Genomic DNA, 72,089 nt, shown 5'->3' with positions numbered 1-72,089 from the left:
AATCTGCGTCTCCATAGTTTATGCCCACTAGACTCCACCTCAACCCTGTCTAACTGCCTTCAATATTTGAAGAGTTCTCAAGAAAATGCTCTATCCTTTCTGTTTGTGCCCTTCGCCTGGGTCAGCTGCTAGGAGAGGGGCCGCAGATGGGAGGATGTGGGTCCTTTCTCAGTGGTGATGGCAGCCCGTGTGTTCATCTCAAGTTTGGCTCTGCTCCCGTGTCCTCACCTCTCCTTGTCCCATGTCCCCCTGTGTCACAGAACTTGGAGACAGCTCCAGAATTCACATCGCCACAGAGGTCTGACTCCAAATGCTTCCTGCTCTGCTCAGACACCTTCGCCCCTTGTCTTGTGGATCTCCGGTTCCTCCCTGGCACTCGCTCTCTCTTCCCCTCTCTCCTTCTTTTCCACCCCTGGGCCTATGCCTTTCCTGAGCTCCTCTGCTGAAAGTTCCAAGTAAATCTGAAACTCAGAATATGTGAAACCTATGGTTACCTTGTGGATGAAGCCGCCTGTGCCTCTCTCTCTTCATGCTGCAGAAAAGGGAATGGCTCAATTGGAATGTTCTAGAAAGGAGACCCCTGGACACTAAGGAGCTGGAATAGTTTATAAGTGGGAGGGCATCACTGAACATTACCGATTTGCCTCTGTTTCTGATTCCAAAGAAAACTTCCTTTGATTTCATTTTTTGAATTTAAAAACTAATTAGGGGCACCTGGGTGGCTCACTCAGTTAAGCACTGGACTTCAACTCAGGTTATGATCTCACAGTTTGTGAGTTTGAGCCCTGTGTCAGGCTCTGTGCTGACAGCTCAGAGCGTGGAGCCTGCTTGGATTTTGTGTTTCCCTCTCTCTCTACCCCTAGCCCATTCACACCCTGTCTCTCTCTCTCTCTCTCTCAAAAGTAAATAAACATTAAAAATTAAAAAAATATATTTAAAGTAGTTCTCACACGCAACATGGGGCTCAAACACAGAACACCAAAATCAAGAGTAGCCTGCTCTAGTGACTGATTTGTAACCCCCAGCTCAGGGACCTTGGAAGTCTGGCTGGGAATGTCAAGAAAAATCCCCTTCCAAAGGACCTCATTCTTGGGGTCCTATGGTCATGTTCTGTGAAGCAACTAATACTCCAAATAAAAGACCCTCGTTCTGTAAGGGGTGCTGCTTATCAGCTATGCCTTCCCTCCCCCACCCTGCCTTGGGACCCTAACGCAGCTGAAGCTCCGCTGATCCTACTAGCTGCGTGACCCAGACTGAGAATCTGAATGTGGGAGACCACCACAGGTGCTCCTGACTGAGTGGGTCCAGGCCAAGTGTGCAGCAATTCGATTTAAATTTATGACTTGTCAGTGGAGGCTCAGAACATCCACCAAGTGCCCCAGCAAGACTTACTCCCACCTACTGTGCGGTGGGCTGTGGACTGGAAACTGGAATACAGTGATGAAGGAAGGAAAAAGGTGAGCTCTCAGCTTGTAGTGAAGCCCTGTCAGCAGGAGCCCCCTCTACGCCCCGCCACTGGAAGGATGGGACTGGGTGGCTCTGTGGGCTGCCAGTGCCCTCTAGTGGTCACCTGTGGGAACCACAGGTACATCCCTTTGGGACCCCTGATTCTTGGTCCATTCATTAGTGGCCACTAGCGCCACTTGCAACTGGTAGGAAATAGATTTTGATCAGGGGCACCTCTTCATGCAGTTATCCGGGTGATGTGGAAAGCCCAGGAACCCCGGAGTCTAAAAGACCTGGGTTCAAATTTTCTTCCATCATGGTCTGTCCCTGTACATTTAAGTTTGCTGAGTTCCATTTTTCAGAGCTACAAAATGGGGGTAAGAGAAGGTGAATCTCCCACTCCTGGGAGATCTCAAACTCATTCTGAACTCTCCCTCCTTGATCCTGTGTTTTTGGCTCCCGCCCCCTCCACCACCTTCTAGGATTCATCTTTGTCTTCGGAGACAATGGTCCTCCCCAGATGCGGCTGAGAAGGCTGAGTGTCCTCCATGATGGCAAAGACCAGTGTCCCCTCAAACAGAGGATGGCCTCTGTGCGGCCCTAAGCTGGCCTACAGGAGGCCCCCTGACCTTGTCCTGGTGCTGGAGGGGGTGCTCCAGCCCCTACAGCTTACCCCCCGACTTGCCATCCTTACGCTCCCCCTCCTTCTTCCCAGCCTGTGCAGGGTCTTCTGCAGAGTGGGGAGCTGGGAAATTGTATTTCCAATGTGAATCACCATAATTGTTCTGCTTTGTACCGATCATGGGCTTTTGAACTTGAAAGACATAGATGCAGCGTGAGGGGCCCCTGGGTGGCTCAGTCAGTTAAGCATCTGACTTCGGCTCAGGTCATGATCTCACAGTCTGTGAGTTCGAGCCCCTCATCAGGCTTTGTGCTGTCAGCTCAGAGCCCGGAGCCTGCTTTGGATTCTGTGTCTCCCTTTTCCTCTGCCCCTCCCCTACTCACATTCTGTCTCTCTCTGTCTCTCAAAAATAAATAACATTAAACAATTTTTTCAACAAGACAGAAATGTGGGGTTTGGGGTTCTGACCCCACAGTGACCATCTGCACCCAAGGCCATGGGTGCACCAGGTGGAGATGGCGGGTGAGTGGAAAGCCCAGCCCTCTAGGTGGGAGGGAAACCTCACAGGGGTGCAGAATTAAGAGAACCGCCATCAGCTGCTAAGTGCAAGCTTTCCTTGCGGAGCACACGAAGGACCAGTGAGCCTTCACAAGGAGGATGGGTGCTCTCGTCCCTCTTCCTTAAAAATAGTTCGTTGGACACACACTTTGTTTTTTACTTCAGGTGGAAGTTTCTTTTGTTGTTTTCTCTTCCAAAAACATGCAGAGAAACATGGTGGACCATGGAGGCCATTAGCAAACTGTCTTTTTTGCCTGTGGAACTGCTGTCCTGGGCCAGGCACCTTCTAGGGGTAGAGGATACTGTGGGACTATGTGGCCCTGCACCAGGGAGCCACAAACACACCCACAAGTAAAGGTGTAAACCCATTCAAAGAGGCTGACGGGACAGCCTGAGCCCCGTGGGCACCCAGGCAGGAGTGGTGTAGCTCAGCTCTGTGCCCCTGTGTCCTCGTCAGCCTCGAACCCAACAGTTGAGCATGGCCACAAGAGACTGGGTGGTTGCCACATTCATTTAGGGTCTGGTCAGCCTCCACCACCTGGCAAGATGCTGGTTATGGGTAAGGTGTTCTGCAAAGTCTGAGCACAAGAAGATCCCAGCAGGGGTGCTGGCTTCCTGCCACTCTGGTCCTCTTGTCTGTGGAAGAGGTCAAGAGCACTGGAAATGCACGAGGAGCCAGAGTAGAGTTCCTAGAGCCAGTGCCAGTCTGCCCAGTGCAGGGCAGGGAGTTGTGGTGGGCTGCCTGGTGGGGGGTCACAGCGGAGCAGACTGAGCACCCCCGGGCTCCGTCTACCACGGGACCTTGGCACTTGCCACTCCTCTGCCTGAAATTCCCTGTCCTGAGTTTTCTGTGGCTGGCTCCTTTGCACCCTGCGGATCTTAGCCCAACTGTCACTTCCCCGGAGACAATCTGATCACGGCCAATCCTGCTGTCCCCTGCACGCCATTACCTATTTGTATCTCCTTACAGCTGATAGCTCTATTTGAAGGCTGTGTGTCTGTTTCTCTCCCTCGGCGCTTGGAACTGGTCCTTCGACACAGTGCTTGTCTGACTTGGTTTCCTGTGTCCTCAGCCCGTAGGACCACTTCTGACAGATGCAAGCCCACGGTACAAACGTGCTGAACAAATGAATATCTTCACCCTTAAAATCTCAGGTTACCTCTGATTTCTCTTCCTTCTATAGTCTCCTTCTCTTTGGGTTCCTTAAAAAAATAAAATAGAGCTGTTTACAGCAAAAAAGAAGAGTCTGAAGAAATAATAGTCTCACTGTAAACATTCTCCGTGGGTTATTCACCTCCTTGTCCAGCCTCTGGAATGGTAAATGCTATTATTTTTCAAATGCCTTCTTTTTGTTTTCCTAACTACAAAACCTAAGTATGTCCTCACATAAAAATCATGCAAAATGCCTGATAGAACAAAGAGGGAAAGAGAAATTACCTTCAATCCCAAAGACAAAGAGAAAAAAAGCCCCACTTACGCTTTGTATCCAATGTGTATGTGTGTTTTTAAAAATACATCCCCAATTACATATTGCATATACAGTTGTGTTTTCTGACTTTTTTACTTAACAATTACATCAATGAATATTTCCCCTGTCATTACAAAGTTGTTTTAGGAAATGTTTCTCACTGCTGTTCACTATTCCATCCTATCACTTTAGGGTTTTACTCTTACATCAGATGTTTCCCCTTTTGTTCTCTCCTCGAAAGATAACACTTTGAGGAGCATCCTGTGTGTCTGAGATTTTGTCCCTGCCTGAGATTATTTCCGTTATGGACTGAGTGTCTGTGTCTCCCTCAACATTCCCATGTTGGAATCTGGCATGAGGGGAAGGATCTTTGGGAAGCGATCGCCATTAACTGAGGTCATGAGGGTGGGGTCCTCCTGAATGGGACGAGTGTCCCTATGAAAGTCACAAAAGGGCCTGATTCTTCTCTCGTTTTCCACTGTATGAAGATACAACAAAAAGACAGTGAACTAAGAAGATCCTCGTCTGACCCAGATCTGCTGGCACCTCGGTCTTCGACTTCCCAGCCTCCAGAGATGTGAGAAGGAAATGTTTGTTGCATAAGCCCCCACGTCTATTGTAATTTGTTCTAGCAGCCGAAACAGACTAACACATTCCCCTGGGCTATCCTTATAGAAGTCAGTACTGTTGTAAAGGATAAAAGCATTGTTCTCTAGATCCATATTGGTCTCCAGAAAAGTTGTGCCAAATTAAATGTCCGCCTACAGCATCTGTGTTCTAGCCAATTAGTTATTTGTATGCAAACTTTTTGAGGGTCTCTATGTCGGTTTCAGGAAGTTCACACACCTCGTATAAAACAGCTTCATATGTAAACAGCAAGAATGGGTAAGCTTAAAATAAAACCAAATAACACAGCTGGTTCAAATATAAGAAAAACATCTCCACGGACCAGATTTGGAAGAGAAACTCCTGGTGAATTTATAGGCCATGTATAAAAAGGAATGACTAAGACCAGGTTCTAGAAGATGAAGGGACTGAAGTGGTCCCATAAGGCAGGTGCAAGGTCAGGTTCATTGTTTGAGACCAGAGGTCTGGAGACAAGCCGGAGCCCTTGAAAAGGGGCTGGGGTACTCCAGGGCCCTGTGTGCCATACTGTGCTCTCAACCTGGGATTCACGTCTCCTTGACGGTCCTTTTCACCTCCTTCTGGTGCACCTTCTGTTACTCTAATCTCCAATTAGAATCAGTGCTTCTAAATAATGAACATCCCCTTTCAAATTCCCGTGTGTTTTCTCTCTCCAGCCTGGACCCTGACTAATTCACAAGGCTTTGACTTGGCCAGGAGAAAGATAGAAATATGAATTCACTGTTGATATTGTTAGAAAAACAAGTTAATTGTGTAATTGAAAACGTGAGAGTAACTGCTAAAGGAATGGAAACACAACGTATAGCCTCTCAATTAGCAGAAGGGAAAAAAAGAATATAGAAACCTTTATTGAGAAAACAGGAGGTACAAAAATATTAATGTAGTCATAACTGAAAAAGTTGTTAAGAAATTGGAGAATCACGCTTCTTGAATGTATTTTATTGTATAATTTCAAACATGCAAAACAATATTATATGCTGTTTATTGATGCCCAAATTAGTAAATGCATAAATTCTCAGCAGTGACTGACTCTGGAGAGGGGATAAAATGCACAGGATCGGACTGTGGTCCACTGGGGTCATACTCCAATCTATGCTTTACTTGTTAAAAAAAAACTGAAGCAAACACAACATAATGTTATGATCTAATAACGTTGGGTAATGGACATGAACTATTCTGCATTGTTGCTATGTATGAAATACCACACAATTAAGACAAATAATACAACACCTTTATGGGTTAAAGGCACTTGTAAGTCAAGGAGGAAGGCTATTCAAGGCACAAATGGAAAACTTGATTGATATTTCTTGATTTGAATTGGAGCGACCTTGCAACTTAAAAATGCTGAAGCTTGCATCCTCCTTTGATGGGAAAATAATTCCCATTAGAGTTTTCTTTGGAGTTTTTGGGGGTGGTTAAGGATGGAAAGGAGAGAACTCAGTATTTCCCACCTCCTGGTTTCTAGGACAGCCTCCTTTGTATGGATTTTGGATGCTTTTGCCTGTTTCTAATCTACTCAATCTTAACTCCTGCCATTCGTCCCTACGCTGTGCTTACTCTGCAGCAATGACAAGCGTTTTCTTGGTTCTGAAATGCCAGATGGTTTCATGCCTCTGGGCATTTGCACATGCTGTCCTGTCCACTTGTAATGCCATTTCCCTTTCCCTTCCTGGCAGGCTTACCTGAGAGATGAAGCATCCTCCTCTCTGAATCCTTCCCCAGTCTCCCGAGTGGAGTTAGTTACCTCTCACTCTATATCCTCATAAGACTTTGCCAAGCCCCTATGCCCCCACCCATAAGACACATGTGCATACAATGCGTATTTGAGGTCCCTACTACACCTGCGCTCTTCGAAGGCAGAAGCCATGTTGCAATGACCAGTTATGCATTATCCTTATTGCTCATTAAGCACCAGGCACAGATTTACGTGTAACCATGTGAGCAATCACCTTCTGCCCCGTAAGTGAAGGAGTCCAGACTCTGGCAGTGTTAGCAACTTGCTCAGGTCACGCAGATGGAAAATGGTAGAGCCAGGATGAAAGCTCTGTATTTGATTGATTCCAATCTCATACTGTTCTGTGCTACCTCTGGGGTTTACTCATCTCTGGGTCTCCAGAGTCTGGGACACGGCCAAGTGCATAGTAGGCCCTAATAAATATTTGATGAATGAATGAAAGAATAAGTGAATGCATGAGTGAGTGAGCAAGCCCAGAAGCTCAGAAATGGTTGGAGGGAGAAGGTATTTTATGTGGACAGCGTACCAGGAAGAACACGTTTATAACTTGTGTGTGGAGAGCAGATAATATCAATTTGCAGATTATTCCTACTCTTCATTTTAATAAGTTTACCGAAAAGGGCATCTGGGCTAGAAAACAGTGCATTTCCTTACTGATGAAAATGATTTAAAATCCATTATGAATAACTTCAAATAAGCAAACCGAGCAAGTGCAAGAAACTGCAGAAGAGGAAACGTAGAAACGGAGGTTAAGACAAATAGGATCTGAAATATTTGGGTCTTATAAATGAGAAACTGAAGAACAAAGGCGGCTCGCGTTAGCTTCGCTTGGCAGGCAAACTAGAAAGGCAAAGAACAGAGCCATGATGCTTGGATTCTTAACAAAATATACGTGGTGTTCCAAGAGGTTCTTCCATCTGGAGACCTCAAAGCATTTAGCAAATTCTTTTACCTCTTGCTGAGAAAGAAAAGAGTTCCAGAGAGCCCTGAGGAGCCACGTGGAGCGGCTGAGGCTGACGCTTAGATGGGCAGGATGGTGCGTGCAGTCTGTAAAGTGATGCAGGAGCCCCTGTGGTAAGGAGCTCATTTATTCCACGTCCTAGGGTGCAAAGGACCCGCCCTGACCTTAGGGGTTGGGACGCCACCTGACAGAGCCACCCATACTGACTCTGGCATTTTCTACTTGACCAACTCCAGACATGACAGTGGCTTCCCTGCTTTGAGTCATTTCCTCATCTAGATGCCCATTTCATCTGATGTTATTAGTCCTCCTTTTATGGATGAGCAAAACAAGTCTCTGAGAGGCTTAGGGTCCTGCCCAAGGTCACAGAGGTTAAGAAGTAATGGTGCCAGAAGCCAAACTCTGGCTTTTCTGACTCAGTCCCATATGGTTCCCCCAACCCTCCATCCCGTGTCCCTGCCTCCTTCCTCTATATCCTCATAACCCAGCACAAAGACGGCACAGAGGGGACGCTATGCAGTGTTGTAGAGATGGAAGGAGATGGCCATGTCGGGGTCCCTCATGGTCACGCTTTGCAGCTTACTAGCCTGGCGAGGAAAATAAAGCCAAACTATTTTCATAGATAATTTTTTTTAATGCTGAACATGCCCATTTAATCAACGATTTGGGCTCTACAGTGATACACTCAGCATTTACACTTAGAATTACCACTTGGTACTAATAGACACTCTGTACATAAGTCCTTAAGAATCGACACCCAAATTATTGTCCAACATTGGTCATTGGTAACTTACAAGATGATCAATTTTTAAACGCTGCTGGTTTTTCTAAAGCAACACATTTACATTTTAATAAGCACCACCTAGGAAGATGTGATAACTGTAAGGATTAAGAACCTTGGGTGTAAACTAGTAAACTAGGGAGATTTGAGCTGCAGGAGAGGCTCTTTCAAAGCAGGGAGGCTGCTCCTGTTCTGTGGTTAACATCTCTTCCCATGCAGAATACAATGCTGACCACTAGGTGGCGTGGTTGTAAAGCCAAAGACCAAGGAAGACGGACTCCAGAGCCAGAATCTCCAGTCAAAGAGATCACACCAAAACTTTCTTTCTGACAACTTTGAAGTTTGGAGCAAAGGAAACTTCTTTCCTTTCTAAATTAATTCTTCTTTTGCAACCAAGAGCTCAGTGTTCAATACAAATCTGCAGTTTCCTTTCCTTGAGTAAATTTCTTTTTGTCTCCATCTATTTATCCACTAATTTATCCACTACCCAACCCTTCATCCATCCATCCATCCACACACCCATCCACCCAACCACCCATCCATCCATCCATCCACCCAACCACCCACTCATCCATCCTACCCACCCATCCATATATCCTTCCATATACTCACTAAATATGTATGAACACCTTGTGCTTACCAGATACTGTGCTCAGCCCTGGGGATAAAGCAGTGGATAGACAAACTCACATTTCACTCTCAATGCGTTTCTATTCAAATGGGGAGAGAGAATCAGTAAACCAATAATCAGACAAATGAATAGACAATCGTAACCTGGGTATGGTTATGAGGCAAAGCCTCACATCACAGCAGGGGCCTGACTCCTATTGGATGCATTAACTATGTCAAGTGGGATGTGGAGGGAAAGGCTTCTAGGTAGAAGCAGAGAGAGTACACACAGATCCTGAAGAGGAAAGGAGTATGGTGAGGTCAAAGCAGCCCTGCAGCTGGGAGAGCGCAGGCGGGGAGGATAGAGACCTAGGCAGGGGCCGAGTCATGGAGAGGACTGTTATTATCATTAGGGTTTCCTTTGTGTGCAGTGGGAAATCTTGGGGCGATGTCCATCCCCTGAACCTGTCCCGCTGCCTTGCCTCCTGCGTGAACCTCACACTGTAGCCACCAGGTGTTTCCGCAACAGGGCCTTCGTGCATGCTGTTTTCCTCCCTTGGATCTCTTTCCTTCTTGTCCCGGGGGCATGCATTTGAACTCACCTTCCCACTCATCACTCAGATTCTGTTCTATGCACTCCTCAGCCTGGCGGTGGGAGGAAGGTCAGGCTCGCAAAAGCCCCACCCTGGCAGTGGGCTGAGGCTCCAGTAAGGAGACCCCCAAGAGAAAGCAAGAAATTGGGAGGGACTGGGGCAGGCAGGGACAGAGTTGGGTGTGAAGGACAAAGTCTGAGTCGGGCAGAGGAAGCGGGGTCAGGAAAGGGGTCTCTGAGCACTGTCTGGAATGGGCCCTGGCAACTCTCGTTTTTTCTGTACCAGCAAGACAGCGGCTGCTTATCTGATGAATAAGCTGAAGAAAAATACACAAACGAGACTGAATGTAACACAGGAAATTAAAAACATCAAATAAGACTCCTCAAACATGGATCGTATTCTCTTGATCACTTCAAGGGGCTTTGCTGAGGTGTCTTTTTTTAAGACCTGTGCCTTTGCACAGACAGTGGAGTGTAGGTTTTCTCTGGTTTCTTAGCCAGGTTCTGTCACGGAGGTACCTCTGACGCCCTGGGGGCACCCACAGGCGGTCCCTCCATTTTCCCCAGCTTTGCTTTTCTTGCTCAGAGGCTGAGGACAAGGTTAAGCTGCATGACAGCCAACAGTAGAGGCTGCTGTGGGGCCGAAATGGGTTTGGGGATGTGAGAGGTTTCTAGGAATCATTTCCCAAGTTCAAACATCAAAACTACACTTTTTCAAAATAATCCCAGTGTGTTCTGCCCTCCTTATTTTTTTGCTTTATACTCTAGTGACTCAGAGAGTTTAGATTTAAACTGAGTGAGGTTAGGGCGATGGTTAGGTTAGCGAACATACCGGTTTGATTGGGAAGTTGAAGCCTGTAGAACTGAGGTGGATGGAGGGACAGAGGGCTGGGAAGAAAACTGAGTACATGTATTGATCCTCTGCCTTCTTCCAGAAAGTTCTAGGCAGCTAGGCAGAAGGGATTATCAAGGGAGCCATAGAAGTAGGAAAGGCTATATGGTGCTCCCTGAGCTCTGTGATACTCTGTGGTGCTCCCCTGTCATCAGAGAGAAGGGACAAGCCTGAATGGGGCCAAGGCACAGTGGTGAGATCAGGCCTTACCCTGAAGCAGATTCAGGCTTAGTCTTCAGAGTTGTCACTACCTAGCCTTGGGATCTTCGGCAAGAAAATTTCGTCTCTGTAGAACTCCACATGTGATGACACCTGCCTTGCAGGGTCAGGTACAGACTGCATGAAGTCACTTCTGCACAGGGTGTCACACGGTGGGTGTTATGATGATGTCCACAGAACCCATCCTGGGCCTGGGCATCCGTCTTGTCCAGCCCAGAGCATGACCACACCTGGCATGTCTAATGAATCGTAAGGAGATTTGAGCCTTTGACTGAACGAGTGACCTGCACTCTTGTGTCTCCAAGGGGCCCCAGCCCTGAAGTCTCTCCCATCGGGAGCATCACCGAGGCCTTTCTACCTGCCATGCTGTCCCCTGAGTCCTTTTTACCTTCACTTCCTTCCTTGTAGTACAGAGCAGGCAAGTCTAGAGTTAGCGAGGCTCTCTGTCCCTGCCACGTGCCAGGTCTTTACCAGGATCAAAGGACTAGTGTCCTCATTTGTAAGATGGGGGCCATCAGGTTGACCTCCAAGGCATGTTGTGAGGCTGGTTCCATAAGACGGTGATGAAGAAAGCCTCGAGTCCAGTCTCTGGGGGAATGTGTGTGTTCCACAAATCATAGGTGCATGGCCAGAAAGAGGCTGCAGTCAAACCAAGCCCCATGCTCTTTAAGAGTTTCTAGACTCCTTTGGGTGAGGCTTGTCCTCGTCTCTGAGGCAGAGCGTCCCAGAGCCTTTCAAAATGCAGCACATAAAACAAATGGCTGTATTAGTTCCGAATGAGTTAATTAGAACAGACTTCTCACGAGTGACCGGAGGACGTGGAGAAATGGGGTCCTCCAACTGCTCCCGCCTCATCCGCTGCACCAGAGGTGGGGGTCAATATTGTGGCAAGTGTGGAACCTGCTCAGACTCTGTGGCATGCGAGTTGGAGAGCTCTGCAAACCCACTGCGTGTGAGAATCACCTGGGGAGCTTTGCAAAGACCCTGGGGCCCGAGGTGTCCAGAGCAGAGACATCAGCATCTCTGTGGGGCAAAAGTCAGGCATCCATGCCTTTTAAAGTTCCCCATGGGCTCCCAATGTAGAAGCCAGTGGGACAAACTGTGATCCAAGGAGCCCAAGTCTTTAAAAACCTTCTCTGATCTCCCCCAAAGTTGAGTGGGACAGCTCTCCAAACGTTGAGGTCATCAGTTACATGTAGTAGCTGATTCACAAGGTTGGGGCTCCTTGGAGTCATTTGGAAGTAGCAGGTAAAACCCCAGCCCCAAGCACTAACTTCTGCCTTCAAGGAATGGAAGGTGAGGAGAGGCTCACCACAAGCTTATTAAAGAAGAGGCTCAATCGTTATTTCCCTCTGACACTGGCCGAACCCCTCTCTCCAAGGATGATATGCACAACCACTTTCTGCAATTCAGTCATGGTTTTTGAGTACCTGCCATCACGTATCCAAGGCTATGCTCGATGTCAGTGATGCAAAGTTGAATAAATCACGGTTAAGAAACTGAGGTGTGTATGGGGGGAGTAGAGAAATGTCAGTGTGTGTGAATTAGGGATTGGAATCAAGGCTATGAGAAGCCAAGGAAATGTTGCCTCGCTTAGTCTAAAGGGAATGGTTCTCTGAGATAGTGATATTTCAACTGGGTTTTGAGGGATGTCTAGGAGTCATTTGGTTGATGCCATGCTTGGGAAAGAGTCAAGATCTGGGGAATGGAGAGAGAAACAAGCTGAATCTTGAGGGGTCTAGAATGCCAGGCTTACACTGGACTTTATAGTGTAGGGGTGAGGAGCCCTTCAAAGAGGAGATGTATGATCAGTCTTCTCTTCCGGAGGTTGATACCGTTCTGCCATGAATCAAAAGTAATCTAAGCATCAAAAGTAATGGATGACTGTGAAACACTTAAAGGATTTAACCAGAGTTACATAAAACATACAAAGCAAATAGCATGATGAAACACATAGCCCCATACCACTTATCTGAAGTTTAAACACACACACACACACACACACCCAAATACAGTGTGTTCCTTCAAGCTACAGTCTATGTACAGTTAAAAGTCCAGCCTCATGCCCGGAAACTATCAGCAACAATTTCTGGATGGTGGATCTCTCTGGGGAAGGAGGGAAGACTTGAAATTGGGGAGAGACAGATAAGACATTTCAGTTCTATCCATACACTTTTCTTCCTTGAACAGTAAAAAGATCTGAGCCCTATGACAAAATGTTAAGATGTGTTAAAAACAGGTGGTTAAAGCCAGGGTGTGCATTATATTGTTTCTCCTAACTTTCTCTCCGTCAAAAATATTCATAGAAAAAAGTTTGAAAACAGAGTCAGCAGTTCAGTATTGTTCCCTCTGAAACCACCCCCCTGCCCCCCCCCCCACTGAGTGTGCACTTTTTAGTGCCCATATGCTTCCCAGCACAGGCATCTTGTGGATCCCGTATCCAAAAATGCTCTCCACGAAGAACCTTGGAACAATTAATTTCATGGGTCTTAGAACAAGTTTAAAGACACTCAGGGTAATAAAGGTTTCTCCTAAGCTTTGAAATTTGCTCCCCACTTCTTCCTTTTGTTAGAAGTACTGCCATGGTAACCGGCATTGTCTTCAAAGCTCAGAGCCACACTCTGTGGTTTGAATGGGGGACTGAAACTACCTTCTGCCAAAAACTGGATGGAGGATAAGGAAGATTTCACAGAAATAAAAGCCTTGATGCATGTCATTAAAATAACTATAGTCACTGCAACTTCTATTTACCATGTGTCCACTGCATTTTGGGACATCTAGTAGCTCATTAAGTCTCCCCCAGTCACGTGCTATGCCCACGTTACAAGTGAGGAATGGAGGCTCATAGAAGCTAGGGGGGCTGACTGATGTCACATTGGAAATACGTGGTAGAGGCCAGACTTGAGCTCTGCTCCAATCTGCCCCAAAGTAGTGACATCCTCACCAGCATCGCGGCTTGTAAGACTTTGGTCATTTGGTTAGAGTGATGTCCCCTGAGCGACACGATGTTTTCCTACAACTAAGAAATACCCAATCCCTGACACAGTGCCACACAGGCCGAGAGTCAAAACAGATCAAGCCTGGTAACTTTGCTTAGAGAATGTTTTGGATGGATAGGTCCCAGGGGCTGAGACAGGGAGGGCACATGGCCTGGGTTCTGAGTTTTCCAGAGAAGTCATAAATTCATATTGCTTGGGAGAACCCCAAATAGTTAACATTTGGCAGCAAATTCAAATTGTTTTCAATGCACACTGCAACGCCAAATAAAACATATCTGGAGGCCATGCAGGTGCCCATTTGCAAACTCAGATTTGGGGGATAGGTGACCCCAGATGATTTTTAAGCTGGGAAATATGAGATCTGTCTACTGTCAACTTCCCCCAAAACACCAGGAAAAACCTGTTGAGAAAGCAAAGCTAAGTTTACCAGGCCCTACCGCAGAAGGGAAATAACAGTGTGACAGAATTTTAGGGGTGTTTCAACATGGGGGAAAGAGGGAGCCTGTGTATAGTTTTAGGGTCCAGCCTGGGTGGCTCTTGTAAAGCAGGAAGCTGGATGGGGCTGGGTGGAATTCACAACCCAGTAGGTTTGGGTTGGAGGAGGGCACAATAGAAATCCCAAAGGGAACCTCAATGACCAAACTATTAGTCCTGATAAGTGGTTACTTATTACTTCTTAGACTTCTCTTCTAGAAGCAGGTATCTCTTCCGTTGTGGTGTGTTTTACCATTTTACATTTACCATTTTAACCATTATTAGGTGTGGAGTCCAGCGACATTAAGTATACTCATACTGTTGTACAACAGCTGCCCCCCGTCTGTCTCCAGAACTTTTCCATCTCCCCAAATCGAAACTATACTCATTAAACGCCAACTCCCCATTCTCCACCCCTCCAGCCCCTGGTAACCAGTATTTTACTTCCTGTCTCTGAATCGGACAATTCCGAGTATCGTGTACAAGTGAATTATACAATAGTTGTCCTCTGACGACTGGCTTATCTCACTTAGCATCATCTCCTCCAGGTTCATGCAACTTACAGCATGTGTCAGAATGCCCTTCCTCTTCAAGGGTGGGCAATATTCCATTGTATGAAGACGCCGCGTTTTCATTCACCCATTCATCCATCAGGGAATGCTTGAGTAGTGTGTACCTCTCAGCTATCATGAGTGATGCTGCCATGCAGATGGGTGTAAAAATACCTGTCTGCATCTTGGAGCAGGTGTTTCCTAAAGCAGGGAGCTAAGTTCTTTTTTTTGTGCTCAGTATCCTCGTTCAGCATGGTATCAAGAGAATGTGTGCAGTCCCAGAATTCTTTACCAGAGGAACAGGGAATTGCGTTGTTCCATTTCTCAAATCAGACTGTGCTGGGAGAGGGACAAAACAGAAGAGACTCTTAAATATGGAGAACAAACAGAGGGTTTCTGGAGGGCTTGTGGGAGGGGGGAGGGGCTACATGTACATGGATAAGGGGCATTAAGGAATCTACTCCTGAAATCACTGTTGCAGTCTATGCACAGTCTCCCACTACAAACTTTTTTTTTGCACCCATGTTTTGCAAACCATTTTTAAAATGGAGGGCTGACCCAGTGTTTTACCTCCCTCCACCATTCAACAAAAACCGTACAATCTCAAATTACCTAAAGGCCACCACAAGGCAACAGAGGGAGCCTGAGGAAGGTTCACTTTGCTAGGAGCCCAGAGAGAGGTGCTAAGTCATTGGGACTCCCCGAAGCATGCCTCTCGTTGTCTCTCCCAGGCTCTGGCAAAGACGGACAGCCCCAAATGGGTGGGCAACAGTAGCCAAAGCTGCCAAATGGAGGCTCTTTTAGATTTCTGCTGGAAACTCACATTTCCTGGGCCCATAGCCCTTTCTGATCATTTACTGTAATTCTGAATTTTCTGGAACACATCTGAGGCCTAAAGGCAGAATGCTTTGGGCTAAGAAGTATCTCTGGATTTGAATTTCCAATTGAACTCATGTTGAGGGTGCCCAGGTGGCTCAGTTGGTTAAGCGTCCTACTTAGGCTCAGGCCATGATCTTGTGGTTCAGGAGTTCGAGCCCTACATCAGGCTCTGTGCTGACAGCCCAGAGCCTGGAGCCTGTTTCTGATTCTGTGTCTTCCTCTCTCTCTCTGCCCTCCCCTGCTCATACTCTGTCTCTCTCTTCCTCTCAAAATTAAATAAAACATTTAAAATAAAAAAATACATGATCTCATGTCTAAAATGAATGGGGTTAACGTTATCCTTTTCAAAGACCCATACTTGAGTCAGTAGGCCAATATTCTACTGTGTCTGGAAGCAACTACTAAAGTTCTGTTCTAGCAAATACTTCTCTAGCTCTTACTGTCTGCAAATCAGCAGTGCTCGCGGAGATGCAAAAGTGAGTCTGCCACCAGGTAGCCTGCAGTGTAGCTGGGGAGACAAGACAGGCACCCCGGGAATAAAAAGTAGGCTACAATATGGAGTCTTACAACAAAGGATCATCTGGCCCAAAATGTCAATGATACCAGGGTGGAGGGGCACCTGGGTGGCTCAGTTGGTTGAGCATCCGACTTCAGCTCAGGTCATGATCTCCCAGTTCGTGGTTCCAGCCCTGCATTGGGCTCTGTGCTGACAGCTCAGAGCCTCGAACCTGCTTTGGATTCTGTGTCTCCCTCTCTCTCTCTGTCTCTGCTCCTCCCCTGCTCATGCTCTGTCTCTCTCTTTCTCCCTCTCTCTCAAATATAAATAAACATTTAAAAAAAGATAGTGCTGAGGTGGAGAAATCCCACTCTGGCCCTTTTCCTAGGCCTTTGTATCCAGATGGAATGAAAATTGCTGACATCTTAGAGCTGTCTATATTCTAGGCTCTAGAATCACATTTTGTCCTAACCATAGTCCTCTAGGCTTGCTATCCGTCATTGACCTTAATTTACAGGTGAGGAAAATGAAACTCTAGACCCATGGCCCCAGTTCCCACAGCTAGAAAGCAGTATAGCTGAGGTTTGAACAGAGAATCCAAGACAATCTGCATCGTTCTGGCTCAGTCATAGGAAAAATACACTTTGGGCCATCTATGTCAGCCTGATGGTTGATAGTTTTAAGAAACTTTTGCCTGGGAAAGATGAGATTGGAAACTTACCAATAACTGCGTTATTTGCCTCCAGAGGTTTCTGCAGATCAAGTTCAGAAAGATAGCCCTGAATTGCTCCCAGCCCGCAGTCTACCAGGGGAGCCTCATGTCACTGCTCCCACCTTATTTTGTCCACAAAACCTAAGCTACGGTAGCATCAAGTTTGTCCAATTCGGGGCAGCCCTGTCTTTGAAAAGTGCCTTAGATCGTTTGAGCCTAGGCTCTGATGGAGTCTTACAATTATTGTATGGCTGCTTTCCCTTTGAGGTAAGACTAAGACTCTGACAGTGAATCCTCATAAATTTAGCTTTGCCTTATTAACAAGTTGTTCAGCGATATTTTGGGGAGCTTAGCAGCATCCAAGTTGTCTAAGCCCAAAGCCCTCTACTTTTTACCATTTGCTGTCCTGTTTGCCAGAACAATTTTGATTTTAGCCTAAATGAGATCATGCTATACGTACCATCTTGTGATTAGCTTTTTAAAAAAATTAACATATTTTAAGCATCTTTCATTTTCAGCTCAGTAGAGAACTGCCTCATTTTCTCCAAAGGTTCCATAATATTCAATTGAGTTGCTATTTGTATCTTAACCTTGCTAGCCAATTCGTTACGATAGGCAGGAAGGTGATTTTTTGTTTCTTGGGTTACAAATAATATTACATTTGTGCTTACATGTGAGTATTTCTGTAGCTTTGATTTTCAGAAGTACAACGGCCAGAACAATGCCATGTAAACTTTCAATTTGAATAGAAATTTACAAAATGTCCTTCAAATTGTCTGTATCGATGTGGCAGCAGGGGGTGGGGGGCAGGGGGTGAGAACGTTTCCCCACATTCTTTCTTGTCCCTGACAAATTAGAGCCCCAGCCCCAGTTTGGCTCCCGCGACTGTTGCCATGTGGGAATTTATGCCTGGTGACAAAAAAAAAAAAATCTGATTTTTCAAAAGAAGCTGAAATTCAAACACTTTATATCTCCTGATTTGTTAATATTGCCAGTTAATTCCATTTTTAAATAAACAGTGCCAGCCAGTTTCAGCCTGCCCGCAGCCAGTTTGCAAGCTCTGGGGGAGTTCATCTCAAAGGTCCATTCCTGCACTCTGACCAGACAGAGGCCAAGTCACCACAAGGCAGTGAATTAGATGTCCAAGAATATAGGTTGGAATATCTGTTTACCTAGGAGACATATTTGCAGCCACTCCAGGGTAGAATCTCTGATCCTCGGGTTGGATAATTGTGTCAGGTGAGCTTTTTAGGCATTCATAACTAATGGTATATTCTAGAGTATTCGTGCATGTCCTAGCCTGCACCTGCTGAAGCAGCTGAGAGTAGGCAGCCTAGGGAGAAGGATGGCCACCACCTTCAGGCACTGGGTCTCCTGCGATAGCAGGCAAGACCCTGTTTGGAGTAGGATAAAGAAGGAACCCACTGGCAGGTTCTATTTTAGGGGACCCAGGGCTCCCCGCTGATCCTCCACCTCTAGATGTCTTAGCAGCACCTGAAAATGTCAACATGTCCTGAACTGCACTCATCCCAACTTCTCCTGGATGTCCTAATGAATGTCGCCATCATCCGAGTGGAGTGAAAAGTCCACACTAAGGTGCTCCGCGTCTCCACGCACGAACTTAGGTCTGCATATGGCTGGAGAACTCCTGCTTGTCCCTCAAGACTCAGCCCAGATGGTATGTTCTCCATGGTGCCTCCCCCAAACCGTGTTTGTGGCATTTCTCTCCTTCTGATCTCCCTCAATGTTTTTGCCAGCTCTCTTAAAACACTGACCCACTCTAGTATGGCATTCTATTATCTCTCGGTCTTCCTAACTAGATGGTGAGCTCCTCCAGAGACCTCACATCTGGTTCACCTGCCTGTGCTTACCCAAAAGCATGATCCCTGATCCTTAGTAGGCGTGCAGCAAATGCTTATTGAATAAATGTATCTGTTGTGGCCATTTAAAAATATGCCCCCAAAGACTCTGACTTCCCTTCCCCAAGAAATGGGGTCCATGTTCCTGCCTCCGAAACTGGGCAAGCGTTTGTGACTGTTTCAACCCCTAGAAGATGATAGTAGTGAGGTTATAAGACTTCTGATACTGGGTCATAAAAGGTCATACAACTTCCACTTTTTCACTAGAACATTTGCTTTTGAAGTTATCTACTAGTAAGCAGTCCATTGCCATGAAACCATCTTGCTGCAATGAAGTCTAGCCCATGCAGAGAGATAGCATAAAAAGGCTCTGAATCTGATGGGGGAGAAAGGGAGAAAGGAGGGGTGGGAGAGGAGGTGGGGGGAGGGAGGACCAACTAGCCCCTGTTTCATCCCACTGCTGTTCTAAAGCTAGCCACCATCTGACTATAATAGCATGGGACACCTTAGAACTGCTCCGCGGAGCCCTTTCTGATTTCAAGACACACAGAATCCATGAGAGATACTTTAATGATTGTTTTTGCTTTAAGTCACTTGTTTGGGTGGTTTTTTAAGAGACAACAGGAATAGAACTTTATACTTGCAAGTAGAGCGTCACATTGGCATTGGCTTTGAGACTGGGTGGTAGGTGGAAGCTCGAGGGTCTCAAGGACTTAACAGAAGCCCTGCAAAGGCTTGTCCATGAGGCTTAAATACCAGGGGGAAAATGTTATTAGAAGCTAGAGGAAAGGAGCCCCTTGCTATGCAGTGTTGCAAAGTTTAGCCACACTATCGCTTGTTACCTGCTGCAGTGCAGAAAATAGAAAACATACCTGCTGAACTTGATGACCTGGCTGGGCTGGTTTCTGGGTCGTGTGTCCAATGGGCTGCCTGATTTCCTCTAGTTGTCTATAGGAAATTGATGAGCAGAGAGAGATGAATTAAGGAACAAAATACTCCATTTTTTAGTGCATTTTTGGAGACTACACGGGGATCAGGACAGTCTTTCCAGCCAGCAAAAGATTCTTAAAGAAATGAAAAAACTTGGGCCCCCTGGGTGGCTCAGTCCGTTAAGTGTCCCATCTCGGCTCAGGTCATGACCTCGTGATCCATGAGTTCGAGCCCAGTGTTAGCCTGCTTCAGATCCTGTGTCGCCCTCTCTCTTCAACTCCCTCATTCATGTTCTGTCTCTCTGTGTCTCTCAAAAATAAATAAATATTTAAAAAATGTGTTTTAAAGAGATGAAAAGACTTAAGTGAAAATATAAAATCCAGGACACTCTCAGGAAAATGTGGTCTCAAGGTAGAGACGAAGCTAAGCCTATGACTATAAAACACTTTGTTAGGATTCCTCCCCAAATCCCACAGACCTTTATAGAAAAACAAATAGCCTTCTAATGATCTTATAGACAGGCCTTGCAAGCCCTCTATGTTAAGTAATAGAGCAATAGAATTTCTAAGAATTTTAAGGGAATTATCTCACAATTTGCCTCACAAAAGTCCAAAATAGGAAAAGGCTTTTCAAGAAGAGGTTTGTGGGTGTGCCTTCTATCTCATGGAGTAGACCACAAGTTGGTACACTAGAAACCCGCAAAAGTTTTAAAGGAATTGCATCATCTTGAAATGAAAGGAGCACAGAGAATGCCCAAGGGAAAAAGAAAAAGAGAGATCTTTGGTTCCCTAATCTTTCCTGAGCATAAAGCAGGCTGCAAACATGAGCCTTACCTTGTGGAAGAAGGTAAGTAACTTGGCAGAGCCAAGAATCCAGAGGTCAAAGCCAAGAATCATGGAGAACAACTCCCAAGGAATTGGACCAAGCCTTAATCAACAGGCTGGCAACATGTGTCTGGCTGGAGTTTAGAAATACTATGATTCCTGCCTCCTGTTTGCCCCAGTTTTGAATATAAGTATTTATTGTGACTGTCCTCTGCCTGTCCCACTACTGTGTGTGGCCACCTGGGGAGCAGGTGGTTTGTCTCTGTAGGTCATAGATCTTTGGATTGAGGGGAACCATCGTGATGATACTCACTTGCACCCAGACCTAATGTAGTTGATGAGCTCCTGGACCTTGAGCCTGACTCTGAAATGTGGTAAAACATCTGGGGGGTGGTGGGGGAAAACGTGGTAAGAGATTAATGTGTTTGTATGTGGGAAGTATGTAAACAATTTGTGCTTAAAGGGCAGACCATGGTGGTTTAAAATATATCTTCAAATTCTTTTCTTTTTAAAATTAAAAAAAAATCATTATTTTTGAGAGAGTTAGAGATAGTGATTGGAGGAGGAATACAGAGAGAAAAGGACACAGAATCTGAAGCAGACTCTAGGCTCTAAGCTGTCAGCACAGAGCTGGATGCAGGGCTTGAATCCACAAACCATGAGATCATGACCGGAGCTGGGGTCAGACGCTTAACTGACTGAGCCGTCCTGGCGCCCCCTTTTCTACTCTTCCCGTAGAGAAGTGAAGTCTGTGGCCTTTCTCCTTGAAATTGGCTGGGCTTCCACATGTTTAATGCTGCAATAACACTATGTGACTTCTGAACCCGGGTGATGAAAGACAATGTGCTGTTGCTTTAGGTGCTTGGACACTTACTCTTTGCAAAGCAGTCCAACTTCCCCGAGGCCCAAACTAGCCCACACCGAGAAATCACCGCACTGAGAGACCACATGAGGAGGTTCTGCAAATACATGGAGGCAGAGAGAGAGAGAGAGAGAGAGAGAGAGAGGAGATCCCTGGTCAGCTCTCAGCTGCCTCAGACCACCACAGGTCCAGCTTATGGTTCTAATTGCAACCATATGGGAGATCCTGAGCCAGAACTATTTGCCCAAGCCCCTTACTGAATTTTTGACCTGTAGAAACCAGGCTCATAGAGGGATGCCTGGGTGACTCAGTCAGTTAAGCATCCAACTTTTGGTTTGACTCAGGTCATGATCTCACAGTTCATAAGATCAATCCATACAACGAGTTCTGTGCTGACGGCATGGAGCCTGCTTGAAATGTTCTCTCTCCTCTCTGCCCATGCTCATGTGATCTCTCTCTCTCTCTCTTTCTTTCTCTCTCTCTCTCTCTCTCTCTCTCTCTCTCTCTCTCTTTCTCAGCTGATTTGCTACACAGGGATAGACACCTGGGACACCTGGTTTATAAGATACGACTTCACTGAGAGGATTGCTTTTCACTAGTTAAGGGAGTGACATTGCATTCCCAGGATCGAATCGGGCTAGTCCATAAGAGCTATAGATTTTACTCAACAGCAAAGAGAAATATTTCCTTTTGCTGTAAACAAGATGCTGTCAGGTTTAGTTTTGGTGAACTGCGTGGGAGCAGGGCAGAGGCCTGGCTTGTGTTTCCATACGGTAAGTTCCAGATGACTTTGAGGTAATCTGATGCCTTGAGGCCAGACCTCAACATTTGACTTTCTTTATCTGGTTCACCTATGACTCAAACATTTCTCCTTTCTGCCTAAAGCCTGAGACAAGCTTGCGATTCAAAGCTAAGTAAGAGCAAAAAGAAAACTAATAATTCAAGGAAAGATAAGAATTAGTATTGAATATTTCTGCTATAGGATTAGACATTTAGGCAGGAGATTATTAGAAATAATGGAATGCTGAGCATGGATGTTTTTTAAAATGAGGCTTCTTTGGGTAGCACTTTACTTTTTTATGTGAGATTAGGACTTGAAAAATTACTGTTGGTGGTGATTTCTGGTAATAGGATCTGTGGTAAATTTTTCTTTTTGTCTTTTACTTATCTCTATGTTTTCCTACCTTTTCTAATAGGACACAGTAACTATAAAAAACCACACACATGTTATGAACTTGGAGTTGGTATAGTATTGTTAAATAACACACTAAATGCACAGCCTATGAAGGAAAAGCTTGATAAAGTCTTTAGTATTGGTGTTTTTGTTTTTGTTTTTTTTTTAATTCTAAGTAGGCTCCAGGCCCAACTTGGGGCTCCAAACTCACGACCCTGAGATTGAGTCATGTGTTCTACTTACTGGGCCAGCCCGGTGCTCCAGACTCTTTAGTATTAAAACAGATCTGTCGGGGCACCTGGGTGGCTCAGTCAGTTAAGCATCCGGCTTCAGCTCAGGTCATGATCTCACAGTTGGTGGGTTCGAGCCCCTCATCGGGCTCTGTGCTGACAGTTCAGAGCCTGGAGCCTGATTCAAATTCTGTCTCTCCCTCTCTCTGAGCCTCCCCTGCTTGCACTGTATTGCTCTCTCAAAATAAAATAAATAAATAAATAGATAAAAATTGAAAAACTATATATATTAAAAAAAAAGAAAAAAAAACCCTGAGATCTGTTGATCAAAAATTTCAGGAAGTGAAAATTAATAAATGACAAAGGGCTGACATCCAGAAAATATAAAGAATGTTCACAAATCAACAAGAAAAGAACAAAATGTCCAACTGAAAAAAATAAGCAAGAGGCCTGAGCTGATATTTCGTTAAAAAGGAAGATCAAATGGCCAGAAGGCATGCAAAAAGTCACTGGAGCACAACAATATTTAGGGAAATGCAAATCCAAGTATCGATGATATACTATTTCCCCATCTATTGGATTGAAAAAGTGTTTAAGTCTACAATACCAAGTGCTGGTCACCATAGGTAGGTACAGGGTGCTTATATGTGCTAATGGGAGTAAGATTGGTTCAACCACTTTGGAAAATATCTTGATACCATGGTGTAAAGTTGATAGTACCCACTCCTTATACGCCGGGTGGTTTCCATTTGCTTTTACCAAGCCATGCTCCACGCCCCACCCCACCCCCACCCGCCACCCCCCACACTGTTCGTCCCTGACCGCATGGACCGCCTCAGGGACTGCCTTCTTGCTTCCAGTTGAGTTGGAGCAATGGCGGACTCCAGCAGCAATCTGAAGGTGAAACGAGAATGAGGGTTGGGCACTTATTTGTTTGCCCCTCCCCCCACCTTCCCTTTTCTGGACATGGTTTGCAAGTGGCTGTGTTCTTTTCCTGAAGACCACAACTTCTGCCTAGAAGGCCTCCTCTGCCGTTTTTACTTCAGGTCCTGGACCCGCTTCATCTCCATTCCCTTCAGGTCTAAGGGTGCTGGTAACTCCCTGCTACCATTCACTCACTTCACCGTCCTGGGTTGATTGTATCCCTCTGCCCCATGCTACTGAATACTTCCTCACTAACCCTCCTCAACACCCTCTGTGAGTCTATCCTCTCCCTCCCTCCATTACAACCCTGACTACAATTACATATGACCCAAGAATTCCTTTTCTTGGCATACACCCTGGGGCAACACTCTCCAATAGAAATCTAAAGGAAGCCACAAATGTGGCCATAATTTAATATTTTCCAGTGGCCACATTTAAAAAGGGAAACTGGTGAAATTTGTTTTTTTTTAAGAGAGAGAGAGAGCATGAGTGGGGTAGAGGGAGAGAGAGAGAGAGAGAGAGAGAGAGAGAACCTTAAGCAGGCTTCATGCTCAGCACAGAGCCTCACATGGGGCTTGATCACATGCCCCTGGGATCATGACTTGGGCTGAAATCAAGAGTCAGACACTCAACTGACTGAGCCACCCAGGCACCCAGTTAATTAATAAAAAATTGTTAAATGTTTATTTATTTTCAAGAAGAAATTGAGACAGAGTATAAGCCAGGGAGGGGCAGAGAGAGGGAAACACAGAATCTGAAGCAGGTTCCAGGCTCTGATCTGTCAGCATAGAGCCCGATATGGGGCTTGAACCTACAAACTGCAAGATCATGACCTGTGCTGAAGTCAAACACTTAACCAACTGAGCCACCCAGGCGCCCCACCAAGTTAATTTTTAACAATATTTAAGCTAGTATATCTGAAACATTGCCATGTCAACACATAATCCACATAAAAACTACTAATGAGATATTTTATATTTGCTTTGAATGAAAGCTTCAAGATGAGAGGTGCATCTTAGATGCTCACAGCACATCTCATTCTGGACCAGCTACATTTCAAATGCACAAAAGCCTATTGGCTACTGAGTGGGAATCACAGTCTTGGAGAAACTCTTGCAGGAGTTCCCAGGACAGGTCCCAGCCATCTCAGCAGAAGGGCATGCTGCTTACACACAAACAGAGACTGTCTCCTATTGGTTCCAAGTATTTCTCATCCATCTTCCCCAAAGCAAACACTTCTTGAAGGCAGTGGAACTGTAAGATGCACCCTACTGGAAAAACTGGAGAAGGGCACCAGTTACTGAGCGTTGGATGCAGATAGGAGAGAGAACTGGCCATGCGGGCCCCATCTGCTTCTCCACTTTGCCCCGGAGTGAATCTCCTGTCCACTTGTTGCTACGGATGAGAGGTCTGAGTTCCTTGGCACCTTCTGTGCTTTGCAAATGCCACAGTCGCCACGGATGATCAACATCAGAGGTGTTTTCCTGCCACCATTAAGAAAAGAATCAGGAGAGTTCTGATCCCCGTAGAAGGAGCTCTCGTCTTTCCCTTCTGTGAATTCTCCATCTGGCCTCCAGAGCACACGTGTCTTCAGCATATGTAGTGGTCTTCACTCTGCTCGGACGTGAGGGCATGAACCTCTGTTCTATGCAAGCTAATCCAGGTGTACCTACTCCCCTCTCTTGGAGCTCAATGGATCCACTTGGAGCAAAAGAAAAAGGTGAAAAATAAGGAAACAACACAAAAAGAATCTATCTTTTAAAAAAACGTTATTTATTTTGAGAGAGAAAGCATACTCACACATGCATGAGAGCAGGGAAGAGGCAGAGAGAGAGAGGAAGACAGAGAATCCCAAGCAGTCTCTGAGCTGTCAGCACAGAGCCCAATCCGAGGCTCGATCTCACGAACTGTTAGCTGAAATCAAGAGTAAGAGGCTTAATGGACTGATCTACCCAGGCGCCTCAAGAACCAATTTTAAAAAGAGAAAAAAAAAATACATTTTTCTGAGCTTTGTTTTGGGTTAAGATGATAGCCACAGGAAATGATAATTGAGTAGATATTAATGTGCAAATTGCTGTCTAAATAATTCTGGCTGGCAATGATATGCAATCATAATTTTTGAAGAAGAAAAACATTTACAGAGATGTCAGGTTAATAGGATGTGAATTCCATAAGGCAAGCATTTCAGAGTGCTTGGTGGGAAATCTGCCACATTAGAAGCTACTTTCTTTTAGGGAAAAATCAATAGACAATTTGCAATTTACAGTGAAAGTGTTTGTAAACTGTAAAGAATTGTGCTCTTGTAAGAGATGTTAGCTTTATTATCAGATAAGGTTTGGACGAGAGAAATTCTACTTCTCGGTAGACAAGTTTCTGAAACCCCTGCTAGCTCAAAGTAGAGTGTTCCTATGAAACCTTCATAAAGCCAGAGTGGCATAAAATGGGGAAGCAATACCATTAATTCTTATGCAAAACATTTTGAGCATTCCCCGACCTAAGAAATAACCTTTCTTGGGGCACCAGGTGGCTCAGTTGGTTAAGCATCTACTTCGGCTCAGGTCATGATCTCGCAGTTCGTGAGTTCAGGCCCCGCATCCAGCTCTGTGCTGACAGCTCGGAGCCTGGAGCCTGCTTTCTATTCTGTGTCTCCCTCTCTCTGTCCCTCCCCCAATCACACTTGGTCTCCCTCTCAAAGATAAATAGACAAAAAATTAAAAAAAAATAACCTTCCTTGGGCTTTTCCAATACATTAGGACACATCTTGCTGACAGGTGCACAGAGTAAATTGAGATAGAGCACAGATGCTCACAGACACAGGTCAAGGCTATGGCGGCTTGAGGCCGAGATGCTGAGTGTGGTTCCCAGGCAAGGAGCTGGGCGGGGCTCTGCTTGCAGCGTCTGAAATGGCTCAATGCAAAACACGTTGAACACTGCTTTTGCTTTTCCCCTTTTATGATAAAAGCAAATTCCTCTTCAGATGTCTTTTGGTTAGTGAAAACAGGTACTAATGTAGGTCTTTCCTAAAAGCGAAGTGGCCCAAAGGGAACTTTCACAAAGCAGAGTTGCCTGTATTCCACTCCCTACCTTTCTCTTCTTAAACCAGCTCTTCCAAGGGAAGAAAAGTGACCCGTTTGGTCAGAGATCAAGACCTCTCTTAGGTCTATTCTTGGAGGCTGGACAGATCTGGGACACCTAGCATTAGAAAACCTGTTTTACTTTCTGCTCCCCACTAACCCCCTGTCAAGGTCACCTTGTGAGGCTTGCCTCTTGGAGCTGAGTCTGCTGACATTTGTCCAGTGAGATGCAGGTAGATTTTGGGCAATGAGCCCCTCCCCGTGCCCCTGCCCCCCAGCGAACTTTCCCTCCACCTGCAGGCATAGTTTATTCGAAGGTTGCAAGATTTTGAAACCGGAAAGAAGCAGGCAACCTTGTGCCTCAGTCCTGTGCTTCTTTCTCCAGTTCAGTTTTTACCAGGGAGCCTTGCATTCTTGTTATTTACTTGAGTGTGTCTGTGCATGTCTTTATGAAGAGAGAAAGGAGGAAGATTCAGGCAAGATGAGATGCCTGTTCCACTTTCAATAAGCAATATATATAACTTCTCTATTTTCCTATTATTCTGTGTTACTTTCTTCACAAAATAGTGCCTCAAAGTATAGGGCGAGTTGCGCATGTCTTTCAATAAAACCCACTTGCACTGGCTGTCCCTCCACCTTGTTCAACCCAAACCCAGCCATACAGCTATGTAGAGTTGCAAGTTAAAATAGAAGACACTCCATTAAACTTGAATTTCAGAATAACAATGATTTTTTTAGCATAAGTATATCCCAAATATTGCATAGGAAACAGTTATACTAAAAATGTATTTCTTATTTGCCTGAAATTCACACTTAAGTGGAAACCAGACAGAACCAGGTTTGAAACCCTGCTCTGTCCCTTGTTAGCTGGGAGATCTTGGAGGGATCTACATCACCCCTAAGTCAGTTCAGTGTCTTCACTCAAAAAACAAGGATGACAATGGTGCTGCTTTATGGGGGTTTTGTCCAGGCTGAATAAATGGATGCATATAAGGCACGTAGAACGGTGCCTGGTGTGTAGTAAGTGTTACATAACGTTTGTATTAAGAAGCCTATATGGCATGGTCCATTCACTGGTCCATTCAATGGCAATCACTGGGGGCAGGCTCTGTGCTCCAAACTGCAGGTATAATAGCTCCATGTTTGTAAGCCCAGAGGCTTCTTCACCTGCAATCCCAGACACGTGTCCTTTCACTTCAAACAATGCATCTTTCAACTCTTCTTCGTGAGATAGGGACGCCAAAGGGCTCTGGGAGTGACATTCACAAACCCTCTTCTAAATATGGATAAAAAGTATCAGGAGAGTTTCTATCCAGAAATTTACCTTTTGTTAGAAAAAGAAACTGACCAAACATGGTGAATAGCCAATTACAGGGATCGCTTGTCTTCATAAAGTACAAATGAAGGAACAGAGGGATGAGAATTTCACTGTCTTGTTAATTGCTCTTATCATGGTAGAAGCAATTAAAGGGTCTAGAAGGAATCACAGCAAACGAGTCCTTGGCGGCAGCATTCCCAGTACAATTGGTGTCAGGAGCCGCCAAGTTTTCTGTCTGCCTCAGGCAAGGATTATCACTCTCCGGGGAGTGAACCAGTACACAAGATTTGCATCTGGAGGCTGGAGATTGCCATTTCCTGGTCAAAATAATTTGGGTGACTGCCTTGCTGCGCCAGACGTAGATTTGGCCAAGGTGCGCAAAAGATCAAAACCTTATTTCGGTATACAGCACTAGCTTCCCCTCCCCAGCGTTGCAGATACAAGTCTGCGCGCTTCCCTTTGAAGCTGTGTCTGGAGTTTGCAGTTTCGGTTTTTCCTTTTCTCTAATATTCATGTGACTCTGTTTACCTGGTAACTGACCTGGGTCAGTTCTCTGCCCCAAATTCTATATAAGAGTGAATTATTTTCTAAATAAAGGACTGAGACAGAGGCTTGATCAGAAACTGTGTGCTGTCTTCACTCTCTGCGTCTCCCCTCTCCTGCCCTGTTTTCTCTCCCTCCCTCAGGAAAAGAACCTGCGAGGATTTTCCGCCCTGCTGGCCGGGGCGGGACACGACATTTTGGCGACCCAACTTCGGGCTGAGTAAGAGGGATCTAGTGAAGAAACCGATCAAAGAGAAAAAGAAGAAGAGAAAGAGGTAATGGCCAAGGTTAGAGGTTTTAGAAGGAGACGACCATGCAGAATTAGCTGTGTGGCCCAGTGCTCAGGTTTTAGAAGGAGACGGCCACGGGAATTCGTAGTGTGGTCCAGTGCTCGAGTGAGTGATTGGTGATTTCAGGGCAGAAATTAAATAAATAGTCTAAGCAGAGACCCTTAAAGGACAGGGAGTAAAGGTTTAGAAGTGTTTTTCTCAGTCTTGTTTGTAAAACCTCTGTGGAGGGAGAATAATAGCCTCGGGGGTGTGTGTGTGTGTGTGTGTGTGTGTGTGTGTGTGTGTGTGTGTGAGTGAACGTTTGTTTGTCTTGCGTCGTATATTTGGGTGAATAATTGGACATTATGGGTAACATCTTCTCTATTTGGGGGACTACAAAAAGAGTTTCTGATGATGAGTCGTCAGATAGTGAAAGTGAGAGTATTGATAATGAAAGGGATCTAACAGAGAAAATAGAGCCATTGCAAGAGCAAATAAGATTAAAAGAAAAACACCTAGAGTTGAAATCGCGATTAAAAGACTTTAAGGCTGGCAAAAGGGAGTCTACCATCTCGCCTTCACGGCGGACACCCCAATCCCCACGAGGAGGGGCAGCTCTTACATATCCCCCGACTGCCGGCCCCTTAATGGACAGTGAGGTCCCTGAGGCGTTTCCAGTTATTGAAACCACTGACGCCCAGGGGCAAGCATGGAAACAACATTCTGGTTTTGATTTTAAAGTCATTAAAGAGCTCAAATCTGCCATCGCGCAGTACGGGGCTACGGCGCCGTATACTATGGCGATCATAAGATCAGTGGCTGAGAAATGGCTCACCCCTAGTGATCGGTATACGCTTGCTCAAGCCACTTTATCTGGAGGGGATTCTTTGCTATGGAAATCAGAATATGCTGAATTTTGAAAGGAGATTGCTCAGCGCAATGTACAAGCAAATAATGGCTGGGACTTGGAGATGCTGACAGGGGCGGGACACGACAAGTTGGGATGGGTCATTTGCTTTCGTTGTTTCTTTTGGGTTTTTTTTTTTTTCTTTGTAAAAACCACCCTGGCCTCCCAGAACCTCTCGTTCCCAATCCTTTCTCTCCATCCCTAGTACAACATGGTTTTGAAAGCCACAGGCTGTGCCCAAGCCAGCATCCTTCCCCAGCACCCTTTGTGGATTACATGGCATAATGGATGTGAAAGCACTTTGAAAGTTGCAAAGCAGTTTACAAATGTGAGTTGTTACTATTATCACTTTGCTGCTTGCAGAGAGCAGAGGGGGGTTGAGCTGCTGAGAAAGGCCTGAGGATCCAGCATCTCCAAGTCCCAGCCATTATTTGCTTGTACATTGCGCTGAGCAATCTCCTTTCAAAATTCAGCATATTCTGATTTCCATAGCAAATAATCCCCTCCAGATAAAGTGGCTTGAGCAAGCGTATACCGATCACTAGGGGTGAGCTTTCCTTTGGCAGCCTTGTTGGAGCTGGATGGGAAAGAAATGGTTTCTTTGGGTTATTAGCTCCTAAATAGCTGACTTCCCTCCTGATTAAATAAACAACTTCCTAAATAGCACTTCAACTAGAATTACAATGTGCTGCAAGCTCAAACTGAATGAAATTGAAATATAGAGGGCCAAGATACTTTATTGACCAGAGGGAAAGTTGGGGTGAAATTCTATGTATTGCCCCTCCCTTTCCCCATTAGCCTACCCCTCCTCCAAGTCTGGACCCTCATTGGATTGAGGCAATCTTCCTAACCACCGTCATTGGCTCAGAGATGGCAAGAACCAGCTCAAGGCAATCAGGGCAAAGCTTTCTCCTGGAAACAGGTGGCTGTTTTAGGAATGGGCAAGTGGTCCAAGTTGGCCCAATCAGAGTGAGGCCTGGTATTTTTGTTTAATAACTGGAGAGAAGAAAAAGTCCATTTCTTTTGTGGGCAGTTTGGGGTGTGCATGTGAAATCTGGAACAGTAGCTATTTTTCCCTGTATTCTCGCTCTCTTTTTTTTTTTTTTTCCAAAAAGAATACCAATTAATGGAAGGACACAAATAAAATGGCACCACTTTTCAAAGATGCTCTATGCCTCCCTTCCTGCTGGGTATCTTGCAAAAGAATTTGGGCAGATGACATAATTTCTCTGTAACCTATCTTTACTAAGCACAGTCAAGTCCATTTTAAAACTCCAGTATAATGTCTGATTCAAAATTACCTCCCGCCCCAACTCATGCCAGGTCTCTGATGTAAGAAAGAACCTTAATATGAGATTGGGGGGCACAGTCTATTCTTTGACTTGTCCCCTCTCTCTGTTTAGCCAAGGAATGGGCAGGCATTCTGCTTCTCAGATAGCTCAGTCTTTGGATCTAACCTTTCTGGGACTGGGATGGGGGCAGAGATGATAGAAGAGGGAAGGCAAATTCATATTCTTCAACTTCCCACCTGACTAGGACTAAGAAGGCCACCCTGGTCCCATTAGTTGGTCTGTGTCACTGTGTCCGCTGCTGGGGTCTATGGGCTAACATATGAGGGTCTGTGTATGGTGAGTATTATTTTCCTGGCAGGGTTTAGTGTACCCCAACCTATCCCTGATGAATGAAATAATCAAAGGCAAGTAATTATGGTGCAGCTATTGTGGGAAACAATATGGAGGGTCTTCAAAAAATTAAAAATAGAATTACCCTCTGACCCAGCCATTTCACTCTGGGTGCATACCCAAAGGAAATGAAATCTAGGTCTCAAAGAGATATTTGCAACCCCACAATCACCCCAGGGTGGTGAGACAGTAGCTGAGACATGGAAATAACCTAAATGCACACCAACCAATGAATAGATAAAGGAAGAAACAGATGAAAAAAATGGACAAAGGAACAGATAAATGAACACACACACACACACACACACACACACACACACACACCATTTAGCCATGAAAAAAGAAGAAAATTCTGCCATTTGTGAAAACACGATTGGACCTTCAGGCATTATGCCAGGTTAAATAAATCCGTTAGAGAGATGCAAATACTACACAATCTCACTTATATGTGAAGTCTAAAAAAATAAAATCAAACTCACAGAAACAGAGAGTAGGTTGGTAGTTGCCAGGAGCAGAAAGTAGAAGGTGGGTTAAATGGGCAAAGGGGGTCAAAATGTACAAATTTGTAATGATAAATACGTCTGGGGGATATCATGTATGGCATGGTGACTGTGGTTAACAACACTACATTATATATTTGAAATTTGCTAAGAAAGTAGATCTTACAAGAAAAAACTTACAGTTATGTGAGGTGATAGATGTTAACCTACCGTGGCAATCATTTTGCACTATACATATATCATTACACATATGTCAATCATTACATCATATGCCTTAGACTTAGACAATGTTCTGTGTCAATTATAGGTCAGTAAAATTGAGTGAGGATTGGGGGAGCAAGTAATTAAAATACACGACGAGAATCTAGAAAAATACCTACATAACTGTGAGTTGGGGTAGGACTTTCCAAGCATTACATCAAAATCAGAAACCATGAAAGAAAAGATTAATGGATCCGGTTAAGTTGAAAATTGTAGTTTATTAAACAATACTGTGAGTCAGAATGTGTAAATGGTGGTAGAATGGAGGTCGACACCATACAAAACAGATAACGAATTAATGTATTTAAGATTTCAGATTTCTTTTTAGGTATATTTATTTAAGTAATCTCTACACTCAATGTGGGAGTCAAATTCATGACCCCAAGATCAAGAGTTGCATACTTTACCAGCCAGGTACCAATGTCCTTAGTATTTCAAATCTTTCTACCAATCAACAATAAATCAATAGACAGTCTGGCCAAGTTTGATTAGAAAAACAGGCAAGTCACAAAAATAAAACTCAACAGTAAATAAGTAAGAAATGCATTCATCTTCACTCATAATCAAAGAAAAACAAAACCTTCCACGATTAGATACTATTTCATACCCATCAAGGTGTGAGGTAGAAACTTAAAATATTTTTACACTTATTCATTTTTGAGAGTGAGAAGACAGAGCATGAGGGAAGGAGGGGTAAAGAGAGAGGGAGACACAGAATCAGAAGCAGGTACCAGGCTCTGAGCTGTCAGCACAGAGCCCAACATGGGACTTGATCTCATGGACCACAAGATCATGACCTGAGCCAAAGTCACATGCTTAACCAACTGAGCCACCTAGGCGCCCCTCCTGACATTTTTTTTTAAGTGTATTTCTTTATTTTTGAGAAAGAGAGAATCTCAAACAGGCTCCACACTGTTAGCCCAAACCTCAGTGTGGGACTCGAACCCACACAACCCTGGGACATGACCTAAGCCAAAATCAAGAGTTGGACGCAACCGACTGAGCTGCGCCCCCAATGCATGACTTTTCTAGTCAGGTAAAACCTTTCTTGCTCTTTCCTCCTCTCCTAGTTCCCAACTTAGAGGAGCGTGGCCGAGATCAGCAAGGCCAGGAAGAGACAGCAGCATACAACAGCTAAGGTGAAAGAAACCTGTCTTTTTATGCCCACTGACGGGGGCTAGCTTGTGGAGGGGCGGAGACAGTATGATTGCTACACCACAACAGCCATTTTAATTATTGCAGTGAGATTGTCTGGGCCATCGGATAGATTGAAAGAATTTTATGATCTCAGAATTACCAGACTGAGTCTTGGAGAATGTCCTAAATTTCCTCCAGGGGCATCAATTTATGCCTTAAAGGATAAATCTAAAGCAACACCACCGATAAAACTTAGTTTGCCGTCTGCTGTTATCCTCCGAATCAAACTTGTTTAACAAATTGGTGGCTTTTATTAATAGTGACCATGTGTCTACTATAGTGAGACGCCACCAAGTGATTTGCATTTGTGATCTAATTTAATCCTCGGTACACCCTGTGAAATGTGCATTTGGATCCTCCTTTCACAAATTGGTGGTCAGAGGTTCAGAGAGGTTAGGTACAAGGCCCAGTGAGCATTTGCCAGATTGGGGATTAAAGTCAGATCATATTGACTGTGCCTGTGACACTGTCCTTTTATGGAATCAGCCCTGCCCCACCCCCTCCCCGGAGTGGGACGGGATTAGCACACAAGTGCCCTCCTGGGTGTTCCTTCCTCCTTCTGCCCCTAAAGAGAACAGTGGCTTCCTCCCCTCTTCCAACTTTGCCCTGTGGTTTAATGTCTGTCATACATAGTCAGAGCAGGGAAGGAAAAACCAATCATGCATGGAAAGGAAAGGGGGCAAGGAAGACCAAAAAAAAAAAGAAAAAAAGGAATGGAAAAGGGCAGAAGGAGGTGCTTTTTGGAGATGTTGGGAGCTAGAAGCCAGGGGCAGGCTGTGCAATGTGGGCACAGGGGAGCAGAGAGGGCACTTTGGAAGGTGCTGCTGTCACAGGAGGCTAGGAAGAGATGCTGGTCCTTATCTCACGGAGTCGAAGAATGAATCTCTCGGACAACAGAGTGAGCAAAGTGCTAGAGTTTATTGTGGGGAAGTACAAAGCTCTCAAGAGTGAGAAGGGTCTTGATTGTGTACCTCCAAGGATTTTTGTCCCTGACTTTTCATTGGAACCTTATTGAGAAGTTTATGACACTTCAGGCATGGCACCTAGCCCAGGCGGGTCTGAATACGTTTATCCTTTTTTTTCTTCTCCCAAACCCCCAGGTTTCAGTCTCCTGCTAGCAACTGCAACCTGCCTCTGGGAGGGCCCCTTCTCTCCCCCTGCCTCATGTTAACCCTTCCCTACCGACCGCCACTGCATGGGACAAACACAAGAAAGGACTTGAGCCGCACTGACAATGATTTTGGTGCTAGCCAATCCCTGTTGGCCTGAGAGCCCGTTCCAAGACTGGACCCTTGGGTCACAGCTTCCTAAACATTTCTTCAGCAAGAAGCAGGCTCACGTCAAATGATCACGTCCCTTCACAGCTGAACAGAACTGGACACCTCGCTAAGAACTTTAACATAGATGCTTTCTTTTGTTCCTCACACAGACCTGGCAGGTAAATTACGTTCTACTCATTTGGTTGGTTAATTCCTGCATTATTAGAGAAACTTCCTAGAAAATGAAGCAGCCCCCGAGAGTAAGAAGATGAGAAAGGGGGTGGGGAACAAAACCATTGATAGCTTTTCTGCAATGTCATAGAGGAATTTTTCCTCCAGAATAATGTTAATAATAACTGGGTTTTTTACTGTGTCCTGCTTGGTGTGGTAAGTGCACAATCTCACCAATGGACCCTGAAACGTTGCAAGGAAGATGCTGCTGATTTTCCTGCTTTTTGGATGAGAAATTTGAGACTCTGAGGTGGTAAGTGTATTCGTTTCCTGGAGCTGCCGTAACAAAGTAGGCCAAATTGGGTGGCTTTCAGAACAGAAATGTATTGTCTTGTGGTGCTGGAGTCTGGAAGTCTGAAATCGAGGTATTGACAGAGCTGCTCCCTTCTGAGCGCTGTGAGAGAGGATCTGTTCTGTTGCTTTCTCCCAGCCTCCGTTGCCCCCATGTTCACCTTGTCTTGATATGGCCTTCCCTCTGGGAATGCCTGTGTCCAAATATCACCATTTTATGCCAGCCATATTGAATTAGGGCCCATCCTAAAACCTTTATTTGATCTAAACTTGACTATCTGCAGAGCCTTTATTTTCAGATCAGCTTACATTCACGGATGCGGGAGGTTAGGACTCTAACATCTCTTTCAGGGGCATGATTCAACACATGCTTGTAAGTACCCAGCTCAAGGACAGTATGTCAGAGTAGAAATGAACAGCACTGGGTTCAAACTGTGGTTTTTAGAACACATCACCTATTTGACCTCTTCCATATGACTTCATCCAATCTTTCTGCCTCAGTTTCCCTATCTGTGAAGTGGAAATAATGATCCCTACTCATGGGATTGTTGCCAGACTCCACTAAGATAGAGAGCATGAAGTACTTGGCACTAAGTCAGTGTCTAATATTCTCTCTGCTATTCTTCCACGTGGAAATCTCTGGGCTGTTGCTGCCTTAGCCTCCCTTGTTCATGGAGGAGGGAAGGAAGAAAAGAGGATCAGCTGGCCAGCTCTGGAAGAAACCACTCACTTCTTACAGACCCGGCCCCAGGGACCAGTCTCCCACAATGCTGACACTCTTGAAAGGCTGTTTCATTTCCCAAAAGGCTGAAATTGCAAATCTAGTTTCCATATTGATTCATAAGATGAATCGAGAACTGAGGAGAGGTGAAGGTAAAGGAGAGGTGACTGGTGACTCTATGCAGGCAGGAGGCCAAATCTTTTCCATTTTCTTGGGCATAGGATAAAGAGACATGGAATCTTCCTTCCACAAGAGCAAGGGCTGGCTTTGGGTGCCCCTGAAAATGACATGAAATTGGCCATTCATGTCACCTCACCTGTCCAGTCAGCTGTTGCCAAGGACCCACTGTTTTCAGGGTCCCCCACTGGCACTGCCAACTTTGAGCAGAGTAAAATAGATCACCTCTTCTAATGAACAGTCCTCCAACTGTTCACTTACAGATATTTGCTGAGCACCTGCCATATTATGATGGGCTAGTCACTATATTGAATAGTTCCAAAAGCCCAATAGCCCATCCCAAAGAAAGTCTACTTCTTTATCAACAAATGTCTAATAGGATGTTCCCGGTGAAGTTGTTTTCCAGGCAGTTCTCCTCCAAGTAACAATCTCAGGGACCCAGGTTTCCGTCCTTTGGCTGAACCTTCCCCTAGGGCCATGGGGCTCTCTCCATCCATGCACAGGTGACAAGGCCTGAATGACTGTGTCTGGGGAGTTGAGTGGACCAGGCCTGGAGGTGGTGATGTCCTTCTGACCATCCCACTGACCAGGACCCAGTCACGTGGCCTCTCCTACCTGCAAAGGAGGCTGGGAATGCAGCCCACTTGGGAAGGAAAGGAAAAGACAAAACATGAGCCAGGCTCTGTGGCAAAAGCATTATGGGAAATAGCTGCTCTCCCCTCTGTATTTCCCATAGCACTTTGTACATTTATCCAACAAGGGTTCATTTATACATTTGTTGAACGAAGTCACATGGTAGGCACTGAGGCTATGGAAGGGACCTCGGGAGAATCTGTATCTTCTGAGCTCTCCTACTGACATCACGTTACATCGGACTTGCTTTTTCACGTGCCTGTCATGGTCACCTTACATGTCACACCTATTCCACTGTAATCGTTGCACCTGTGTCCCCTTATTCTTTCAGTGTGCATCTTCCCCCTGCCTGAGGGCTTTCGCTAGCTGTTGCAGCTTAGAAAATAGGCCTCTAGAGTTAGCCCTCAGCCAGCGGCCAATGGGAGTCGTGTGGTGCCTCAGTTGGTCCACCCAGGGGCAGAAGTTGTGTCTGTCTGTCACCCTGGAGCCTCTCTGGCTCTAGAAAGCACCAGTAACCGGCAGCATTAGCCTGCCCAGCAATGCACTCTTTACTTGGCTGTCTTCATCTTCTCATCTCCCTTCCTCATTCCCAGCCAGCATTTCCCGTTCACCTCCCCATTAACCACTTGCACCCACGTCCTTACCTCAGGACCTGTATGGGAGGGACTCCAAACTAAGACCCCGTCTTCATCCTCCTTCAGGGGAACTTCCTCTCCCTCCCGCATTTCTTGCTAGGATCTCAGACCTGAGCTCTTCAGCTTGCTCCCTCCCTTCCTCAGTCAGAACTCATATAGGTGGGAATGAAAACTGGAACAAGGGCGGTGACAGGGACCCTTCAAAGAAGAGAGGCGTGGGGAAAAAATACAATGTTAGGCATAAAGGCCAGGAAGTCTCCTTGGTGGGGCAGGCAGAGGGGAAGGGAGAGGAGCAGGGGGAGGGGCCAGCCAAAAACTGAAAGGTCAGAGAGGAGAGGGGAGGAGGGCCCAGATGAGGGGGAAGGTGCAAATGAAGGAGAAACACCCAGGGGCTCCAGACATCCTCGGTTCTTAGTTTGTTTCTTTCCCTCTGACTACTGAACACCCTTGGCTCACGTCATTCATTCCTTTTACATTAGATACTTGGTCAACTTTGTCTCTCTCGATGCAGCCTTTCAGCTTTGCTCTTTTTAATGGCGACATCTCTGGAAATATTTGTTAGACACACAGTTTGTTTTAAAAATTAGATTAAAAGCCATAAAAATGATCTCCCGTCTGGAAGCATAATCAAACTAATAGTTAAGCTGGAGCTCATCCTTCTCCTGCAGCAGAAAGGAGCAGCTAACATGTGTGCTCTGGGCCCGCCTGCTTGTGAATTTCCACTTAACCATTATGCAATCTTTTTTTATTTTTTCTTTTCTAAAAATGAACCCGCATTTCTGAAAAAGAAGTATAATAGTCATCTTGGGCAATTATGAAATTTTCCCCAGATGAAGACATTTGTTTCCACATCTGGCAAGGAGAGAACTGCAGGAAGTCACACGTGCCCTGATGGGGGGACCCTGCAGGATTTTGTTGTCACCCTAGATTTGGGAATGTTGGTTTTCCCTTCACGGCATGTGATCTGCAGGGGCAGCCTTAGGTATTTGGCGAACCAGAGAGGGTAGCGAGGCATAGAGCTTCTAGAATAGTAGCTGCTAAACAAAGACATTGTTCTCTGACTTCAGAATCCATTACATAATATTTCAGAATATGTTTTTTCAGGTAATTTTAGAATTTGAAAACTGGGAAAAATTCTTAATTTTCTCCAGCCTCTTTGTTTGGATTGATTGATTGATTGATTTTTAGACCTAGGTTAGCATAATGGTTAAAAGCAATCACTGTAGATGAAGGTAGACCTGAAAGCTAATCCTCACTCTGCCACTAATTAATTGTGTGGCCTTGGACAAACCATTCAAACTCTGAGTTTTCTGATCTATTAAATGGGAATACTGAAAACATTTATGTCAAGGTTATTGTGAAGATTAAGCAGGAAGTAGAGTGCCGAGGATATTGTGTATTTGGAAAAGCTATTATTGTTATTGTTAAAAACAAACAATGTTTCTGGGAGACTCTTGCCTATTAACAATTCTTGCTATTAAATGTAATAATAGTCGTCTTGTTCTAGGGACAAGGGCATTTAAGTAATTGCTTCCATTTCTGGCAACCATGGAAGGATCAACCTACTGGCTCAGAATTGGAGACAGACTTTTGAATTAAGATAATTTGCATGGTAGGGGCGCCTGGGTGTCTCAGTCAGTTAAGCATCTGACTTTGGCTCAGGTCACGATCTCACGGTTCATGGGTTTGAGCCCCGCATTGGGCTCTGTGCTGACAGCTCAGAGCCTGGAGCCTTCTTTGGATTCTGTGTCTCCCTCTCTCTCTGCTCCTCCCCCACTCATGCTCTGTTTCTCTGTCTCTCAAAAATAAATAAATGTTAAAAAAAATTTTTAAGATTATTTGCAGGGTCAACAGTCTATATCCAGGCTCTTTTCCTCAAGCATACTGGGTTTATATCAAGAAGATAGAGACTGTGAGCTTTCCCTATATAAACAAACATTCTACAATAGATCATAAAGAACCTACTTTAATCTTTTCCTGGGATTGCGTCTAAGGAATACAAACCTTTAACTCACCCACACAGTTAGCAGAGATTTGTTTCCTAACTATCCAGAACCATTTTTAAAATTTATTTCCAGGAGTCCAGGAAAACTACAATGTTCTGTAACATCTTCCTCAATAGCTATTTTTGTGTGTGTTGGGGGTTGGAGGGGTAGAAGGTCTTCTACTTTACTTCTACTTCCATTGACAGCTTTGCTCAACATTGCAATCAGAATATTCTGAGGGAGTTTGTACTTTTGGCTGTCACTTAAAACTAAATAAGTTCAAGTCTGGTTTTGATATTAAGGTCCTATCTATTAGGGAATGTATTGTCTAGAAGTATGCTCTCCAATTTTTCTTTCGAGCACATCAGTCTATAAAAATATTTTTAGCATATATCTTTAATAATTATTTCTAGTTATCATTTATAAATCATATTAACTTTTTTAAATGTTTAGTTATTTCTGAGAGACAGAGAGAGACAGAGTATGAGCAGGGGAGGGGCAGAGAGAGAAGGAGACATAGAATCCAAAGCAGGCTCCAGGCTCTGAGCTGACACAGCATGGAGCTCGACATGGGGCCATGAACCATGAGATCATGACCTGAGCTGAAGCTGGATGCTTAACTGCCTGAGTCACCCAGGCACCCCTACAAATTATATTCTCATATTTCTACACTAATATGTTATAAAACATGTATAAGAAATATAAAGTTTGGGGACACCTAGGTGGCTCAGTTGGTTGAACGTCTGATTTTGGCTCAGGTCATGATCTCACCATTTGTGAGACGGAGTCATGTGTTGGCCTCTGTATTGATAGCTCAGAGCCTGGAGCCTGCTTTGGATACTGTGTCTCCTTTTCTCTTCCCCTCCCCTGCTTGCACTCTGTCTCTTTCTCAAAAATAAACATTAAAAAAAGGAAATATAAAATATTAAAGCAAAGAAGTCAAAATAAGTAACAACAAAATTTTAATATTTTCTTCTTACATCTGATTTATCTTGCATGTGCCAAGAGAGATGTATATCCCAAATGCTGTAAGCAGAAACAAGGCTGGAAACACATAATAGTCTATATCATGGTAGATATGATACAGAGAAGCAGAGAAGATGGACCAATAGTTCTTCCCTGGAAGATGGTCAGAAATAACAGACAGGTAGTGACCGTTGAGTTGGATCTTGAAGGATCAACAGTTTTCCAGATGACCAACAAGGGAAAGAGAAGTTCTAGACAGAAAAGCAGAGAAAATAAGAACGGGGGGGGGGGCTCAGAATTATGCCAAAGTGAAGGCAGCTGGGGGAAGATAAGGGGTCAGGTATGTTTGGATTGCAGTGCTTCTGGGAGAGCATGGAACATAGGCCTGGAGTGGAGATATGCCACCATCTTAAGAAGGACCTTGAATGCCAAGCCAAGGACAGAAAGTCTTATCTTGTGGAAAAAATAAGAGTAAAGGCTGCTTTGGGGAAAATGTGGAAGGTGGGTGGGACACTTGTGATAGTTCAGGAAGAGATGATATGCATAAAATCTAAGTAGAATGGTAGGAGTGATGTAGGAGAGGGGGTGGTTTTGAAAGCTTGAAACGGAAGAGTTAAGATTCTGTAAGTTTGAGGAGGAGAAGGAGCTTATTAGGATAATAGACAGACGTCTGGGTATATTACAAAGCTCAGGTCCTCTTAGGAGTAGATTTTGGTGCTGTGGAGAATTCCCTTGGATGACAAATGGTAACCACTTGCTCAAAAACTGTACTTAGCTTCCCATGTATGGTACATTACATTAATAACCACTGTCCTTCACCTCTGCCCATATTCATACCTTTTCCCAATTGACTGCTCAGTTCTTCCTAGTAAAGAGGCAGTCAGTCTAGTTTCCTAGCCTTGATCTGTGTTTGACCACATGACTTGGTTTGGTCAATAAAATGACATGGAGGTGACAGTAGACCTGGGAGACTCTGCCTGCCCACGCATGCTTGTGCTATCATCCTAAACTGGACTTGCTTGGGCTAGCTCACTAATCCTGGGGTGATGAGATCAAAGCTTCCCCAGCCAATATGCTTCAGCCAAGTTCACCCTAGAACAGGGCCCCTCACTAACCACTGCGTACATGAGAAAGCACAGCCAAGATCAAAATTGATCGAACACAGGTGAGGTTAATGGGCACAGCCATGAATATCTGAATACAACTTAGATCAGTCGTTCCCAGCTGCACCCCTACCATCAGGGGACTAATTATTGACTCTTTAAGCCACTGTGATATGGGATGGTTCATTACACAGCAATAACTAACCAATAATCCATCGATCCTAAGATCAAGCATCTAACTGCTCAATATGACCTACAGTACTCCCATGGACACCTCTTCTTGAGCTTTATCTCTGATATCTTCTCCTTGGTTTCTTAAGCTCCAGCCACACTGGTCTTTCAGTTCTGCAACACAATCCACTCTCCCTGCCCCAGGATTGTGTGTGTCCCTTTGTTTGGAATGCTCTCCATCTCCTGACATTCTAACCTGGTACATAGAGTTACTTTCTATTCATTGTTCTACATTCAGTTCAAAACTTGTTTCCCCAAGGAAGACATCTCTGATCTTTATGCAGAAGTCAGCTTCTCTCATTCTCAGTACTCAGGACTTTGTATTTGCATCCTTTATCTTAATCATAACTGAATGATTGCCTACATGATCCATGGCAAACTCTGCAATGGTAAGTGCTATGCTCATCTTTTTTTTTTTTCATCTTTACTATGTAACAAGTACTTGGAAAATTTAAAAAGCCGGGGGATGGAATGAATGAATAAATGGGACAGTGGATAGTGTTCTGGTCTCAGTCTACAAACTAGAGAGTTGATCTGTGAAGTCCCTCAAATAATAAACTCAGAAACACATTCAGTTGTGTCCTTGCATCTGCTAAAGAGGAAAGAAGACAGGAAATCCGCTTGAGTGGATACATGTGCCAAAAAAACTTCACAGCTGTCACACGCTTCTGCCGTCAAAGCAGGAACCGAAGGAACCACAGGGAAAGGGAACCCGTGCCAACTTCTGGGGGAACTTTAAGAACCGAATTTGGCTAAAGATTCTTACAAGCCTCTCTGCCTGCACCTGCAGTTGCACAAAATGTTTTGCACAAAATGTTTTGCTCAAATAATTCCACCCACAATTAACCAAATGAGTGCTGTGGGTGCCGTGCTATGTTTAACTCAAAGTCTTTCAAATCCTGTGTTTTGCTATGACGTCTGTCTCTCAGGATTATTGCTCTCAGGACATAATTTTGAATTGAGGAACTTTTGCAAATTCAGTAACCCTGGATGCCAGTGTTTAGCTCCAACAGGTCCAGGGTTTCCTGAAGGGTGGATCGTGTCAGTGAAAGGGAGTGAGAGAGCATCAAGTTTCTTTCTGATCACCAGGCAGGCATCTCTGATCTGTCAGTTTTTGTGTCTTTATTAATGGGCGAAGTGATAATAGGACATTAGCAGGTGGAACTTTTATAAAGAACAAATCTCTGTGATAGGATGCTTTGAAAAATGTACAGACACAAGTTTTACAGAGATATTCTGGCAAAACTATCCTAATTACAGTGACCTAGTAAAGTCTACAACTAAGAGGAAAGCAGGATGTTCTAAGTGAAAAGCAAATAATATTTACATTTGTTTGAACTAGTAGTAAATCTCACAACTAAGAAGACAACAGGATGTTCTCAGTGAAAAGTGGAAAATATACACATTTGTTTATATCAATAATGCTAAGATTAAGTCATAGGTTGAGTGATACATAGACAGGCTAGGAGTCATCTCGTGTGGCTTGCAAGAGGAAGAATGTCTTTGGACTGGTTAGTAGATTGCTTGTGTCAACACTTTGGTTTGATGCTGAGGGTGCAAATACCATAGGGGCCCTAAATATGGTCCTTTATATATGGGTTTATGTTTTAGTTACTCTTATCCATCCTCATTATGGATGTCAATGTAAGGGAGGATATTTGTGGCTCCAATTAGCAAAGGTATATGTAGCAACTTATATCCAGTCCTTGTCTATTTCTCCAGACCAGAATTAATTGTAACTCTTTTGTAACTCTTGTGTTCTTAGCCCCCCCCCCCCACTTATAATTTATGTCTTGGGTCTGCAAAGCTCAGTAGAAAAGCCTTTTGGCAAACATCTACAGTCTTTGTCTAAAACCTTCTTTGTAGAGGTGGGAATATGCTTCTTCTCATGAGCTATCTGTGTGGGGAATATCAGTCTGATTTGGAACATTGTGAGGGCTAATCACTAACAGCACTTCCATTCCCAGTATGAGCCAATAATAGAAGGAGATACTGGTTTCGCTTCATGGCAGGAGCTGTGCAAACATCTGCAGTTTCTTCGCTGTGACTGTGTCATCCAGCAAGGTTGATACAGTTCCCAACATCTCCCCCTTTTTTAGATTTTTTAAATGTAGAGTATGTAATTCAATTGAAACTTCACGAATCCCATTGCTTAGTACTCTATAGAAGACTAGAAAAAGACAAAGGATAATTAATATGGCTCCAAGTATCAGAACAATATTTATAAGAAAAGAGAGGAAGATATGATTACTGACAAAATTATTTAGTCCATCTAGAAAGGACATTGCTACCTGGGAAGGAGAAAGAATGTAGTAGATTGATTGAGGTACAGAATTTGTTGACAAAGAGGTCATAAATCTAGACTAAAATTGGAATGATTCCATATACCAAGTAAATGATTTTGCACATTTTCCCAGGCATTAGAGGATAGATTGTATTTCAGAGGGTTTACACATATCCAATTATATTCCTTATGGCACTGGAGAGCCAGCCATACCGTTCAAGAATTTAGTTCATTTTTAATACATAGAATAGCTTCTCCGACTGCATTTACCTTTGTGTCTAGTTTTTAATCTATGCTTTCTTGAATAGCTAGGGCATGAGAAACATTTTTGGTTAGCTGATTTACATGTTGAGCTGTATGAACCTCTTGGACTAGGGCAACAGTAGAAGCAGTCACAGACCCTATAATGTCAATTAGTGCAGTGACACCCAAAATGAATCCTGCAACAAAACGCTTGTGTTGAGATAAGGAATTATTAATCTCTTGCATTACTTGTAATCTATAATGATCATGCCAAGGAAGGGTTGGTTTCACAGAAATCATGACATAAGGAGGCTGTTTGACAATCATCATAAATTTGACCTTGGTATTTGGTGAAATACAATCAGTATACAAGTAGAGAAGGTAATAGAATAACTTTTGTCCAAATTTTGAACAATCTTGAAAACTCCCTATGTAGTATTTGTCACAATAATGGCATAGGGTGTCTGTATACAAGCTTGGGTTACTTAATCAGTGGGACTCGAGGCTCGGTTCAGGATTATAAACTGAGTGGAGGCAGTTAGTTGCCAGAGATTGGTTTGTGTATAAGTGATACCATTAATCTGAGTTGTCGCTATCAGGGGCAGGGGGAGATGCTGATGCCTGGCAGATTATTGTCCTCCGACAGTTATTTGCCGGCTGGTAGGTAGGGAGGGGGGAGGAGGATGCGGCAGCAGCTGCAGCAGCGGCAGCGGTGGAGGGTTTAACATAGGTTCGGATTAGATGATCCGGAATCTACAGAGAAGAGTCAGCGTCCTGTGGAAAAATACAAGCGTATCCTCGCCCCCCAGGTTAATACCACATCTGGTCCTTTTCATTTTCCTGTGAGTAAATCTTTCCATTTTACTATAGCTTTTCGTTTTTCAGAATCGGGATTCCAATGTCTACATGTTTGTGGTATTTGTGGAGTTTACATTAAGACTGTTTATCACGAAAAGGCCATCAGGTAGAATATGGTGAGGGGAGCTATACTTAAATTTCCCTTCTTGAACTTTTTTAATTTGCGTCTTCAATGTTTGATGAGCTCTTCCCACAATACCTTGTCCTTGAGGATAATAAAGAATCCCTGTAGTGTGAGTTATGTGAAATGTCTCAGTAAATCTTTTAAAGGCAGCTGAAGTACAAGCTGGAACATTACCAGTTTTGATTGCCTTAGGAATTCCCAAATATGAAAAACATAAAAAGAGTTGCTGTACCACATCCTTAAATGCCTGCCCTGTTCATGCAAAGGCAATAATAACGTGTGAGAAAGTACCCACGCATATGTGTACATAGCAAAGTTTACCAAATGAGGGAACATGAGTGACATCCATCTGCCATAGATCATTAGGCCTGAGACCCCAGAGGGCAGGACAGAAAGGTGAGCAGGATGTTGTTTGCAGGATCGGACTACTTCTCGGGCTGCTTCTCTGGGAATTTTAAATTGAAATCTGAACGCAGAGGCATTTTGATGATGTAAGTTATGTGACAGGTGGGCTGCTTCCACAGCTGAAAAAACTACAGTTTTAGTGAGTGAGTCAGCCTGATGATTTCCTAGAGCCAAAAGGCCTGGTAAATTACTATGAGCTCTAATGTGCCCAATGAAGAAAGTCTGAGTTCAGAGATGTATATGTGTTTGAAGGTTTTTTAACAAGGGAAAAATTGTGGATTGGAATTTGGGAAGAGAGGCAGTTTCAATGTGAGGAAACAACTTTACTATATAACATGAATCCATGTACAGATTACAAGGAACTTCGGTGAGATGTGTCAAAGCATAAATGAGTGCCATTAATTCAGCTCGTTGAGCAGAAGTTTCCTTGGTGTTTTGTACATGAGAATGGCAATCAATAATAGTAACAGCCTTTCCATTAGAAGAACCATCTGTAAAAACTCTAGCGGCTGGCGGGGGGAAGGACTCATTCCTAATAATGTTTGGAAATATAAAGGGATGAATTTGAAGAAAATGAAGAATTAGATTATTAGGGAGGTGAAATCTGATTTCTCTCATAAATCCTTCCATAGCAATTTGCCAATCCTCGCTATTTTGTAACAAATTGTCGAATTGGTCTCTAGTGTAAGGAACAATTATAAAGGCCACATCTTGGCCAAACAATTCTTTGCTTCCTTTACATCCCTTGGTCATGAGGGTGACCACCAGGGCAGGGCATGACATGACGACCTTTTTTGGAGTAGCTGGAAGATGAATCCATTCTAAATATCCATCCTGCCAAAGACAGCCAGTAGGAGTATGTCTTGTGGGCAAAAGAATTAAAGACCAAGGATTCTGAGTGTCCACCCTGGTTAAAGTTTGATTGGTTATGGCCTCTTCGACCTTATATAAGGCCTTTCTGGCCTCCTCAGTAAGAGTCCGTGAGGATTTTGGATCAGGATCTCCCTGAAGGATAGCAAAAAGAGGCTTTAAATCTGAAGTAGTAAGTTTTAGGTAGGGCCGAATCCAATTAATATCCTCTAAAAGTTTTTGAAAGTCATTAAGAGTGCCTCAATGGTCTTTTCTCAGTTGTAAAGGCTGGTGAGTTACTGTTTGAGTATTAAGTATTCTGCCCAAGTAATTGAAGGGCGGCTCCACTTGAATCTTATCTGGAGCTATTTTCAGACCAAACTGTTGTAAGGAAGCCACAGTCTTTATTAAGATTTCTTGTAACACTGCTCGATCAGGGTGAGCCAAAAGTATATCATCCATATAATGAACAAGATAGAGGTTATTATAAGCTTGCCCGACCGGTTCTAAAACTAGACTCACAAACTTCTGACAAAGCGCAGGGCTATTTTTCATTCCCTGTGGCAAGACCTTCCATTGATACCTTTGATAAGGCTGTTGGAAATTTTCAGAAGGCAGACTAAAGGGAAACCTCTGGCAATCCCCATGATAGAACAGAATGTTGAAGAAGCAATCTTGTAAATCAATCACAATTATTTTAAAACACTTTGGCACCGCCACGGGTGATAGGAGACCCAGTGGTAAGGAGCCCACACTCTCCATAGTAGCATTTGTTGCCCTTAAATCTTGTAATAACCTCCATTTACCTTATTTTTTTCTAATGACAAAAATGGAGGTGTCCCAAGGACTATCGGAAGGCTCAATATGCCCTTACTTAAGCTGTTGTTCTGTGAGTTGTCTTGCTGCTGCTGTTTTTTCAGTGGTTAAGGGCCATTGTTCTACCCACACCAGAATATCTCATTTCCAGGTTATGGGAACCATGCCCGCCCTCCCCCCTATAAATTTGGATACATTTGGATAACCTATTCCCTCTTTATCTAATTTAGGTTTAACATCTATTGGGGGCTGTAATATCTTGTAATTTTTACCTAATCCTTTCTCGGGGTGAAACCCCATTTGTAACATTTGACTAGTGGCTCAGTCATCTGGGCTGCATGTCAAGACTCCCATATGGGACAAAATATCTCGCCCCCACAGGGAAAAGGAATGTAAGGAATAATATAAGGACAAAAGGTACCTGAATTATTTTCCTCGTCTGACTACTTTGAGAGCTCTTTGCCACATTAGAGGCCTGTCCTATACCCACAAGGGTAGCAGCAGCATTTTGAGTAGGCCAAGCTGAGGGCTGATCTTTTCCTGAAATACAGGAGACATATGCTCCGGTGTCTAAGAGTCCCTGTATAGGGACTCCTTGGATCTGTAATAGTTTTGTTGGCCTGAAAGTCTTAATTTTTTGTATCCAAAGGCCATATCTTTAGAACCAAAGCCTCCCTCTCCCATGGGGGCCTCAGTAGCATCCTTTCCTATATGGTGATAGGGCAAAAGAAGCAACTGAGCAATCCTTTGGTTTTTAAGAATCTGTTTGGTAGAAGACGGAGGAGAGATCAGAACCTTGATTTCTCCCTGGTAATCAGAGTCAATAACCCCAGGGATAATAATAATTTTTTGGAGGCACATGGAGCTCCATCCCAAACCAGTCCAACCATCCCAGAGGGCAAAGGATTTTTTACTCCAGGGGAGATAGCAACCGGGGGTGAATCAGGTGTTAATATTGTGCTGGTGGTGGAACAGAGGTCCAGTCCCATGCTACCGGGCATTGCTCTGAGGAGGTCTGAGATCAAATGAAGTTGGTGAATGGCTTTGGACTGCTTGCCCCAATTATTGTTGGGGCCTGGGGCTGGTCCCCTTGCTCATTTCTCTGGTTCTGAATATTAACATTGGGAGCTCCCTTGGCAGGAAGGCCAAGAGCCTGACCATATCTATGAAACTTAGACCTGCAATCTCTGGCCCAGTGAAAGCCTTTTTGGCAGTGAGGGCAAATGGTTTTTGGAATATTAGTGATTTTTTTCAGAGATTGAGTAAGGGATGAAATTTGAGGTGGACATATTTGATCACCCTTTAAAGGTCAATTTCTGCTGAAATGTCCTGGCTGTCCACAAGTATAACATAATGTATTTTGTGGACCCTTTTGAGTATTGCCTCCCCCTGTCTGGCCTAAGGTCTTCATATATTGGTGATACATCTCTCCCCACAGGGCAGCAGCTGTGGCTACCCCTTGAATAAAGCCAGGACTAACATCAGCACACTGTTTTCTATAGTCATGTAAAGTGCCAGTTCTTCTTATTGCTCTTACCAGAGACTGACGGGTTGAATTAGCATTCTCAAAATCCAGTTGTTTAATAAGCATATCTGCTGCTTCATCATTAACAATAACCTGTCTTACTGCTTGTATGAGACGAGATAAGAAATCCTCATAATTCTCATCAGATTTTTGTCTAACCTCCCCTAAGGTGGTGGCCTTTTCAGTAGAGACGGGGAGGGCTCTCCAAGCATTGACAGCGCAGTCAGTTACTTGGGACAGGGTGTTCTTATCCAAGTACATCTGTCAGTGGGCGGTATCATAATCACCTTCACCCAATAATTTATCTAGTGTAATATCCTTTTGGTTAGTTCTCTTGTTGGTTGCCACCTGCCTCTGCACTAGATCCTTATACTCTGCCCTCCATTAATAAGTAATTTCCTTCTGACAAGCAGGCCTTGGCCACCTCTGCCCAGTCATAAGGGGCCATCCAACGCGATGTTGGGGCATCTAGCAATGTGATAGTATAAGGAGCCACAGACCCATATTCACTGCAAGCAGGTTTTGGCTCCTTAAAAATCTTGTAAGAAAGCGGCTCCCATCATATCTCATCATCAAATTCTCCTTTAAAAACTACCGGGAGGGACTGAACAAAATCAGTATCACCATCTCATTCGGCCTCTCTAATGGCAGCCTGTAATCTATTTGAATTGGATAATGGAGGGGGAGGAGGTTTTCTGGAGGGCAGCTCCCTGAATTTATCTATTTGTTTCAGTGAAGTTTCTTTAACCTGCATGAGGAAAGCCCAATATTTTTTGCTATAGTCATCGGCTGTTGTTTCTGAATTGCTCTTACACTTTCGAGGTGGCTCTTTATATTGTCCCTTTTCTTCTATGTTGTTAGGAATATTATTTTTGGACGGGACAGGGAAAGTTAAATCTTCCTCAGTAGGCGCTGTTGCTTGTAGAGTTTTAGGCAATTTCTCTACCTCTAACTGGGGGTCCAAAGTTTCCTGTATGAAGTTACACAGTGAAAAGGCATCAAAGGGAACATTTGGTGGCCCCTTAAGCTTATAATATTATCTTATTTTATCTCCTACCTTATTCTAAATCTCTACATTAACAGTTCCTTCTTCTGGGAACCATGGACATCACTTCTGTACAAAACATTAAAAAAGTGTAAATTGCTGTGGTGATACCTTGACCTCCTTCTTTGAAAGCAGGTTATGAATAATGTCTATAAAGAGTCCTCTTTCTTTAGACTCCTTATGGCCCATAGCTTCTCAAGTTCTGACCTATCCACCACTCTAATACTGCCTATCTCTACAGGAGGATCTGCAGCACCTTATGGTGGAGTCCTAACTCTCCTGAAAAATCAAAGGAGAAAGGGAAAAGCTTACCTTCAGGTCCCTGTTCAGGTGCCAATTGCCAGAGTCTGGCTCCAGCAAGTTCAGGGGTCCTTGTAGGATGAACAGTGTCAGAGAAAGGGAGTGAGAGAGCCTTGAGTTTCTTTCTGATCACCAGGCAGGCATCTCTGCTCTGTCGGGTTTTGGGTCTTTATTTATAGGCTAAGTGATAACAGGACATCACCAGGAGGAACTTTTACAAAGAACAAATCTCTGTGATAGGATGCTTTGAAAAGTGTACAGACACAAGTTTTACAGAGGCATTCTGGAAAAACTATCCCAATTACAGTGAGCTAGTAAATTCTACAACAAAGAGGAAAACAGGATATTCTAAATGAAAATCAGATAACATATACATTTGTTTGAACTGGTAGTAAATCTCAACAGGATGTTCTCAGTGAAAAGTGGATAACATACACATTTGTTTATATCAATAATGCTAAGATTAAGTCATAGTTTGAGTGATATATAGACAGGCTAAGAGTCATCTCATTTGACTTCCAAGAGGAAGAATGTCTTTGTACTGGTAAGTAGATTGCTTGTGTCAACCCTTTGGCTTGATGCTGAGGGTGCAAATACCATAGGTGCCCTAAATGTGTCAGCCTTTATATACGGGCTTATGTTTTAGTTACTCTTACCCATCCTCATTATCCATCCTCATTACGATGTCAGTGTAAGGGAGGATATTTGTGGCTACAATTAGCAAAGGTATATGTAGCAACTTATGTCCAGTTCTTGTCTGTTTTTTATCTCTAAGTTAGGCTCTTCTTCTCCAGACCAGAGTTGATCGTAATTCTTGTGTTCTTAACCCCTGTGGGAGTCTAGCTCCAGCAGGTCCAGGGTTCCCTAAAGGATGGACAGTGTTGGCAGGAGTGAGTGATGAAAGAGCCACAAGTTTCTTTCTGATCAGCAGGCAGACATCTCTTCTCTGTCTGTTTTGGTGTCTTTTTTTTCTTTTTATTGGTCAAGCAATAACATGACATTAGTTCATCAAATCAAATAGATTTCTTTTTACAGTGGCCAATTCTTTGTGATAAGATGCTATAATCGTCAAAAGTGTACAGAAACAAGTTTTACAGAAGTATTTTTGTAGAACCATCCCATTTATTCTTGGCGTCAGTCCCCCAGATTAAGAAAGTAACAAACCTATCTTATTTTGTATGGGTTGGTCTTTTGCCAATAATTATGACTTTGTTTTTAGTTAGCAAGTTATAACCAAGCCATGTAATGTACCTACAGCGAGGTTGAGTAAATCTTATAACCAACAGTATAAAAGGACGTTTTTTAGTAAAAAACAGGATAACATACATATTATTTAAGTTAATGATGCTAAGATTAAAACATAGGTTAAGTTGTATATAGATAGGGTAGAAGTTATTTTTATTTATTTATTTATTTATTTATTTAGCTCGTAAACCACAAGAGAAAGATTGTTTGTTAACAAGTTGCTTGCCACCTGGTGGCTCAGTTGGTTGGGCAGCCAACTTCAGCTCAGGTCATGATCTTGTGGTTCGTGGGTTTGAGCCCTGCATCAGGCTCTGTGCTTATGGCTCAGAGCCTGGAGCCTGCTTCTGACCTGTGTCTCTCTCTCTGACCCTCCCCCACTCATGCTCTGTGTCTCTCTCTCTCTCAAAAATAAATTAAAAATATTTTTAAAAATTATAAAAACTTAGTTGCTTGAAAAAGCCCTTTCTTTGATGCAAGCACAATGGGGGCCCTATGTGTGTTGGTCTTGCACCTGGGTTTCAATTCCATCCTCATAACTGAAGTCAGTACAAAGGAGGATATTTGCAGAATGTGGACCTTGGGAAGGGACTATGTTCTGTCCTTGTTTTCTATTTCTTATCTCCAAATTGGGCTCCTTTTCTCCGGGCCAGATGTAAATGCAACTCTTGTGTTTTTAATCCCTTCATAGTCTATGTTTTGAATCTATAGGCACCTATTAGAAGAGTCTTTCAATGAACACCTGCAGTGCTCTGATCTAAGATCTCCTCTGTATGGGTAGGAATATGCTTCTCCTCATGAGGTGGGGAATATTGGTCTGATTTGGAACATCATGAAGCCTAATCAATAACAGCAGTCCCATTCCCAATATGAGCCAATAGTAGAAGGAGATACGAGTTTTGCTTCATGGCAGGAGCTGGGCAAACATCTGCCATTTCCTCATTATGACTGTGTCATCCAGTGAGGCCAATGCGGCTCCCAGCAAGCCCCCCTTATTATTTATGTCTTGGGTCTGCAAAGCTCATTAGAAGAGCCTTTTGGCAAACATCTACAGTGCTTTGATCTAAAATCTCTTATGCAGGGGCAGGAATATGCTTTTTCTTATGGGGTAACTGTGTGGGGAATATTGGTCTGATCTGGAACATTGTGAGGCCTAATCAATAAGAGCAGTCCCATTCCCAATATGAACCAATAATAGAAGGAGATACCAGTTTTGCTTCATGGCAGGAGCTGTGCAAACGTCTGCCATTTCCTCACTGTGACTGTGTCATCCAGCAAGGCTGATGTAGCTCCCAGCAGAAAGAGAAGAGGTTGAATTCAGAAAGTACCTTTCCTGGATTTAACATTTCCTCTGTGAACAGGTCTATGGCATGCAGAGCCCAGAGAGTCACCATGGGAGTGAGTAGATGGAAGGAAGAAAAAGCAAACATCATAAGCAAAGAGGACATCAGAGGCAAAACCAGAGTGTTGGATTGGTGGTGCCCATGAGGATGCCGGAGTGACTGCACACCAGCAGGGAGCAGAAGGCAGGGGAGAAGGAGAAGGGAGCCAGGAGCCTGAGAGGGATGAGAGGGATGAGAATGATGGTTTAGTAGACAGAAGAACGACAGTGAGGAAGGGTAGAGGACCATGGAGCACAGCTGTGTGAGGTCAGAGGACCAAGAGCATCACGTGAGGTTGAGGAATGGCAATCTAGAAGTCAGGGTAGCAGGAAGAAATGCTCAGTCCAGGTCTTCACCTGTGGAATGAATGTCTCAGAAACCGACGACTTTAGGAGAGAGCCCAGTTTCCACCAAGGAAGATGAAACAGAGATTCATGGAAGAGTTTGAGAGTGTGTGGGGGAGGTTATTTCCTCTGAAAAGAGGGTCTCAGAGGTTTCTAAGAAGGATTTGAGAAGGAGGAGAGCAGTGACAGTTGGCTTCTGGAGAGAAGAAGCCCAGCACAGAATGGGACAATGACAGTAACAGCAATGGCATTAGTAAGACAACAACATCTAACATCCACTCATCAGAATTCACTCAACAAGTGTTTATGGAGTACCTGTGTTCTAGACCCTGCTTTTATGGTGGTGCGGGAGGCAGATGGTGTGTTCTCTCTCATGACTTACCTTCTAAAAAGGGAGAAAGGCAATAAACAGACACACAAGTGTCTGTGTGTGTGTGCGTGTGTGTATGTGTGTGTCTGTGTGGGTTTCAGTAGAGATAAGTGCCATGAAGAAAAACAACACTAAAGCAAGGTGAAGATGTTAGAGAGTGAAGGAAACTGATGCTTTAGATATGAGAGGCTCTTCGGGGAAGGATTCACTGGGGAAGTGGAGTTTGAGCACAGATCTGAAGGCAGGGAGAGTTCCAACAGGCAAATACCAAGGGCAGTGGATCCCAGGCAGTGGACACTTAAAGTCTTTGAGGCAATAAGTGCTTGCCACGTTCAGGGAAGAGCACAGAAGCTGGTGTGGCTGGGGCACCGCACACCAGCCTCCGTGTAAAAAGCAGGACAGTGACCAAGGTAGTAGGAAATGGAAATGGGCAATGTTGGCTTTCTGAAAATAATCACCAGTCACCTGTTGATTCAACAAAGCTAAATTTACTCCTACCCAAAGAAGGAGGACCACTTCAACAGGGTCATAGTCATGCCTCAGATAGAGAGGGACAAAGTTAAGACATATATGAGAAGTTTGAAGTCTGGTTTGGGGCAAGTCTTTCAGTGAGGGATCATGGTTAGGACGAGCTGATGATCATGATGTAGCAGTTTCACATTGGATCCTGTAAGGATGCTTAAGGGTTTCAAGGCCGGGGATTCAGAATCTAAACTACTGGTTGATGCTCTTTGTTGGAGAGTTGATGGGTCTCTCAGCAAGTCTGTGAAATGAACAATACAGCTACTTGCCAACTTGTGCCCTCCAAAGCAAGAGTTTCCTGGACTAGTAAAATCGTGTTGATGAAGAAGTAGCAAATAGAGTCATATTAATGTAGATAGCAAGTGTGGATGTGCAGGTTGTTTTAGTTCTGAGAGATTACATAGGGCTTTGCAGACCATGGTAAGGACCCTGGGTTTTTGCTGGGAGTGATGGTGGGCATCAACCCCAAACTGGGGGACCACACCTACAACCATTGATTGAATTGATTCTGCAAGTTGGTGATTTAGTCCAGGCTTAGCTCTTTGTGTCTTCTGTTGGTTTGGCTGGGCTAATCGATGCATCCACGCACAGCAAGGCAGCTTGCTTCCAGGGGTTCACTGATGTCAGCTAGGCAGCAGGGGCAACTGGACTTCATGACATCTCATCCACTAGCATTCTTGGGCTTGTTCACAGAGAGTTCCCATTTCTAAGAACAGCCAAGCTAGAGCAAGTCTCCAGACATAGCACTTTCCAGGTCTCTCTCGCATCACATGTATACCGTCCCATTGGCCAAAGCTAGTGGACTGAAAAGCCAAGAGTCAGTCTACTCAAGGGAGGGTCCCTACTCAAGTGAAGGATTTACCCAACAGCATAGATACAGGGAAATGTGAACACATTTGAAGCCATTATTGTAACAAGCTATGGGGACAACTCTGCCTTTTGTGTGAAGAGACAGTAGAAGACCATGACATGAGGCAGGGACACTGTCCACACAGTAGGATTTAATAGGTTAGAGATCAGGGGAGACCATGGAAGTTTTCCCAGATAAAGGAGACTGATCTAGACCTCGAAGAACAATGAATATTAAGACAAAGGGTCTTGTGGAGTAAGGATTATTTCTGGGGACATGAGTATCATGATGCAAAACCTTGGGCATCAGTTTTCCCATCTATAGAATGGAGAAAAAAAAAAGAGTTGACCTAGATGGCCCCCTCTGAGCTTTATAATTCTATGATTATGTGATCCCTGGGGCCCAAAGGCAGGAACACTAGTTTTTAAACAACAGACATTGAGAGTTGAGAATCCAGGAGTAGCTTAGCCGGGGGGTTCTGGCCCATGAGGTTGCAGTACAGCTGCTGGCCGGATCCATGAACTTCTGAAGGCTTGACTGGGGCTGGAGGACCCACTCATTTTTTCACCATGGGGGCCACTCATGATGCGGTGGCCTGCTTTCCCCAGGGCAAGCGATGTGCCTGGAACGTGGATAGGAATGACCGTAAATCCGGGCTCAGCCCCGCCTCTCTCTCTAGCAGCATCGCTACATAGTAGCACAAGGCTAGAAATTGCCAAGCCATTTACAGTGCCTTTCCTCTGCCAGTCTGGCCTCTAAGATGCTCCAGGATCCTTTCACTGGTCTGAACTGCTGTCAGTGGGGCACTGTGATTTCACCAGGGAGTTGAATATAAAACTCTTTCTGGTTTCTGTCTTGATCCGTGTCTGGCCGGGGCATAGCTCACCCAAGATAATATGGTTAAAACGCACACACCATTCTCTAAATTGTGTGTTAGTTACGGTAATTGTGACTGCCATTGCCAATCAACCTTTGATCGCTGTGGCTTGATACAGAAGTAGTTTCTTTCTTCCCCAGGGTACCTGATTGGTGGGACCTCTCCATCACACGATGTTTCAGAGACCCAGGCTTTCTTCCATCCTGGGGCTCAGCCATGTCCCAGGGTTTTGCAATGCTCCAAAATGGCTTTTCTGGGCCAGGCTGGAAAGTAGCACGCTTCACACTTACTCACATCCTGTGTGCTCGGACTGAGTTAGACAGACACACCTAACTGCCAGGGGCCTAAGAAATGTAGTCTAGAAAGTGCCTATGATGAAAAGGGAAGAAGCTTTATGAACAACTATCTCCAAATGCATTAGCCCATTACATCATTTAATCTTCATAACTACCCCATGTGGTGGATACTTACCTCTATCCATATTTTATCATTAGGAAAACAGGATCAGAGTTTAAGGAATTTCCCCCAAAGACACACAACTTGTATAAAGGAAGCTTGTTGACTTCAAGTAGTCTGGCCATAGGTACTTCATTTTAATCTTTAAATTATATTGCTAAAAACCACTGACTGTGTTGAAATATGATTTTCCTTTTTGGAGAACCCAGCTTAAGTGTCAAGGTCACAGATACAAATTCTACTGCATCTTTGAAGCAGGAGCATAGCATCTCACAACATCCAGGAAAGCTATTCACATCTTCATCTAAACTTAATCAGTGAGAACTGTGCAGTGCACAATCCGGATGGCCTTACACAGCAGTCCTGCCTGTAAGTGCCAGATAGGCTCAGTAAACATTTCTTATATGTCTGCTATTTGCTAAGCACCAGGCTATATGCTTACATGTAAGGTATTGCAGGGACTCCCTAACTATGTGTTTGGTGAACTGGCTATGCCTTACACTGAGGTCACTGTCAATGGAATTTTGTGGTCAGCCACATCTGCCCCCGTGGAAGCAAAAGGCTTTGCTCTTTTGAAAACCTTGCTGTCGCTCGGGGCCTCACTGCATCCCCTTCAGTGCCCACATCTGCACTCTTGCCTCCACTACGGGCTGGAACAAAGAAATTTTCTCCGTCTCTCAGTCTAACGGAGCGTGCTGTGCACAAAAGAATTTGACAATGCCATATTGCCACGTTTCCCTCTTCTGTTTGGATAATTGCATTGTCAAGAATTACTTATCATACATTTAACACTTAATACCTATTTATTATGAGTTCATGTAACTGCTATTTAAAGAATAATCCGTGCTAACTCCCTTCTACCCCCATTTGATGCCACTCTGATTCTGTAATTGCTGGTTTCTGCGATATTATGCCACAAAACCTGAAAGCATAATTGGTTGTTTCATTCCAGACAATACGTTTTCAAGATGCTTAAAGCTTAACTGGCAGCTCTGAAAGTGGGAGCAAAGGCAGTGAGGCGAGCAAGCTAGCAGCGGGCCAGTCTGCAAGAGTAATTTATGCAGGAGCCATACGGGACTACAGAGGGTAAAATTGTTTTAAATAAATGAAAAGGAGGAGGAACACGAATCTTTTGTACAGACCCTTTGTTTTAAGTTTTCAGCTGTTGGCAGTGCTTTTTGCTGGAGTTAATCAGCACCACATAGAGGAAGAGTGTAGCGCAGTGATGTGAAAAATGAGCATCTCTCTCAGCAAAGAGTGGATTTCAGGGCTGAGGACTCCTTGTGGCTTTGGGGGTAGGGCCTTGGAGAAGTGGTGGAGTCCCCAGAAGAGGTGGGTCTCTGCAGGCTTGCCTTCGCTGGCCCTGTCCTTAGCACTCTGAAGTCTCTTTTCCTAAAGGTTCCTTTTTAAAAAGGAAATGTTGGAGCCTGATATGTGAGCTACCTCATAACTCACACAACCACTCCCTCCCTCCCTCTTTCCCTCCTTCTCTCCCTTCCTCCCCCTTCCTTCTTTCCCTCACCTCCCCCTTCCCTCCCTTCCCCTCCCTCCTTCCTCTCTCCCTCTCTCCTCTCCTCCTTCCTCCCTCCCCTCCCTCCCCTCCCTTCCCTTGTCCTTCCTTCCTTCCTTCCTTCCATTCACTGACACCACTCTATGCCAGTCCTCTAAGGCACTTATGGGGAGAGGAAAAAAAAAAACTATAGTAGAATAGGCTGAGACTCATGCCAGAGGGAGGCTGGACCCCAGCAAGACTCTGCCCCTAGATCCCCCAGTGCTGTGAAGCCCAGCTCAGGGACAGGGACGTACCCCAGCTGACCTCTGTCCCAGCACCTCTCTGACAGCGTCACATAAGAACCTCAGTCTTGCCGGCTCGGGCAGCCCTGGGCAGAATCCGGTTCAGCTGGGTTTCAGAGCTCCATGACCTACTTCATTCCCCTGGGGAGGTGTCATGATTATTTGGGGGATGCGTGTTTACTCTGTTGAACAATAAATTGCTAAATCAGAAATTACATGTTGACCTTCTGTGCCAGGTGGTGACAGATGCTAAGAAGGGCACGAAAGGCAGCCAGCATCCTATTCCGCTGGAGTTTATGTCCTGAATACAGAGAAAAAGTATGTGCACCTTAGTTTTGTCCTTTTTAAAATGGCTTCTCCCTCAGTGAGGAATTAAAAAAGAGAATGCATATAGAATAAAAGCATAGGGGTGCCTGGGTGGCTCAGTCTATTAAGCATCTGACTTGGGCTCAGGTCATGATCTCGCAGTTTGTGGGTTCCAGCCCCGTGTCCACCTCTGTGCTGACAGCTCAGAGCCTGGAGCCTGCTTCGGGTTCTGTGTCTCCCTCTCTCTCTCTGCCTTTTCCCCGCCCATGTTCTGTCTCTCTGTCTCTCAAAAATACATAATCTTTAAAGTGCAAAGCATAATGCCTTACAAACCGAGAAGGAACAATAAATACCTGCTCTTATTATTATTCTTGTTCAGCTGAGAATATAGGAACCAAACTTGGGAAAACCACAGGAATCAGCACAGGATTACAGAGGATGAGTGATCCCTGCCTTTATATTTGCCAAGGCTTCATGTGTGAGATCACATCACACACAGACAAAAGCAGCTCCCAAGGGCGAGCTGGAAGCAGGCTTGGTGGTCACTGCAGGTTTGGAGATAGAGAAGCTGAAAGGGCTAGAACAGGCTGCAAAGGATTTCAGGAAAAGATGCTCAAACCGGGCAGGGCCAGGGAGACAGTTTGGGGATGCAGCTACAGATATTATGCCAAAACTGGGATTTCCTTTTTCCTTTTCCCCGGAGAAGCCATACAGGATAAGAGTAGAATTTTAAGCAGTTCAGTGGAACTGGAAGATTTTTTTTTCTTTGTGTGTGTGTTTTTTTAAACCTTCCATCTTAAAACAAATGAAGCAGATATACAAAAACAAAAATTCGAAGTTAAAAGCTAAAAGAGCCAAGGAAGAAAAGGGAGTGAAAAGATGGCATCTAAAACCCTAATTTTTCTTTGAGTGTAAAGGATAACTCTGAGTTCCCTGGCAGCCAAGGAGAAGAGGGAAATATAGTGGGTTATAGAGGTCTTATTGTCTAGTAGCAGGAAGGGTCCAGCTGCACGCTTTGAGGTAACGAGGGGGTGGAGACAGAGACCAGAACACTAGCAACTTTATGAGGTTTCACACAGGAGCACATCTCAGGCATTGTGAACTGTGAAATGAGTAAGAGCATGAAAAGAGAGAGGTCAGGCTAAGGAATCATGTTCCTGAGAGGCAGAGTGAGTGGTAAACCAGCCAGCAAATCAAGCAAAGGACAGAGAGCTAAGAAGGCCTCTGTGGGATGTGCTGCTGTGGGACCAGACCCCACGGAGCCCTGATAGACGGGCAGCGGTGGGTCCATGTAGTTTCAGCAGAGACCGGGGAGTGAGGCTGAGCATGAGGGCTTGTCTAGCAAATGCCCTTTTCTGCATGGGTGTCCTCTGGACCCTACTGATGGTGACGGGCTGGTTCTTAAAGAGGCCGGACGCCAATGAAGAGGAGACTTTTTATACAGCAGGGAAATAGCTTTTTCTGACCCCGAACTCTGGGAAGAATTTTTCAGGAGGACCTTTATATAAAAAATAACAAGTACCACTAGGTATTTATCCAAAGGACACAGGTGTGCTGTTTCAAAGGGGCACATGCACCCCCAGGTTTATAGCAACACTATCAACAATGGCCAAAGTATGGAGAGAAGCCAAATGTTCATCGATGGATGAATAGGTAAAGAAGATGTGCTAAATATACACCAAAAGTATTACTCAACAATCAAAATGAATGAAATCTTGTCATCTGTAACAACGTGGATGGTACTAGAGGATATTGTGCTAAACAAAATCAGTAAGTTAGATTAAGACAAATATTACATGACTTCACTCATATGAGGAATTAAAGATACAAAACGGATGAACATAAGGGAAGGGAAGCAGAAAGAATATAAAAACAGGGAGGACAAAAACATAAGAGACTCTTAAATATGGAGAAAAACAGAGGGTTGCTGGAGGGGTTATGGGAAGAGGGGAAGGGCTAAACGGGGAAGGGGCACTAAGGAATCTACTCTTGAAATCACTGTTGCACTATATGCCAACTAACTTGGATGGAAATTTAAGAAAGAAGGAAGGAAGGAAGGAAGGAACGAAGGAAGGAAGGAAGGAAGGAAGGAAGGAAGGAAGGAAGGAAGGAAGGAAGGAAGGAAAGGAAGGAAGGAAGGAAAGGAAGGAAGGAAGGAAGGAAGGAAGGAAGGAAGGAAGGAAGGAAGAAAGAGAGAGAGAGAGAGAGAAAAAAAGAAAGAAAGAAAGAAAGAAAGAAAGAAAGAAAGAAAGAAAGAAAGAAAGAAAGGAAGGAAGGAAGAAAGAAAGAAAATAAATACCAAGAGAGTGAACCCCCCAAAAAAACCAAGTGCCAAAATGGATCATAATATTTTTTCTTTCTTTCTTTCTTTCTTTCTTTCTTTCTTTCTTTCTTTCTTTCTTTCTTTCTTTCTTTCTTTCTTTTTCTTTCTTTCACACATCCATTCATTCAAATACCATTTATTATGCAGCTTCTCACTGAGTTCAGTCTAGCCATGGCAGTTTTTCCAGAACCTTTTGGCGAGAACCTCAGTTTGCTGCTGTGTCGCCATTTTCCTGTGGAGGTAATGGGTTGGGGTGATGGCCACCACATCAGAGCACCCCAGCTTCCTTCCCACCACCCCCACCCTCCCTGTACTGCTATACAGAGAATGGACTACTCAGAGATCGGATGGGGTCACGTTCCTCCACTTTCAGGATGAGCAATTTCATTCAGTCAGCTTCTTCTGGGTATTTAGAGGACGTTGGATACTAAGTGAAGATGGCGAGCCCCTACCTTTCAGGAGGTTACAGAATCATGGAAAGGACCAGAGGAATAAACGCCTAAGTTCAGTCTCCATAAAGCTGATGCTAGTAAGCTCAACGGAAACCCAAGGAGAGCCCTGCCCCGTGTGACTGGTTGCGTGCACACGCATGTCTGTTACTCACCGGGACTCGGGCCAGGGGGGCGGCAACTGTCATGTGTGTGGTGACGGTAATGCCGGCCACCATGTGTTAGCCACTCGACTCTATCGGGGGCTGTGCTGAGGGCTCACATATATGGTTCCATTTTTATATCAACTCTGTGTGACAGAACTGTCGTTGCCGGCACTTGAAGGATCTGAGGCATAGAGAGATTAAGAATCCTGCCCCAGCTTTCACGGCTGGCCCGCGGCAGTGATGGCGTGCTCAGCCACTTCAACCTGGTTCCAGGGCCTGGGTGCCATCCACCATGGAATGCTGCTTCCCACCACAGCACGTGATAATGATGGTGACTATCACGATGACAGTGGTGATGAGGATGATGATGATATGAGAAAAATAACGCTAAGGTAAAAACCGAGATACCTGTGTCAGATCCTCTCAGCTGTCACTTGTGACCATGTTAGGGAAAGTCTGGCTGTTAGAAAAATGCCCTGGCAAATGTCAAGGCTTGGACGTGAGGTCCTGGGGGGCCGGCTGCTGTGGAGAGTAGAGGCGAGGAGATGACTTTACTTGCTATTTTGCAGAGAAAGGAAGTGTATGGAACTGCAGCTATGAGAAGACAGAAAAAGGGTCAGCAAGGTCAGAGGTGGCTGGGGGTGAAGGAGGGGGCAGCAAAATCTCCAGATGGGGAAGGGGCAGGGTGGCCGGAGGACATTTTGGGAACAGTGACACCAAGGCCATTTGAACACGTTTCTTAGACTCTCTCCCCTTCTTCCCCAGGTTTGAAGTTTATTGTGCTCCAGAATGTGAGGACAGCTTTCTGGTGGCATTTAAAGGAAGTCAGTGTGTTTTACGTCTGGGTCCTGAGGCCTGGGCGTAGCAGCTACACGTGAGGGAGTGGGGGCATACGTGCAGAGGGGGCCACCAGGACAGATGACCCAGAAATCCAGAGGGCCTGGGGTTCCCCTGACTGTGGAATAGGGAAGGGTGCTGGGATTCAGAGCAATTGAACTTTGATCAGAAGGAGAGAGAGGCTTTTGCAGATACTTGTGTGTGTGTGTGTGTGTGTGTGTGTGTGTAGAGAGAGAGAGAGAGAGAGAGAGAGAGAGAGAGAGAAAGAGAGAGGAAAAAAATCCCACTCACTCACAGTTGGTTCTCCCACTGAGCAACCTGCTTAGAGATTGGGGAGCACATCTGGCCTTTAGACCAGAGGGAAGCGAGACTCAAGGTCCCCCAGAAACCCTGAGAAAGAAGTTTCCATGTTTTCCTTCTCACGTGCCCCCTGTGTCCACTAGCTTTCCCAGGGGCGGGAACAGCTGGAGCTGGACCCTCACCTCCAGGCTGCTGACATCCAGGGCAGGGTGATCCGTGGAGGATTTCTATCCTGGGAAGACACAGTCTGTAAACTGCATGAAGATTGAGAACCAAAGGCATTTTGAGACTTCCCTCACCTTTGAATGCAACCCAGGACAGCTCAGGCAGCAGCTCTGAGTCTCCAGTTCACGTAATATGCCTGGTGGGGAAAAAGAGATCCTTGGACCACCTGAAATGAGACGTAAAAGAATACCAGAGCAAAGTTAGTCATGTCTCCCATGTCCACAAGGAGTCAGCTTTGAAGCACATCAAAGAGAGAAAAATTATGACCGATGGCTTTCTTTTCCACCTTCTCTGGAAAACGTTTGCTGCAGACCTCCGAGCAAGTGGATTTATTAGAGCCAGGACTGTCACTTGCCAGGTGAATTTTGACTCAGAGAGATGTGCACAAAATAACGTTTTTAGTGGTTCCCACACGTCCAAGTGGTTCTTTCTTCTGGAAATTTCATGTATGTGCACCATGGGAAGACAGGGCAGCTTGCTCGCATTTCTATCACCTGCAGGCATTTGTGTCCTCTGCACCCCCTTCATGCTCTCTCAGGAGGCTTCGACATCTGGGGACACCCACCCACAAAGGGGTCCTGCCCTGGTTAACCTTCTGAGTTCTTCAATCCACGAAGACCTAGCTAGCTGGTAATGAGATCCCCTTGAAGAACACTCTTCTGTTGAAAGCAACTGTCAACCATGTGCTTACAAGACTAGGTGCTAAGTACTAACGTGACAAGTCCAGGAAGTGCATTGAGTTTATCTACTCAAACACCACTCTGACTGAAGTATAATCTCTGGGGGTGGGGAGCAGAGAAGTGAAGTCACTTGTTCCAGTCTTGAGGACAGGGTTCCAGGCTCACAGCTGCCTCTCCAGAACTTGGGACTGCCAGACTGTGTTCCTCTGAAAAAGTATTTCATTTGGACGGGTCTGAAAAATCATCTGGTTGCAGAAGTACACCTGGCAAATATTAAAATCTATTATTGGCCATTAACTAACCATGGGCACTGTTGTTTGGTTCTTTGGTTCTTTAGAGATGTATCTCGATAAACCACTTCCACCTTGCTCCCCTCCCACCACCCCTTCTTTTCTACTTTTCTTTCTGCCTCTCACTCCCTTTCTCATTCTCACTGATAAAATAACAGTGTCTAAACATCAGGGATCCCTGTTTATTTCATCGAGTGGAGATTGGTGGATGTCACTCAGGAAGGACAGCAACGCCCTCACCAACGCCCCTCTGGCCGAGGTGCCAGGTTTGCTGTGCACCAATGGGCGTGGGCTCCCTGAACCATGAACTGCTGATTAATTTGTGAGTGTCTTCATTTGAGAATGTGAAAAGGCTCTGTGTGTTCATCAGGAAGCCTGCGATTGGCAGCGCCACATTGTACGGCACAGGTGCTGTATGTAATAATGAGAGAGATTATGGCCAAGTTCTTCGTGTTCCACCTGGTCCTCCTGTCTCTGAGTGTTGTGTTTCTGGTCCGGCCTATGGGGCCATGTGGTCCAACTGGGTCTGGGGCTGTCTTGCCATTTTGTGCCCCTCGACTGATTTTTGCAGGTTGAAATGGAAAACCGGGTCCAACGTCCACAGAACGATGCACAGAAGGCATGGCTGAAACCATCATCAAGTCAGTGACCCTGCTTGCAGATTCTCACTGAGCAGGGACAGTTTCCCATCTCTGCTCTCCCCATCCTTGTGGACCTGAAGGCCAATCTGTTCGGTGGCACGTGGTGATCAGCTGGTGGCTGGTAAGAAAACTGTTGTCTGTTAATATAGCTGTCAAAATATTGCTAAAAATAGTGCAAGTTCTCCTTCGTGTCGTTTCAGAGCGTTTGGTTGCTAAAAAGCTTGTAATTAACACCTGAGACAGGGTGAAATGGCTTTTCTTGCACCATATGCATCTCTGGGCTTAAATGGAGAGAACACTTCTGAATGTGGCTTGCTTCCATTTGCTGAGGAGGCATTTGGTATTTGTGCGGGAGGGAGAAATCTCCTAAATCCACCTGCAGCTATGAGATTCTATCAGCACCCCTTTACGGGCATGCCTATGAGGTGCAGAGCACTGTGTTCACCCCTGGGGACAGCTGCCTCCTCCTGGCAAGGCTGATGGGCATAATGGGTGGGATTGAGTCCTATACATACTCCTTGAGAGGTTTTTCATGTATTAACTTATGGAATTTCCACAGCTAGATCTTAAGAGGCTAGGCACCTTGGTCACTTAGATAGTAAATAGCAAAGCTAGAATACAAACTCAGTTTGTCTGCCCCCAGAACCTGATTTCTTCATCATGATACTATATGTGTCATCATACGACATTATAAATGCTTGAACAGAGAAATGTACACAGGTCTGTGGAACCTCTGGGAGAGGTGACCTGGAGTCTCCTAATATTCTCCCTATGCCGTCTGGAGATTTTTGATCAGACAGAACTACTGGTCAAAAAATAAAATAAAAAAACAAGTACTGCTGGGAGCTGCATAGGCCTTGCTGTATGACACAGTCACAGCGAGGAAATGGCAGACGTTTGCACCACTCCTGCCATGAAGCAAAACTGGTATCTCCTTCTATTATTGGCTCATATTGGGAATGGGACCACTGTTATTGATTAGACCTCACAATGTTCCAAATCAGACCTATATTCCCCATACAGTTACCCCATAAGGAAAAGCATATTTCTGCCCCTGCATAAGGGGTTTTAGATCAAAGCTCTGCAGATGTTTGCCAAGAGTCTCTTCATGAGCCTTGCAGACCCCAAACATAAAGAGGGCTAAGAACACAAGAGTTATGATTACCTCTGGTCCAGAGAAGAAGTGTCCAACTTAGAGATAGGAAAAAGACAAGGACTGAACATAAGTTGCTACATATACCTTTGCTAATTGGAGCCACAAATACCTCCCCTTGTACTCACTTCAGTTATGAGGATGGATAAAAAATTAAAAACCCCGGTGCAAGGCCAACACACATAGGGCCCCTGTTATGCTTACATCAAGAAAGGGCTTTCTCTAGCAACTTGTTAACAAACATTTTTTCTCTTATGGTTAATGAGCTAGATAAAATAACTCCCAGCCTATCTATATACAAATTAACCTATGTTTTAATTTTAGCGTGACTAACTTAAATAATATGTATAGTATCCTGTTTTCTACTAAAAACATCCTGTTCTCTTGGTTATAAAATTTACTTAAATTTTACTTACTTTACTTACTGTAAATGCATTACATGACTTGGTTATAACTTGTTAATTAAAAACAAAGTCATAATTATTGGCCAAAAACCAACTCGTACAAAATAAGATAGGTTTGTTACTTTCTTAATCTTAGGGACTGATGCCAAGAATAAATTGGGATGGTTCTACAAAAATACTTCTGTAAAACTTGTTCCTGTACATTTTTAATGATTAAAGCACCTTATCACTAAGAATTAGAAATGGTAAACAATTCCTATTTTCTGATGTTATGTTATTGCTTAACCAATAAAAAAGACACCAAAGCAGACCTAACAGAGATGCCTGCCTGGTGACCAAGAAAGAAACTTGTGGCTCTCTCATCACTCTCTCGCGCCGACACCGTCCATTCTTCAGGGACCCCTGGACCTGCTGGAGCTGGACTCCTGCAGAGTACTTCCTTTATTCTATGTTTATTACATTACCCACTGTGTGTTTGGATCCTTGTACTAACACATTTTCTATTTTAAAGTGCAAACACAAATAAAATGAAAAAAAAAAGCAATAAAAATGAATTACAAATAGAAGTTCTAAAATGTCCCCTCGGATGTCCCTGGGGAAACGACTCCTTTCCCTTTTGAGTCTACCTCACCAAAGGGCAGGCCATGTGCTCAGATTAACAATCTCTGTATTTCTAGAGTCTGTTAGAGTCCCTAAGATACCGTAGGTCCTCAGTGATCGTTTTTGGACAGGGGGATGGATGAGTGGGTGGATGGTATGTAAAAGGACTTTTTTCCTCCCCTCCTCCTCCCCCCCCCTTTTTTTAGAGAGAGAGGGCACAAGTGAGTCAGGGGCAGAGAAAGAATCCCACAAGGGACAGAAAGAAAGAGACAGGCAGACAGACAGACTGAGGAAAGGGGGAAGGAAGGTAGAGAAACAGGGCTCACCCAAAATGGGGCTTATGTTTTTTACCTGAAGTGGGGCTCGAGCTCACCTGATGTGGGTCTTGAACTCAAACTGTGAGATCATGACCTGAGCTAAAGTCAGATGCTTAACAACTGAGCCACCCAGGCACCTCTAGTTGTTGTTGTTGTTGTTGTTGTTGTTGTTGTTGTTGTTGTTCTTCTTCTTCTTCTTCTTTTTTAATGTTTACTTATTTTAGAGAGAGAGCGGCAGTAGAGAGGGGTAAAGAGAAAGACAAAGGATCTGAAACAGGCTCTGCACTATCAGCACACAACCTGCAACCTGATGCGGGACTTGAACCCACAGACCATGAGGTCATGACCTGAGCTGAGGTCATATGCTTAACCAACTGAGTCACCCAGGCACCCTGGAAATACAATTCTGACAGTTATCAATACTCATGGTGTTTTCATGGTCATTTGTAGACATGTCCAGAACAGCTAAAATTGTGCACATTCTCAAATGAGGTTGAACACGGCAATGCTCCCCTCTGTTGTGTCTCAGCCTCACACAGAGATGACCATAGGATGGAGATGGTAGAGGGCTGTGCATGCAGTGCAGGAAGCCTCGGCTCTGCGGTCAGTTGGACAGTGTTTGAATCTCAACTCTGGCAACAAGCAAGTCATTTTACATTTCTGAATCTTGTTTTCTCTTTTGTGGAGGAGGAGGAGGGGGAAAGAAAGGAAGAGAAGGAGGAGAAGGAGGTGAAGAAGGAGGAGGAGGAGAAGGAGGAGAGGAGGAAGAGAAAATAGAATCTACCAAGATAAGATTTTAGGATGTAAGACTATAATCTACATGAGACTGTGTTTCCTGTAGGAGCAGCAGTAGCTCAGTATTTGCTAATGGAGTGTTTCCAGTGACATCATAAAATATTAACTACCATGAATAATGAGGATTGACTATCTGTGTCTCTTATGAATAGTAAATAGTATGTAGATAGATTTTGTGAGCTTTTAAACCTATGCATTTTGACTGAAGCATATAGTTTATTTATATTTAACATAATTATTGCTGTGTATTTCTTTGATTTAAATGCAGGGTTATGCACACCTTGGCATCTCCAACGTTGCTATGCATTCACTGTTGGCCAAGTAGTTGGAATGCAGCTGTCATTGCCCGCACATACACAGGCACGTCTTCAGAGTGACAGCAGCTCTGAAGAAATCTCTGAGGCAATAGTGGAGTCCTTTTATGAAATGCTGTGTCACCCGAGTACTCAACAGCACTGAGTTTGATGCGTGGGGAAATACAGACATCTACAACTCTGAGCGCAAAAAGAAAAAGTTTTTAAAAAGACTTTAAAAATGAATTTAAAAATTCATAGCTCCTGAATATGAAGAAGATTTAAGAATATCTTAGCCCATTTATTAATGTATAATGCCCTTCTCCTATAGGCCCAAATGATATAAGATAAAAAGAAATCTGAAAGAGCTCTTTCAAAATTAATAAATAAAGACTCTGAGTGTTTGGGGGCACCTGGGTGGCTCAGTCAGTTACGTGTCTGACTTCGGCTCAAGTCATGATCTCATGGTTTGTGAATTTGAGCCCCGCATCGGGCTCTGCGCTGACGGCTCAGAGCCTAGAGCCTGCTTTGAATTCTGTGTCTTCCTCTCTCTCTACTCCTGCCCTGCTAGTGCTCTGTCTCAGACAAAAATAAAAGAAGCATTAAAAAAAAATTTTTTTTTTAATTCTGAGTGTTTAGAAAGCATTGTAACAGTTTTAATGGCCCATGCTTTTTCTTTATTAAACGTACATAAAATAATGACGCTTCTTACAATTAATGCCTCTAGGAGTCTGTAAGGTAGAGCTCCTTGGATATTTTACACCATCTAACATTGGGATTTCTACTTCTGTTCTCTTTTAATGTTCCTTTTTGCCTTTATTTTTGGATCACTGTACAAGTCTGGAAGTAATATGCTCAGCTTTTTTTTTTTTTTTTTTTTTAGTGTAGTCGACACACAATGTTACATTAGCTTTAGTGATTCAGCATCTCTGTACATTACGGGATGCTAATCTCAAGTGTGGCTACATCTGCTACCACATGGCATTAGTACAATACTATATTCCCTCTGCTGTGCCTTTTATCCCTATGGCCTAGTCATTCCACCCTGGAAGCCTGGATCTCCCTCTCCCCTTCACCCGTCTTGCCCTTCCCCCAGCCCGCCTCCCCTCTGGCAACCACAAGGTTGTTTTCTGTGTTTAAATGTCTGATTCTACGGAAAACAATTTGACAATAAACTACTGTAAAAATATTAAGTAAAAAAAATAATAAAATGTCAGATTCTGCCTTTCGTTCGTTTGTTTAGTTACTTGTTTTCTAGATTCCACGTATGAACACACTCTGCTTTTCATCTTTAGTGTTTCCCCAAAACATGACATCATCTATAGTTAACTTATCAAAGTAGAAATTTATCAAAACCCTTACTTTCACCCCAGAAAATACTACAACCTTAATTTTAACTCCATTTATCCATTTAAATGTCATTGCAGTAAACTTTTAAATGTTCACAACTTTAGATATTATATGATTATTTCATATAACTGTTGTTAACTTCCATTTGCCCATACATTCTTCTTGTTTAGTTCTTATATCCCAGACCTTCCATCCAGGGAGATTTTGTGCTGGAAGAATGAACCTTTTAGTATTTCCCTCAGTGAGGTTCTGCTCCTGACAAATTCTCTGTCCTTTGTCTTTCGTTCTTTTTGTTTGTTTGTTTTTGTTTTTTAAACTTTTTATTTTTGTTGAGCTTAGAATTCTAGACTGGTGATTATTTTCCTTCAACACATTTAAAATATGATTCTACTGCTTTGGGGTTCCATATTTGCTCTTGGGAAGTCACCTGCAAATACATCCACTGTTCCTTTAAAAATCATTTGTCTTTTTGTCTGTCTTCACAATTTTTCCCTTCGACTCTACATTTGAGAAGCTTTACTACAGTGTCCAGATGCAGATTTCTTATTAATATACTTTGCTTGGGATTTTCTAGGCTTCTTGAATCTGTGCATATGTGATTTTTATCAGTTCAGGAAAATTCTTACCCACCATTTTTTCATGTATTCTCTCTAACCTTCTGCCTCACCTCTTCTGAACCTCTGAACAAATGCATGAACTTCTCAATGTACTCCCTTTATTTATTACCCTTTCTTCTCTATTATTCTTTTTATTTTCTTTTCCATACTGTATTCCAGGTAATTGATTCTCTAGTCCTCTCTTCTGCTGTGTCCTATCCATTGACAAAATTTCATGTGTTAATTTTTAGTTACTATATTCTTCTAACTTGTAGAAATTATATTTGTTTTTAATTTCTACTTATTTTTGAGACAGAGAGACAGAGTGCAAGCCAGGGAGGGACAGAGAGAGGGAGACAAGGGGAATTGGAAGCAAGCTCCAGGCTCTGAGCTGTCAGCACAGAGCCTGACATGGGGCTCAAACTCACAAAGTATGAGGTCATGACATGAGCCAAAGTTGGACAATCAACTGACTGAGCCACCCAGGTGCCCCATATTTGTTTTTATTCTCACATCTGCTGCATCATTTTTTATTGTTTTCTGCCCCTGTGAAGTTATTTTCATTTATTTTATTTTTTTTAAAAAATAGTTTACTGTCAAATTGGTTTCCATATAACACCCAGTGCTTCTCCCCACAAGTACCCCCCCTCCATGACCATCAGCCCCCTTCCCCTCTCTCCCTCTCCCTTCAGCTCTCGGTTGATTTTCAGTATTCAATAGTCTCTCATGATTTGTGTCCCTCTCTCTCCCCAACTCTCTTTCCCCCTTCTCCTCCCTATGGTCCTCTGTTAGGTTTTTCCTGTTAGACCTATGAGTGCAAACATATGGTATCTGTCCTTCTCTCCCTGACTTATTTTGCTTAGCAAGACACCCTCGAGGTCCATCCACTTTGCTACAGATGGCCAGATTTCATTCTTTCTCATTGCCATGTAGTACTCCATTGTGTGTGTGTGTGTGTGTATATATATATATATATATCACATCTTCTTGATCCATTCTTCAGGTGATGGACATTTAGGCTCTTTCCATGATTTGGCTATTGTAGAAAGTGCTGCTATGAACACTGGGGTGAATATGTGCTCCTATGCATCAGCACTTCTGTATCCCTTGGATAAATCCCTAGCAGTGCTATTGTTGGGCCATAGGGGAGTTCTATTGATAGTTTTTGGAGGAACCTCCATACTGTTTTCCAGAGTGGCTGCACCAGTTGATATTCCCACCAACAGTGTAGGAGGGTGCCCATCTCTCCACATCCTCGCCAGCATCTATAGTGTCTTGATTTGTTCATTTTAGCCACTCTGACTGGCATGAGGTGGTATCTCAGTGTGGTTTTGATTTTTATTTCCCTGATGATGAGTGATGCTGAGCATCATTTTCATGGGTTTGTTGGCCATCTGGACGTCCTCTTTGGAGAAGTGTCTATTCATGTCTTCTGCCCATTTCTTCACTGGATTATTCATTTTTCAGGTGTGGAGTTTGGTGAGTTCCTTGTAGATTTTGGATACTAGCCCTTTATCCGACAAGCCATTTGTCACTATCTTTTCCCATGTTGTCGATTGTCTATTAGTTTTTTTTATTGTTTCCTTTGCAGTGCAGAAGCTCTCTATCTTAGTGAGGTCCCAGTAGTTCATTTTTGTTCTTGATTCCTTTGCCTTTGGAGATGTGTCAAGTAGAAGATTGCTGCAATTGACATCAAGGAGGCTATTTCCTGCTTTCTCCTCTAGGATTTTGATGGTTTCCTGTCTCACATTCAGGTCTTTTATCCATTTTGAGTTTATTTTTGTGAATGGTGTAAGAAGGTGGTCTAGTTTCATTCTTCTGCATGTTGCTATTTATTATTTCTTAATAATAAATTTATTATTTACTTTTGAAAGAAAGAGATAGAGAGAGGGCAGAGGAGAGGCAGAGGGTGAGAGAGACACAGAGTCCAAAGCAGGTTCCAGGATCTGAGCAGTCAGCACAGAGTCTGATGTGAGGCTCAAACTCATGACCCATGAGATCATGACCTGAGCTGAAATCAGATGCCTAACTGACTTAGCCACCCAGGCACCCCACCCCATGAAGTTATTTTTAAGTTTATCACTTATTCATTCAAATTTGGTAAATGTAGTTGTTTTAAAATCTAAAATCTATGTATGTCCACTTCTAGTATCTCTTGGTTTTCATTCATAAATCTTGTTTTCTTGGATACCTTGTTATCTCTGATGTCTATTTGTTCATTTTCCATGAATAGTTATTTGTGGGAGTTCCCAGTGATCTAGGAGACTTGCCTTTGCTTATTCTAGGAGCTGGGGGCACTATCGTGTTGATATCAACTCATGCCAATTTCACAACTTTAAAGTTCCCAGGCCCATCCAGGAGATGCCTTCCTAGGGTGCAAATCCATCATACAGTTGTCTACAACCACAATTTCTCAGAATATTTCCCCCTTTTCATTCTCTCCCCTCCTGCTTTGTTCAATGCCAATCCAGTCTCTAAATTTTACCTTGGTGGAGCAGTGCGAGTTTAGATCTGGTGCAATATTTAGGGGATGTATTTCCATGTGGGGAAGATATCCTCTCAATATTCACACTTTGGTCCTTGGTTTCCAAACCCCTTGTCCTTGACAACCACTTTATAGGATCCCAAGTGCAGAGGAATGACAACAGCTCTCAGGGATAAGTGACTGGTGA

At 44.1% G+C, this 72,089-nt stretch overlaps 1 long non-coding RNA gene across 1 annotated transcript; it reads right to left on the bottom strand.

Moving 5' to 3' along the window:
- Positions 1-57,087: 57,087 nt before the first annotated feature.
- LOC115294843 lies at positions 57,088-60,891 on the bottom strand. The gene is made up of 3 exons (XR_003910179.1): positions 60,794-60,891; positions 60,475-60,573; positions 57,088-57,320 (listed from the first exon to the last, which is right to left on the bottom strand). It is a non-coding gene; the product is annotated as an uncharacterized LOC115294843 (long non-coding RNA).
- Between the last annotated feature and the right edge of the window lie 11,198 nt (positions 60,892-72,089).

Source organism: Suricata suricatta, chromosome 6 (genome assembly GCF_006229205.1).
Source record: "Suricata suricatta isolate VVHF042 chromosome 6, meerkat_22Aug2017_6uvM2_HiC, whole genome shotgun sequence".
In the NCBI taxonomy this organism is placed as follows: domain Eukaryota; kingdom Metazoa; phylum Chordata; class Mammalia; order Carnivora; family Herpestidae; genus Suricata; species Suricata suricatta.
This window is presented reverse-complemented; position numbering and strand designations above follow the sequence as displayed.